The following is a 72,089-nucleotide window of genomic DNA, read 5'->3' as shown; positions in this document are numbered from 1 at the left end:
TCCAGAAACACATACCAGGACAAACACCAACTGCTATTGGGAGATAATCAATGAGATGAAAAATGTTCCTTGATCTGCTCAAAACTTGCTGGTCTTCCAGTAAAAGAACTATCTACAACCCAACATTGCAGACCGGCACATTCCAAGTTTCTAGTCTACACAATGAAGGGCTCACTGCAGCTTGGTACAGCTGCAGCAAAGACTTTTGAGAAAAGAGCATAGTTTGAGCACCCTCCCCCACCCCCCCCTCCCCCCCACTTCCAGACATCACATACTGACAGGCTGTAACCCATGTTGAACAAAACACCCTCAGACTGTCTGCTCAAGGACTATATGTAAAGGAAAATTGATGTCATGCTGATGTAGTAGAACAGAATGATAAGGTTTATACAGAAAATGGCAACACATGTATGTGTTGTATTATAAATATGCAAAATTTATGGATAAAGTAATACTTATGAAAATATCAAAATGATTTTCCAAACCTTTATTTATACTACCCCACTAAAGCTTATGTGTTAAGTCACTTTTGTCAATCAATATGTGGAGTCAAGATGACATATATAGGTTTGAAACTCACTGTTGTTACTGCTAGAGCTTTCTAAGGCTTACAACTTTTCCATGAACACAAACTAGAACCTTTGACTAGGAATAATGGAACTTTCACTTCTGAATATTAGGCCGGATCTACTCCATGGAACTGCCACATCCACCTCCTGATTCACTCCCTGTGCAATTGCCAACGTTGCAACAAACTTTTGTGGCCCCTTAGGATCTATTGTCTTGGAGACTTCCATTCCACAGCCCTTCTGTGAGGCAATACGGGCTGAAAGTGATAACTAGGCCTCACACAGAAGCACATGAAGACCTAACCCTTGCATCACTCTGATAACTTTTGGCAGCTCATTGAAGTCAAAACCATATGTCATCATTTTTAAATGTCTCTGATATTCAGAAAAAAATTAAAATATTTTAATGATTCTAATAATTTATTAATTAAAAAAATAAAATGACAAATAAAACATAATAACTGAAAATGAATTAATACAGAGTGAAATACAGAAAAGAGACAGAAAACTTACCTTTTCTATTGCAGGAATTATTCTTCATGTTTTCTTCACATTGCGCATGATAATGGGACAGAATTTTCCTCTACGTCAAATTAGGCTTATTTTAATGGAATGAACTTCAGTCCACTTGACTCTCCAGCAGTAATCCTGGGTGAAGGAAAGGAATAACAATAGGAGAGTTCCTATAGATGATAATGAGTTCTTGTGGGTTGGAAAGCATTAACACTCCTCCCAGATCCATAGACTCAAAGCTAAGGAATATCATGCCTATCAGTGACATGAATGGTGAAGAATCCTAAATATTGCTCATGGGAATCCATTTTCAGAGTGGGGCCAGAAATAAGTGTTGCTCCCCTCCTTAATGATGTAAGAACTCTAACAACTACATTAGATGGTCACCTGTCATGCCTGAAAAATACCTAACCAATGTCTTTCAGGTTTGGTCAGGCTTCATGTTCTACTTATTTCAAATGGTCCACTTTCTAAATTGTCATGATGCAGCATCTCAGCCTAAAACATTGACCATTCCTTTGCCTTCACAGATGCTGCTTAACCTGCTGAGTTCCTCTAGCAGTTTGTTTTTGGCTCCAGTTTCTAACATATTGTGTTTAACTTTTTGGTAAGAAATTTTAATTGCTACAGAATAAATTTGGCAGTTGAATTTTCAATAAATAAAAACATTTCTGTTAATTATAGAGAGTCTAATGAGATCCATTTTTGTTAATAGAACGGACTTGGGAACTATTGATTATTTATATTAATTCATTCAGATTGAGGTACAAACTGGACCATCTGGACCAGCAAATTTAACAAATAAATGAACCTATGGTGTAGTACAGAAAACCTAAAAGTTCCCAAAGAAGTTTAACTTACCAATTATGAAAAAGATATAGGCCATTCAGCACATTGAGTCCATGACATCCACAAATCCATTTGAATCCCAAGTTACATGGACTTAGTTAATTTTAGCCAAAAATTGAGAGGTTACATTTGGCCTTGTGCCCCCACTTTAAGCTGAGATGTATCAGCTAAGTTTCATGGGTTGGGGGCAATCTGAAGATCAGATAAGAAACCCCTACAAAAGTTGAATAGTCTGTCAACTATTTAGGCTTTAAGTGGAGTATATTAATTTGTTTGAGACACTAGATGGCCATTGAACAGTAACCCAAGTGTCAACTCCAGCAAAGAGGAGAAAAGAGAAAAATTTCGACAAAGTTATATGAAAAAATGCAGAATTTGTATGAAGTATAATATTGGGCTGGATCGAACTACAAAATGTGGAGTGGATCTAGAGGGAAACAGCGCTCTTCCATCCTCTAATATCAGTGCATCTTCACACTGTAGCGTGAGGGGTCAGGAACTCACTGGGGATCTGATGTCAGTGAACAACCTTCTCACACTGAGTTCAGTAATGAATCCAGGTCGTCCTAAGCTGGGAATGGTACCCTCTGTATCCAGTACCCAAAGCTTCATGCCAACCATGTTTGGCATATCAAGTACTTCTCTCTTCATTTTAAAGGGGTAGTCAACCTTCATTAAAATAGTAAGTTCAAGTTAAGATTTATATTTTTTTCTATATGTTTATATTTGCAATTAATTTTCCATAGTTTAATGTATTTTTAACTAAATGCATTATTTGAATTTCAATTATTTTTCAACTCATTTCTCTAATGATTTAAATCAATTTAATCTGTTTTTGAGTGCTTCTGAATAACAGAATTGAAACATGTCTCGGACAGTGATGAGCAACAAAAGGTGGTTAGGGTAGTCCTAGAAGGGACAATAGGTCCTGCTGATCAAGCCCTGGTCATCATTTGTGCCCCATGGTAGGGCTGCAGCATTGAGACCTCCAGTCCCATGGTTGTCACAGCTGCAGCAGAAGGATAAGCATGGTCATGCAATTAGCATGAGGGGCAAACGCAAGGCACAGGTCAAGCATGTTCCAGCCCATTGTTGCATAAAATTTATTTAGGCTCTTTGAAAAATGATTTCACAATTATTAGAATTTGCCACTGCAATAAATTGGATTCCTTATCATTTAACAAGATTGTGTTTCAAAATGTGATGTGATATTAGTTATCAACCCATGCTTCTATCTACTACCATAAAGTACCTGCTAAAGGGTAAATGTTCTTCTTAAGATAAAGGGATGTATTTTGCTGGTAAAACCTGGTGGTCTCAGAGAGCAACATGTCCTGCAGAACGTCCACAGGTCCTGCAGTTCTGCATATACATGGATTAAACAGGGATGCCTGACACTTACTTGATAGTAGAGGGCACTGTATCTGTCAGTTTGTTCTGGCTCTGGTCTCCGCATCAAGTCCAAAAGCAGAAGTCAACCTTAGGAGACTCTCCATCTGGATTAGTCCTGGTGCAGAATCTGCCATCTCACTGATTTCAATAGGGAACATAGGACTATAACAAGCAAAAGAGGAGATTAACATCCTTCTTTTAATATTTGGTTTACTTTAATGCTTTTAATTAGTTGTAATTGACTTAAATGCTTTTAGATAATTGTATTTTGTAAGTTTGGCAAATTATTTTAACTTGCTAAATTACTTGCTGCATTTTTAAAGCTCCTTGTTTCTGAATATCAGAGTCTTTTATAAACCTTCACAGTTTTGACAGCTGTCAAAGCTGCCAGAGGTATTTCAGGAGTAAAGCCCCAAAACAACTGAGGCACTAAAGGACAGGAACCACTGATCCCAGATGAGGAACATTTGGGCATTGGGTGACTGTGGGCAGCAATCACAGATGGTGAATGCATGCCAGAAAAATTTGCTCCAATAATTGAGATGAATATATATTGGTGCAACTTCAATCTATGGGTAATTCCAGCAGTGATGGGTGGGAAAAATGAGCAACAGTGCATCCCTCATCCATTACACATCATCACTCATCTTACACCAGGAATTCTTTTCCTTTGGAAAGGAAAATTTAGTATTGTATAAAAGGTGGTAAATCCAGTACCGAACATTTTGCCTATATATACGAAAGTCACTTAGTATAAGTACACACCTCTAGAGATTATAGCGATCATTGTACAAGACCCTATATCTAAAAATACATGTTTAGTAGTGTTCCATATTACACATCAGGTGGGTACTTGACTTTGACAGCATTCACTAAAGATTTACCTCTTTGTCAAATAAAATCAACCTCAGCAAGCCAAGGCTTGTGCAAAGGGTTGTTTTAATTGAACCTCATCCATCACACATTCTTCCAGAGACTACACTTGAAAACTGTGCCTACTGCAAAATAAAATGACTCCAGTGCAATTTACATCAGGTCAACAAATGAAAAGTGCAATGATGAATGGGAAAATACATTAATATGAATGTTGACTTTCAAATGCAGTCACAAACATATTAACTTTAAATCTCTTTTTTTTGCTTTTTCATCAAATGGTGACATAACAACATGAAATACCAAAATCAACCCTCTCTCTCAGCTAAACTAGCTTGAGGAAAATCTAAGCCATTTTCCACTGGGAGAGAAAGAAAATTGGGAGAAACTTCACAGAGATGATCTGCAGACATTTATTTTTAAACTGTTAGAAGTATAGGGGTAGTTTGCCTGTGTTGGTGGCAAAATTAAACAAGTGCAAATCTTCCTCAGATGTACAGGAGAGTCATGTGGAACTGCCAACAGTTACCTCAGTAACAGTGGAGAAGTTTTAGGATGCTTATGAAAGTGTGAGGAAGTATTGAACTTCCGTGCAGCTGATTGCTGGAGATATGCCAACTGCACTCTGCTTTGGACTCCTCATGGAGTGCCAATATCTGCATATTTCCCAACGCTTACGCTGGGAAATCTGATGGCAGTTCTAATGCCAAGTTAGACCTATGAGAGAGAAGTCTAATTTATATTTACATCTTCTTGATGAAATTAATTCATGCATGCTTAATTGTTTCTAGTGTTTCTGAGTGTTTTTGTTTATGTACTTTATTGGCGACACGGTAATGTAGCAGTTAGCATAATGCTATTACATTGCCAGCAACCCAAGTTCAATTCCGGCCACTGTCTGTAAGGAGTTTGTACATCCTGCGTGGGTTTTCTCCTGGTGCACCGGTTTCCTCCCACATTCCAAAGACATACGGGTTAGGAGCTGTGGGCACGCTATGTTGGTGCTAGAAGCATGGCGACACTTGCAGGCTGGCCCCTAGAACATTCTACGCAAAAATGCATTTCACTGTGTGTTTCGATGTATATGTGACTAATAAAGAAATCTTAACTTATCTTTATTATTTTAAATTACTATTAAAAACCACAAATTACCATTAACTTTTTAATAGTTCTTGAATGTTTTCGAATGTTTGTCTATTTCAGAGACATACACAAACACTTATTTTCTTTGACAACTTTGACAGTGTTTTCTCTGAAAATCGACTATGAAATTTGCTACACTTTATTTAATTTTCCTCCATGCTATCAATGCACTTGGTGAAGGCCTGCTCCAGTTTGAGTTGAAGGATTTGTCTCTCCAACATTGTTATGGACTCCAACTATGAAACAGTATCTTCTACCCTCACTGATGGTCCCAAAGTCTTTCATCTCCAAACTAAATCCTTCCTTTGGGTGCCAGCAGAAGGCCCAGAATTTACAATTCCAACAGAATTGATGGATCACTCATCAAAAAATAATTCCCTCACATTCTCGCTAGAAAGCAGCACAGACCCCAGTGCATCATTGTTTCAATGTGTGCTTCATAGCACAGAATTCCTTCACCAATGTCAAAAAAACTGATAGATTAAATAATCTGTTCAGAAGCCATAGGTGTCCATGTTGTGAGTTGGCATGTAAAACATATTCTCTCTGATCCTGCAAGCTGAAGATGTCCTATCAGTGAAGGATATAAAGAAAAGAGTAAAAAGAATTGGAATTGGAATTGGTTTATTATTGTCATTTGTACTGAGGTACAGTGAAAAGCTTGTCTTGCATACCATTCATACAGATCGATTCATTACACAGTGCATTGAGGTAGTACAAGGTAAAACAATACAGAATGCAGAGTAAAGTGTCACAGCTACAGAGAAAGTGCAGTGCAGGCAGACAATAAGGTGCAAGGTCATAACAAGGTAGATTGTGAGGTCAAGAGTCCATCTTATCATACTAGGAAAATGTTCAATAGTCTTATAACAGCGGGATAGAAGCTGTCCTTGAGTCTGGTGGTACATGCTTTCAGGCTTTTGTATCTTCTGCTTGATGGGAGAGGGGAAAAGAGAGAATCTCCCAGCTCAGTAGAGAAGTCAGTTACCTACCTTGAATCATTCACTGTTGCTCATTTTGTCTTGTCCAGAAACTGTTCCAGTCTTATGATCCACATGCTTTTCATTTTGACTGAGAAGATTATTGTGGCAACAATTTTAATGGCTGGTTCATGACTGTCAGGTGAATTATAAACTTATTTATTGCTTTTTCATCTTGGTGACACTAATATGTTTTTCTCAAATGACAAAGCATATGGGTCCTTGATAATTAACCCATAGAACCTAGTGCCTGAGTTCATAACAAAACATTTTTACTGGATTTGTGGTCAGCAGTAAAGGTTCTTCCTTAACTTTGGTATGTTGGGATACAGATTCCTACCCAGCTTTCTCCAAAAAAGTAGTTATTTACTTGTATGTGCACCATAATACACTTATTACCATGAGGTCTTGCTTAAACATGAAGTAATAACAACATTCACAAATCTTCTTTGTGTGTCCTTTATTTATCAAATTTGGTTTGTGCAAAGCTCACTATTTGGATACTACAAAGCAGAGACCTCAGTAATCTTTTTCCCTAAGTCAGTTTTTTAATGCTTGGAGCTTGTAACCTAATAAAATTTTCACTTGCCTGAAAACAGAAACAGGGTCAAAAGTAACTTTCCTGTAATTTGTTTTTCAGTGATTTATGCAGCTGATGTTACTATTTGCACACGTGCATTGGCACTGATAATGCTGACTGCACAAAGCAAAACTTCTGTTTTCTGGAACAGACATAAAACAAGTGCTTAAAAAAATACAGTGATGTTTGCCTGAAATGCCATTAAGAATAACGTAATTCATATTTCCTATCTGATCCCATGATAAGGATATAGTTATAATCTTTCAAAAATACATTTATTACATCTCATATCTCATTCAAATGACATTATAAGTAGGTTACTCAAATAACAGTAGTACAGAATAATAATTTAGAATGATCAACAAAAACCTTTCATACCATTTCCGTCTTCAGTGCTCATCTTGCAAGTAAGCCCACAGTGTTCACTTAATATTCTCATTATAAATCAACATCCACTGACATCAGTCTTCTATCAGCTTGAGTTTTAATTAGGGAAACAACAATTGCATTTACAAAAACAGTATGCAAGTAAAGATTATCTGTTAATCAGGCTGATCCCATATTGTTATGATGCAAGAGCACTGGGCTCAGAGGATTTGGAAGGTTGCTAATTTGGAAAAACTAATTTGGTGAGTCACAGATAGTTGGATAAGGCTCACAGTGGGAGCTGGACTCTGAACACCAAGGAGCTGTGAAATGGATTGTGGAAACACAGGGGACTGAGGCACTGGAGGAAGATTGGGTCATGGAATTACCAACACAGAGTATGAAGCTTTGAGAGGTGCATTGATGCCGGAGTTCACTTGGGTCTAGAAACCATTAAAAGATACACCTGAAAGTGGGAGCATCAGATATAGTGGTCAAAAACAGAAATATTTATAAGCTGGCACAGGTCATAAAAATAATCTTAAACCTAAATTGCCAGAGGAATTAAGTTATGCTCACCAAATTATCTTTATTCTTTTATGGGGTGCCAGCACAACTGGCAAGACCAACATTTATTTGCCATCTCCAATTATTCTTAAGAAGGTAGCAGTGAGCTGCCTTCCTGTACTGCTGCAGTGCATGTGCTGAAGGCATTCTCACAGTACTATTGGGTAGCAAGTTCTAAGATTCTGATCCAGCAGTGATGAAGGTTTATCAATAAATGTCCAAGTCAAGGAGGCCATGCATTAGAAAGCGGCTTGAATATGCTGGTGTTCCAAAGTGCCTGTTGCCTTTGCCTAGGCGGTGGAAGTCATGGGTTTCAGAGGTACCGCTGATAAAGGTTTGGTGAGTTGCAATGGTACATATTGTGATTGAGTCACACTGGTGCCACAGTGTGCTGGTAGTAGAGGGAATGAGTATGTAAGGTGGTGGATGGAGAACCAACAAGAAGATACCTTTGAGCTGGAAGATATTGAGTTTCTTGACTGTTGTTGGAACTGCATTCATCCAGCCAGATAAATGTAATGTATTCCTTCACACTCCTAACCTGAGCTATATAGATGCATCATCTATACAGATAAATAAAGATAATTCCCTTCATGGGGGCAGGAAAGATTACACTTAATTTCTTAAAGCAAAATCCTGAAGCTCTCCATAAGCTTGTTTTTTTAAAAAACTGATTTTCATTTATAGCTCACTCCTGACAACTAATATTACATAAATGTCATCATAAACTAATTGGTTATAGAGGAGGCTTACAGGGAAGGCCCTTCAACTGAACTGAGAAAGTGAAAAACAAGTTAGTTTAGGTAGTAGAGAAGGTAGGGGAGGGGTATAGGTGGAATAAAGGGAAATTCTCTGATAGGTTGAGACAGGATGACCTAATGTGGTAGTTATAAAATCAGATTAAACTTCTTTATGTATGCAATGCAGTCTCTGGGGATCGAGGATGACTTCCTTCCACTCCAATTTTGTGGTTATTCTGAGGTGGGAACCACAGATTCTTCCACAGAAGGGGTAGAAGGTGGCTGATGGGTGGGTGGTTTTTGAGGGGATGCAATCCTTCCATTTATGCAGAGCTTCTGTGTATTCCTGATGCACGGCCCTAACATTATCCGAAATGCTCCTTCTCCAAAATGAACAGTCACGACCAGAGATTCCCAGTAGGGGCATTGCACCTTTTCAGGGATACTTTACATACACCTTTGAATCTTTTTCTTCTTCCGCACAGTGTTTCGAATAGGGTGCCTGTTTCTGGAGTCTGGTGTCAGACATGGCCAAATGATAGTAACTAGGGCCTCAGTGCTGGGGATGTTGGCCTTGGAGGGAATGTGGACTTTGGTTTGCTTATCCTTCCAATAAATTTAGAGGATCTTGAGGAGGCAGCATTGGTGGTATTTCTCCAGTTTCTTGAGATGGCTGCCATAGGTAGTCAAGGTCTCAGAAGGACAAGGGTCTGTAGACTCTGAGTTTTGTGCCAGATCTGAGGTCTTGATCTTCAAATACCCTTTTCTTAAATTGACCAAAGGCAATGCTGGTGTGTTGAAAGTGTTGTCTACTTTTGCCAACAGTTGGCTCTCGATATATGGGAAGCGGTTTGTGTTTTCCAGGATCTCATGATGAATTTTATTGTCAGAGGATAGTGTGTTGCAGCAGGGGCAGGCCACTATTCATGGCCTTCTTTAACTTCACTAAAGCCTTCAACTTCATCAGTCAGGATGGACTGTGGAGCATTTTCCTCAAATTCAGCTACCTGCAGAAATTCATCTCCATCCTGTTGGTTCCACAAATATTTAAGATGTACCCTGGCTGAGTACTTGAAATGCTGAACCCACATGAGCTGCAAAGTGGAATTAGCACAACCACTCGGCTGGCATAGGCCTCATGGGCAGAATAACCTCCTTTTGTACCATAAATTTTCTAAAATTCTATATTTTTTTGGTATTCCTACAATTGTTTTACAATTTAAAATTCATGGAATTGCCAAAGCACACACTGCCCTCTAGTGTTAACTCCAAGATTATTTGGTTAATCGCACCAGTCCACCCAAGTTCTCTCTCCTTTTGTTCACCTTTTCCATCCCTTCCCTGGGGGCTCATTACCAGGACTCGATAGTCTCCCCCACCTAGTGGCAGCTAAATATTTTTAACATATTGTAAGAATATCATTAGCATTAGGACAATTCAATCCATTTGAAGATACTGAAATGCATCACATTTGTACTATAAAATATATTTAACCAGAAGCATACCTGAAAACCACCAAAGCATGCAAGTCAGGAAAACTTACACCAGTTAAAATAGTTACTATTTTATTTTATTATATTGTATTATGCAAACAATGATCACTGTACATCACTGACCTCTGCACCGACCATTGCAGAAAACAAATTATAATTATAATAATTATAGTGAAGTTAAAGAAACAAATCATGCGGTGACAAAGGATAGATATGAAACTATTAAGGATGAAAGAAATTTTGACTTGAAAGCACAATGGTTTAGACACAGATTGAGCCACCTACATAACCTGAATTCAAATTCTAAAGAGCCCCTATGCTGAAGAATTAAATAACTCTTCCACTTTGACTGTGAATGCCTAAAGTAAAATGGTTTTGGACAGTCCCAGTTCACTTTCATATAGTCACAGGTTCAATTGCACAAAACTCTCCATAATTTTTAATCTGTTCTGGATGAAAGGGGAACAAAAGCAGTTTAATTTGAACCAAAATTTGACAGCTTATCTGTAATAGCTTTTATTTCTGCAAAGCATGTGGCATCCTTGGCTTTGTAAATAGTCTGGCCAACATGTAGCTCCAGGCTCCACAATGTCATTGACTCTTAATTGTACTCTTAGTTCTAGGGCAGTTAAAATTGGACATTAAAAGATGGTGTAGCCAATGATGTCCATGATGTGTGAACAAATAAATAAATCGTAAGCAAGAGTAAACCTTTGTATGTCTAAGATGTTGCCACTTTTCCATACTTCTGGGCTCCACACATTAGAAAGACTGCTAAAGCTCTTGCAAAGACTACAGTAGAGTTTACCAAAATTATACCAATGATGATTTAATCTGAAAAGTTGTCTGCTCCTCTGATAGAATGTAAATTAATACTATACAAATTGTCAAACTTTAATTTTTCACCCCCAATGTGCCAGAGGGAAAAAAATCAAAACTATTTTCTAAGATCTTAAAGTTTGGCTTTAGTTGGAGAACTTCTGCTGATGGGAATTTAGCAAATAATGCATGTATAAGTATCTGCAAATATAGTTATATTAGAAAGAATGCATAATTAATATGACTCTTTAATGTTAGATCTAAGTTGTATTACTGAAATTATAGTTCAAATTCTTGACTACCAAGAGATACGCTCTTCTGATACAGTATTTAGCTACAGTGGTTCTACTTTAGACTTGACAAATATTGCCAGATCAGCCTGCTAATCTAATTATTGAACTTATATCTTTAATGATTTCAGCTCTGGCAGTATGCCTGACTGACAGTTTGCCACACACATAGAGTACAGTGATGCTGATTCCTCACTATCATAGATTGTGAATTTCAGGACATCCCAACAAGTACATGCAATGTGTAGAAGTGCTAGAAGCACTGGATGAATAATTCATTTCAGCATATCCTGCGATTCCACCCTGTAATTTGATTTAGATTTATTTACTGGATGTGGCATCACTAGCAAGGGTAGTATTTATTGCCCATCCCTAATTGTTGTTGAGAATAGTGTAGTGACCTGCCTTCTTTGAACCACTGCAGTCCAGTAGGTGAAGAGAGTTTCACAATGCTGTTGAGGGCTTCAGGATTTAGACCCAGTGACAGTGAAGAATCAAGGAGTGTTGATCTGAGGGCAAACCTATGGTGGTGGTGTTCCATTATCTACTTATTCAAGAACAATGTCCTGGGGCTGAGAAAGTTGTCTTCCAACAGATGTAACTATAAACTCTGACTATTTTAACCCTCATATCTGAGATTAATTATATAGATTCACTGTTGAGCACAATGAAAAAAAGTTGTTTTCTTTATTTCCACATTCTAGATACTGGACGGATCCTTAAAATAGAAATACATTCAGTATTCTTAACAGGGATATGCAATAGCTATCATTGTACTAACAAGTCAATACTGCAACAACCACCTTCATCTTCCTCATGCAAGCTATGACTCCAGCCATTGCACTTTTCCTCTTGATTCCCACTGAATCCAATCTTAGGATAATTAAATTCACTCCATGTGATATCAAGAAATGGTTGAGGAAACTGGATAAATAAAGGCTAAAGGTCCTGGCAATATCCTGGTTGTGATGTAGCAGTGCCCCAGAATTATCTGCAACTCCAGCTGAGCTGTTCAAGTACAGTCAATCAGCACCTATACTCCAATAACCTACACAACAGTATTCAGTTTGGGTTCCATCAGGACTACTCGGCTCCAAACCTTATTAAGGCCTTGATCCAAATGGACAAAAGACCTGAATTCCAGAATTGATGTGAGAGTCATTTTCCTTGCTGTCAAGACAGTGCATGACTGAGTGTCTGGCATCAAAGAGTCTTAGTAAAATCATTACTGGGTCAAATCCTGGAACTGGTTACTCAATAGAACTGTGGTCTGCCTTCACTGCAGTAGTTCAAGAAGGTCACTCACTACCATCTTCTCCAAGACAATTAGGGGTGTGTAATTCATATTGGCCAATGCCACTGATACATTCATCCCTCAAAAGAACAAAAACAACATCACCTCATTGTTAAACCCACAACATAACATATCATGATTGCTAAATATAGATTCAAATCCATATGATCAGATAAATTATATATAGGATGTTTAAAATGGATCAGTCTTAGGAAACTGATTTATATATTCACAAACACATTTAAAATTAAGTTTGAAAGTGATAGCAATATTTTCCATGTGGATTTCTATGATAAAAGAAATATAGATGGTGGAAGGATATCAATGGACTACTTGGATGAACAGAAAATTAGCAAATGGGATTCAATCAGAAGTGTGAGATAATGCATTTGGTGAAGGACTAATAAGAGAATATGTTATAAGTGATGAGAAACTGAGGTCTCAAGGAACAGAGGGACCAAGATTGGTGAGAGTGGTGTTTGGTACATAGTACATGAATTTCAACCTGTATGCTGATAATGTCCCATATAGCAGACTGGTCCAATATGAAGAAATCCATGGAAACATTGGGAATATGGCAAGTTGGATGCAAAACTGGTTCAGCAACAGAAATCAAAAGTAATGTTTAATGTATGTTTTATGAGTGAAAATTTATTTCCAGTAGAGTTCTGCAGAACTCAGTATTTGGTTCGTTATTGTTTATGATATATATCAGTGGTACTAGCTGAAATAAAGAAGGCATGATTTACAATGGCAGACAATTGGCTATGTGGTTAACACCATGAAAAAAAGCAGCACCACTGCAAGAAGGTTTCAATGGACTGAGTAGCCACGTGGACAGAAACGTGGCAAATAAGATTCAATCTGAAAAGTATGATGTAACATCGATGGGGAGGCAGAACAAGGCAGGTGACTATACAGTAAGGAGGTGCTGAGAAATGCAAAACAAAAGGATTTGTAGTGCAGCTCCATAGATCATGATGTAGCAGCACAGATGGGTATAGTGTTTAAGAAGGCATAGGAGGCATTTTTCTTTATTGGTGGAAGTATGGAAAATAGAAGTTGGAAGTTCATGCTTGAACTGTAAAAAGATTAGCTACTCCAGAGCTAGAGTACCATGCATAGCTCTGGTGACCATATTATAGGAAGAATATGAAGAACTAAATGGGATAAATCTTGATAGGTAATAGATGATCAGCATAAATATAGTGGGCCGAAGGGCCTGTTTCTGTCCTAATATGACTCTATAATTCTCTGTGACCCTATGACTAGAAAGGGAGAAAAGGAAATGTTAATTATGAGGAGAAATTCTGTAGTCTTGAGGGTTCCTTTCGTAGTCTTTGGAATAGAAAAAGCTAAGAGGTGATTTCATTGAGGTGTATAAAATAATGAAAAGCCTACACAAGATGAATTGGAAGAACCAATATCCCTTGACAGAGGGGAAAGGCACTGATTTAAAATGTTTAAGGATTAGACAAAAGATGAAACTGTATTTTTCATTCATTGGGTGCTGGTGGTCTGAAACTAAAGTGCTCCTGGGAACTAAAAAGCAAATGAATAAAATAATTCCACAAGCATGTAGGGTAAACAGGAAAGTGAAATTAGGCTACATAACTCTTCTTCAACTATCACTGACACAACGGCCAAATGGCTTCTTTTTGAGTCATATATTTATATCATTCTAGAATTTCATCTTTCATCATTAGTACTAAACAAGGATGAGGATACTAGGCACTGCTGATACTCACATCAGTTCTTTTCTATTAACTTCAATGGACCTACATACCAGGAGGTAGGTGTAACAGTAGTCAAAGCCCTCACACGTGTTTAGTGCTAGCAATTAAAGTGAATATTTTTCCAGTTATGAGTTAGATCAGCATTGTTTCCAATGAGTCTAATCTTTTCTAACAGGAACAAAGTAAATCTTCACAGAATTTAATAAAGGTTTGAAAATGCTGGAGTGTTAAAAAGAATGAGCCTTACTATTTTCTGATTAGAGATTTTCAAAGAAGCAAAGCTGCATACGTGATACAAATTTTTGTTGAGCCATTTGATAATAAACAATACCATGTAGCGGTTGCTACCGCGGAATAAAACAAGACTCTACTCAGAGGATTGCCAAACAGAACTGGTTTATTTTCCCGCCTTCCGCGGGCCCTTTAAGGGAGAATGTTCCCGCCCAAAACAACCGGCAATGACGTAAGTCCTACGTCATCAGGACTTTCCCGCGCGTGGGTTCTCCCCGTCGCTCGGAAAGACGAGGCCCGCCGCCATCTTGGGCCTCGTCGCTCCGACGCCGCGCGACCCGACTGCCGAGCCGGTTCACCCAACTAGACGGTGAGTCGCCACAACCATTTATATTTCTAGTCTTCCTGAGTTTTCTCAGATTTCTCTTAAAAGGATTTCCTTTGATTCCTTCCCAGTTTCATTAATACTTTTGATTCTTGGCCATAGGACTATGTAACTCCGATACAACTTAGTGTAGCGGTTAGCGTAATGCTTTACAGCGCCAGTGACCTAGGTTCAATTCCGGCCACTGACTGTAAGGAGTTTGTATGTTCTCCCCGTGTCTGCATGGGTTTCCTCCGGGTGCTCCGGTTTCCTCCCATATTCCAAAGACGTACGGGTTAGGAAATTATGGGCATGCTATGTTGGCGCCGGAAGCATGGCAACACTTGTGGGCTGCCCCCAGAACACTCTACGCAAAAGATGAATTTCACTGTGTGTTTCGATGTACATGTGACTAATAAAGGAATCTTAATCTAAGTTTATCAATCTTATCTATTTCTTTAACAGACTTACAAAATAACCATATTCATACTTTTAATGGACATTAGGATTGTAGAAACTGGCCATACCTCATCTTTTAGTTGCAGTTACAGCTACTTTTGCAGAACTATTTTGGAAAGCTATTCTGCAGAGCTAGCCAGCTTTCTCCTGCATTAATTTTGGGACTATAAACAAAGCTGTATTCCTTGACAAACTGCAACAATGAATATAACTCATCTTTTGTTAGTCTGTACAAAGAGCAGAGCAATATCCACTTTTATTAAATGGTGTGGTGAATTTTAGTGTAATAACCTAGAAAATAAAAACTGCAATAGTCTGATAATGAATTACATACAACTTGGTTTCTCTAATACTCCAATTACTTAACCACTGTGGAGCACTCTTTCACACCATTATTTTCCATTACTTGAAATTATTAATTACATGGATTATAGTGACTTTGACTGAAGTGGTAATTATATTTGAACAGTAGCTATTAGATCATGGGTACTTCAGCAGTTTCACTGCTCTAGCAGCAGTGTGCACAGCTCACAAATGCTGTTATTTTTAATGCATTTAATGCACTTGAGGCCAACAACATCTCTTTGAAGTCAAACTTTCAAGGCAATTAAAATAAGAAATGATTTTAATATTCAAAGTTAATGAAGAAAATAGTTACCTCAGATTTTGCTTCATATTACAAAATACTATATTGAAAAATAAGAGTTCACCATCACTTGTTCCCCTGCATCCAATAAATATAGAACCAACAGCATCTGCGGTAGGATTTTAGACAAAAACTGTGGTTGCAATGCCCACTAATAATTTGCAATTTGTTGTGCCACCTTTGCAATTGCTGAGGGGTAATAGATCCATAAACAATGTCTTTTTTTTTAGAAAAAAAAACAAATGGAAACAAAAAAAAAGACAATCAGCAGCCAGATGTGCTGCTGAATATAGCTGTGATTTAGTCACAACTTCACAGCTGGTTGCTATATGCTTCTGGCATAAGCATGAACATTTTAGTGCGTCACTAAAGGCGGGTTATACATGTTCTTCTAAGGAACTGGGTACATTTAGTTTCTTGCAAGTTAGCTTTCCTCTTGCAGCTGCCTATTTGCTCATTTTGTAACTCAAACAAATTTAGAAGCTAATTTATCTGTGAATGTCCATCCTTTCACAAGTACAATGTAAAATACTAGTTTCTATTCGTAATATGGCTGCAGTTAATGTTATGCAAAAGACTAAATAACTTTGTACACCAAATCTCAGCAAACACCATGTGGTTGGCAAGCACCATTGATATACATTTACATTGTGCCTGATATTGAAGTGTGGCTCATGGATGATCAGCAGATTCAAAATGTTATCAATGTAAAATATTATTGGATGATACTAGTTTATTCCCCCAACAAAGTATTTTCCCCACCGTTGAGGACATCTTCAAGAGGTGGTGCCTTAAGAAGGTGGCATCCATCATTAACGACCCTCACCATTCGGGACATGCCCTCTTCTCATTACCACCATCGGGGAGGAGGTACAGGAGCCTGAAGACCTACGCTCAACGTTTTAGGACAGCTTCTTCCCCTCCACCATCAGATTTCTGAACAGTCTATGAACCCATGAACAATACCTTGTTATCCCTCTTTTGCACTTTTTTTTGTAACTTATAGTAATTTTTATGTCTTTCACTGTACCGCTGCTGCAAAACAACAAATTTCACATATGTCAGTGATAATAAACCTGATTCTGATTCTGAAATAAGTGAAAGATAGTATTGTGATTGTATAAGTAAGTTAAGAGGATTTTTATGCCATAATGTCACCTTGCTATGCACAAGGCTGGAAACGTTATGTTTGCAATCATTGGAGAACGTCCACCACCAGAAGTTTCATTGTAAGAAGTGAATAGATGTTCTTCCGTTACCAGCAGGACTGTTTAAAACATTAGCAAAATATTAAATGGTTCCCTCATATGATGACATGGACTCTTGACCTCACAATCTATCTTGTTATGACCTTGCACCTTATTGTCTACCTGCACTGCACTTCTTCTGTAGCTGTGACAATTTACTCCATATTCTGTTATTGCTTTTACCCTGTACTTCCTCAATACACTGTGTAATGAATTGATCTGTATGAACGGTATGCAAGACAAGCTTTTCACTGTACCTCGGTGCAGGTGACGATAATAAACTAATACCAATTTAATACCAATACCAAATTAAATGGGGGAGATTTACCAAGAAACAGGTCAAAATAGACTCTCCAGTTATCTAATCATTGCTCAATTTTTTGTTTATTTACCTCCTTATTGCAGCTTCCTCTTGTTATGACTGCAGGAATTTTACTTCTATCAACCAAAAGTCACTCAACTAAAAGTCTTTCCAAACATTAATTGCTGATGAAAGAGGAATAGTCATCATGAAGGTCACCAATCTTCCTGCTTTCTGCTCTTTCTTTAAATAGCAACTCATCTCTTAAAATCTTACCCCTCCATGACATTTTGTCTTATCTGTCCTAAAACTTGTCTGGGGATTGTTGTCAAATTTTGCCTGAAGAAGCTCCTGAAGCATTTTAGGATGCATGGTTATATGGAAGACCTCATATGAATAAAAGTGGCTGTTATTCCACCAAAAATACCCTTGACCTGGAGTTGACTTACACTGAAATAATGGTTCTACTTTGCATTCCATTCAATGTCATATATCTATACAAAGCAATCCTTCATTAGCTTGCTATTAAGATTAAAGAATTCAAAATATTAGTAAGAATTCCTTCCTTATTATACAACATTCCAGCATTTGTGTAGTCTTCGATTCTGGATCCAAGGCATGTTTACTTTACTATTCATGACCACAACTGAATATAATACTGACTGTACATTGCTTGATGATCTCCAGAGTTATGTCCTGAAAGATATGGCCATACAGATCAGTGTGCTGGCTGCTTTAAGGATTGCTGCTCAATAGTGACACAGCATATTAAACCTTAAGACAGTGAAGTGTGTTTTCCTTTGCCCAAGGCCCTAAATAAACATAGAAGATAGACCATTGAGCCCTTTAGGCCTGCTTCACCATTCAGCATGATCACCTCGAATCATCCTCTTGACTACCCTGTTCTTGTCTTATATTACCCTTTATCTCTTTAGCATTAAGAAATATATCTACCACTTTTAAGTCATAGAGTCATGCACTACAGAAGCAAACCCTAATGTCCACCATGTCTTTTTTGAATATATTTAATGAATTGGCTTCCACTGCCTTCTGTGGTAGAAAATCTCAAATGTTTACCGCACTCTGGATGAAGAAGTTTCTCCTAATCTTGGTTCTAAATGGCATAGCCAATACCCCAAATCTAAGACCATGGTTCTGGACTCCCAAGCCATTAGGAATATCCTCCCTGTATCTAGTCTGTCCAGTCCTGTTAGAATAGAACATAGAACATTACAGCACAGTACAGGCCCTTCAGCCCACGATGTTGTGCCAAACTTTTAGCCTACTCTAAGATCAATCCAACCACTCCCTCCCACATACCCCTCCATTTTTCTATCATCCATGTGCCTATCTAAGAGCCTCTTAAATGTCCCTAATGTAAGATATCTTTATTAGTCACATGTATATTGAAACACACAGTAAAATGCATCTTTGCATAGAGTGTTCTGGGGGGCAGCCAGTATCTGCCTCTACCAGCGCCCCTGGCAGCATGTTCCATGCACCCACCACTGTCGGTGTAAAAAATTTACCTCTGATATCCTCCCTGTACTTTCCTCCAATCACCTTAAAATTATACACCCCCGTGTTAGCCATTTCCGCCCTGGGAAAAAGTCTCTGGCTGTTCACTCGATCTTTACCTCTTAGCATCTTGTATGTCTCTACCAGGAACTCCTTCGCTCCAAAGAGAAAAGCCCTAGCTCGCTCATCCTATCCTCAATAAGACATGGTCTCCAATCCAGGTAGCATCCTGGTAAATCTCCTCTGCACCCTCTCTAAAGATTCCACATCCTTCCTATCATGAGGTGATCAAAACTGAACACAATATTCTAAGTGTGGTCTAACCAGGGTTTTAATAGAGCTGCAACATCACCTTGCAGCTCTTGAACTCAGTGCCCCGACTAATGAAGGCCAACATGCCATACGCCTTCTTAACAACCCTATCAACTTGTGCGGCAACTTTGAGGGATCTATGGACTTGTAATCTTATAAATCTTCATGGAATCTTATAAATTTCCATGAAATGCTCTTTCATTTTTCCATTCCCTTGTGAAAATGGGCCTAACTGACCCAAATTCTTCTCATATGTCAGTCTTCCCATCCCAAGAATCAGTCCAGTAAACCTTTGTTGGATTCACACCATAGCAAGAACATCTTTAGGTAAGGAAGCCAAAACTGCACACAGAACTCCAGATGGGATCTCACCAAGGTGCTGTACAGTTGTGGCAAGGTATCCTTGCTTCATTACTCAAATCCTCTTGCAATGAAGGCCACAATATGAACTACCTTCCTATTTGCTGCACCTGCAAACTTAACTTTCAGCAATTGATGTACAGTTCTCTGTGACTGTAACACTTTATTCTGCATTCTGTTATTGTTTTTCTCTTGTACTGGCTCAATGCACTGTGATGAAATGATCTGCATGGATGGCATGCAAAACAAAGGTTTTTCACTGCACCTCAGTATATATAACAATAAAAAAAATTACAGGTTCGCCCAGGTTTGATTGCACCTTTTCTTGATCTAACACCATTCAGATCATAAAAACCATTCTGTTTTCGAATTAAAGTGGATAACCTCACATTTATCCACGTTAAACTACATCTGCCATGCATTTGCCGACTCACCCAACTCTTCTAAATCACATTTTGAGCCTCTTTGGAGCCTGAATCATTATTCAGGAAACAAGAGCTGAGACCTCTTAACATGTCTCCACTTCAGTTTGAGCATTTGGGCATGTTTAAATAACACAGGTTAACAGAAAGCATGATTTCTACCCTAATTTACTAGGTATTCTGCTGGAATTAAAACAATCAGCATCATTAACAACAGCACATCCCTTCCTGATGAGCTTAACACATTTTATGCACATTTTGAACATAAGGGTAGTGGATTGTCACCACCCACCCTGACAGCCTCCAGTGCAACTGAACCCATGGTCACCGTCCAGGACGTAAGATCAGTCTTCCGGAGAGTGAAACCGAGGAAAGCATCTGGCCCGAATGGTGTCTCTGACCATGTGCTCAGATATTGTGCTTATCTGTTGGCAGGGGTATTTGCAGACATATTTAACCTCTATGGGTAAGCCTAGTAATTTCTAGGGTAGGGACATGTTCGGCACAGCTTTGTGGGCCGAAGGGCCTGAATTGTGCTGGAATTGTTCTATGTTCTAATATGAGACTCCCACCTGTTTTAAGAAGACCACTATTGTCCCAGTACCAAAGAAAAACAAGGTAACATGCCCTAATGACTACCGACCAGTGCCTCTGACATCCACCATCATGAAGTGCTTTGAGAGCCTGGCTATGGCACGCATTAACTCCAGCCTCCCAGACAACCTTGACCCACAGCAATTCGCCTATCGCCGAAACAGGTCTACGGAGGACGCCATCTCCCTAGCCCTACACTCAGCTCTGAAGCATCTGGACAGTAAAGGCACCTACATTAGACTATTGTTTATTGACTACAGTGCCGCCTTCAATACTATAATTCCAAGCAAACCCATCACCAAACTTCAAGACCTGGGACTCAACACCTCCCTCTGCAACTGGACTTTCTGACCAACAGACCCCAATCAATGAGGATAGGCAGCAAAGCCTCCAGCACGGTTATTCTCAACACTATTGCCCCGCAAGGCTGTGTCCTCAGCCCTCCACTCCCTATACACTCATGACTGTGTGGCCAGATTCTGCTCTAACTCCATCTACAAGTTTGCAGATGATACCACCGTAGTAGACCTTATCTCAAATAACAATGAGTCGGAGTACAGGAAGGAGATAGAGAGCTTAGTGACATGGTGTCATGACAACAACCTTTCCCTCAATGTCAGCAAAAGAGCTGGTCATCGACTTCAGGAAAGGGAGTGGTGTACATGCACCTGTCTACATCAACGGTGCTGAGGTCGAGAGTGTTGAGAGCTTCAAGTTCCTGGGAGTGAACATCACCAATAGCCTGTCCTGGTCCAACCACATAGACGCCATGGCCAAGAAAGCTCATCAGTGACTCTACTTCCTCAGGAGGCTAAAGAAATTTGGCACGTTCTCTTTGACACTGAACCAATTTTTAATCAATGCACCATAGAAAACAACCTATCTGGATGCATTGCGGCTTGGTATGGCAACTGCTCTGCCCAGGACTGCAAGGAACTGCAGTGGACACAGCCCAGCGTCTCACAGACACCAGCCTCCCCTAGAAGTACTCTGTCTATACCTCTCACTGCCTTGGTAAAGCAGTCAGCATAATCAAAGACTCCACCCACCCGGGTCATTCTCTCTTCTCTCCTCTCCCATCAGGCAGAAGATACAGGAGCCTGAGGGCAAATACCACCGGGCTTAACGACAGCTTTTATCCCACTATGATAAGACTATTGAACGGTTCCCTTGTACAATGAGATAGACTCTTGACCTCACAATCTACCTCATTTGACCTTGCACCTTATTGTCTACCTGCAATGCATTTCCCTGTATTCGTGACACTTTATTCTGTATTCTATTATTCTTTTTACCCTGTACTACCTCAACGCACTGTGTAATGAATTGATTTGTACGAATGGTATGCAAGACAAGTTTTTCATTCTACCTTGGTACAAGTAAAATTAATAAACCAATACCAATACCATATCCATTAAAATTTAGAGTTACGGGCTTGCTGTTCAGATTGGAGGATTGATGCAACTAACAAACAGCAGATTTCACTTAAATGCATATTCTCATGCTTCATTGTGACCACAGCAAGCAATCCCTAATCACATTCATTTATCTTCAACTGCCTTATCACCCTTTCAACCTCAGTTGTTTGTCACTAGAAAAGCCTCACTTGGTGCTGTTTCTTGGATATCAAGAACTCTTCCCAAATTTACGTCATGGGTCAGAACCTTCCTCACCCCAAGGTCGGTGGCTCTGCTTCCAGCTGCCTAGATCAAGGAATTGCATCTATAAAATCTGTACTATGGTCAAGTTTTTAGTCACTGCATTCAATACCCACTTCTTTGACTCAGCATCCTTTTCTGTCATTCAGACATGGTGAATTATAAAACAAAGAACAGTACAGCATAGGACAGGTCATTCGGCCCACAATGTCTGTTAGAACACAATGCCAAATTATACTAAATTTCTTCTTCCTGCACAGGATCCAGAGCACCACATCCTGCATATTTATGTGCCTATCTGAAAGCCTCTTAAATGCTACCGCCATATCTGCTTCCACCCCAGCAGCTCGTTCCAGGCACCTACCACATTCTGTGAGAAAAAAACTTGCCCTGCACATTTCCCTTGAGCTTTCCTCTGCTCACCTTAAGTGCATGTCCACTATTATTTGACATTTCTACCCTGGGGATAAAGATTCTGTCTACCCTCTCTATGCTTCTTATAATTTTATAAACTTCTGTCAGGTCTCCCCTTAGCATCTGATGCTCCAGAGAAAACAACTCAAGTTCATCCAACCTTTCCTTATACCCTCTAATCCGGGCAGCACTCTGGTAAACCTCTTCTGTACCCTTTCCAAAGCTTCCACATACTTCTTGTAATGCTCTAAGTTTTATATAGCTGCAACATGACTTCCTTACTCTGATACACAATGCCCCAACCAATGAAGGCAAACATGCCATTTGCCTTCTCTACCATCCTAACTACTTCTGTGGCCATATCAGGTATTTTGTTTTGGAGACAATGTATTATGTGAAATATCTTGCATGATTTTATTTTTAAAACAGTGATTTCACCTGCTGTGATATCAGTGATTTCTAAATAAAGCTCAAAAATGCTTATTTTTTTAGATGCAAATTAGCAATATATCCCCCATTCTAATCAATGACCTAACATTTAAGTGAGGAAACAGACAGAGACTTTGGGATGATAGGATTATAACAGTTCAGCAATCTGGAGAATGCAGTCAATACATAGGTCTGGAGAAGTTTAACTGCAGGACATCTGAATTGTTTCATGTTCCCTAACCAAAAACTAAGGCATTATGACAAAAAGGGAGGGTAGATGAGATAGGAATAGATTGCAGGCTGGCAACAGATGATAGGTGAATGTCAACTGATCTCAGGTTAAAGTTAGATTGTGATATGGAAGGGGTTAAGGCTCTTCCCCAGATGTCCCTAACTTACATAGCAACAATGCTTACCTTTGCATCTAAATCATCCTTCAACACTCAAACTCGTTTGATAATCCCTATGAATCAGTTCCCAATTCCAGAATATTTTCAACCCCAGCTAACGTAAGAATGCTTTTAAAATTCATGGTTAATGAGTTAACACTTTCCTTTTCTAACTTTTCTAATTTGATCTTTCTTCTAAACAAGTCATGATTTATTTTCAGCTTTTGGGCTACCCCTCTCCCACTACAAAGGCACCATTTGCATTAGGATAAGCCAATCTATCCAGAAGGTCAAAGAATCTGAAACTCCACTCCACACTGTATTATGAAATTCATAAGCAATGATATTTGAAATATTTTTAGATCTAAACATTAGAAATATTCATAGTATCCAGAAATACATTCTTCACAACTATTACAAGCAAAATTTTTTACTTGATTTGACCACAAAATAAATAAAACCATCAGCCTGATATTGGAATTGTTTTGAAACATTTATTTCAGACAGTTTACAAACACACGTACAGTTTTTGAAATCGTGATTGTGATGCTGTTCATTCAAATCTATAATACACATTTTAAATTAATTTCAAAGTTACAAGAGGTTTTACATTCAGCTAATCTTAGTTTCTACCGCTTCTGGTCTATTAAGCAAAAACCGAACAAGCAGGTCCAGAACCTCATCATTGAACCCCTTCACATCTCCTCCCTCAATAGTCTCATACAGACACATACTCTCTGTCCCCCAGCAAATGTTCTTTCGGAGATTATGCTGATCTGCCCGAACAGTCAGAGCTAAAGTGTTCAACTGATAGCAAAAGAAGGAGAAATAAATTCCATCTGTAATTACAGCTTGAGAGACAAATGGTCGGGTCACATCTGCCTCACTCCAGAATCCTGGAAAAACAGGAAAAAAAAATCAAGTGGTTGCAAATATACTGCTGTTTGCTTAGAAACTTTCATAGGATCAACAAGAAAAAGAAAATAGATATTGGGTAGAGCCACACACAAAAACGCTTTTGACTCATGAGGTACAACTTAAGTCACTGATGATAGATCAATTTTGACCAAATGAAACATCAGTCCCAAGCATCCTTAGAGATTCAAAGGTTCAGGTAACAAAAAAAAAGAGAAATTGTTAGAAAATACAATTCTATATATCACTGAATTGTGGCACAGGAGGTCCATCATCCTGTTATCATTCCAAACATACAATTGTGAAATATACAAAACCAATAAGTACTGTAAGAAAAGTCTGGATTTAAAATTCTGAAAAGCAATTACCTAACTTTGGTTGAAACTAAGTTGTGGGTGCATAAAATTCTTCCAATTCCTACCAATAAGATAAAGGTCAGCTGATCTCAGTTAAAAATATTCTTTTCTCTGATTCAGCAAGTTGTGTGTTCAGGACAACACCAGAGACATGAGAACAAAAATCTACAATGACACATCAGAGCTGTATTGACATGCCAGTTGGAGGTGCCATCTTTTAGGTTGACAATATGCCAGTTGGAGGCACAACCTTTTCGATTCAACTTTAAACAGGTGCCAATTTGAGATGACACAACAGTAAAGAAGAACAAGAGGAATTATTCCCAGAAATATTTAAACACAAGTCAAGGTCACTAAAAATGTGATTTTAATCGCATTGCTGTTTATAGAAGTTTGCAATGCACCAACAGGTTACTGCATTCCCTACATCATAAGAATCATTACTTTTCAAAAGTGCCTCAGTTGCCATAAGCACTCAAACATACAGAAGTCATAAAAAGTCAAAATTCAATAAAAGACTCCCCTCACTTTCCAAAGATACTTTGACTTTTCCCCCCACAAAATAAACTTTATTTGTCCTGCATAAGCCCCTTAAATTGTGAACAGTATTGAGAATAGTAATTTCCCTCAGTGTACAAGTAGATTTGTCTTCCAAGGGTGATGGAGGCAAGTCATTAGTTATATTTAATGTGGAGATAAATATTTGAAAGATTGAAGAATTGAGTATTACAGGGAACTGGCACAGAAGAGGAATTGAGGCCATCATGGATCAACCATGATCGGACTGAATGGCAGGGCAGACTTGAGAGGCCGAGTGGCCTACTCCTGTTCCTATTTTGTGTATTTGTTCACATTAGATAACTTCATTTCCACTAAAAAATGTAGCCTGACAAAATGTCACTCCTTTAGAATTTAGTTGATTTTGAACATAAGATATCAGTTGTGCTGTTGTTCATATAAATATTAAGGTATGTATTATAGATTTGTTACAGATAGACTCTTTGGAAATGCTTTTGCTGTTAATAAATTGTTAATAAAATCTAGGAAAAAAGCCCAAAGATCAAACTGCCTTGTACTTCGGGTCTGAAATTCACAAATCCTTAATCACCATCACCTCAGGCCCCGCTATACGTGAGAGATGGAGGCATGAACTTCCCAGATACAAATACACAAACATAAATATGACTTATAATGTCTAGAAGCATTAACCTGCATTAATATATTAAAATGTTTAAATACTCTAAAGGAAATATTAGTTAACAAAATAAAAATCATAAAAATGCACACATCTTTATGGAGAAATCTTGAGCACTGCATCATCTCAAGGGGGAACCCTTCTCAGACAGTAGTGATGAGGGGGGGGAAAGCATCTGGTTCTTCTTCTGGGCCAGCAGGGAAGAGGCACGGCTTTATGATTCTCCTGCTGGCTTTGCTTTTATGAATCTAGAGGAATTCATCTGTATACATCTCCACCCTCTTGCAAATGTTTCAAGACTTTTTGGTGCAACTCAATCTCAGGAAAAAAGCTCAAGATAGAGCATGGGGCCAACCTCACAAGTACATGGATCCATGGGTTGAGTATTTGTAATTAGAAATTAGCAGTTGCTTTATGATTGGTTCAACATTTTTAAATGATAAATCTAAGATTAGTTCTAAAACTTGAACAGTTACTATTTCCATAATCACTTATTTCAAACCAAAAGCACCCCAGCTATAGAATGTTAATACTTTTAGAACTACAATTTGTTATATCACCACGTGATGCTATAAATGTCATGTTAATTCAAGAGAGGGATTTGAAGGTCATGTTGCAAAAAAAATCCACTTTTAAAGATTCAAAAAACTTGCATATATTGTTCAACATTACATTTATCACTGGATATTTAAACTTAAGCTGTTAATATATCAATTATTTAAATTGTAATAGGTCATCAGGCCCCAACTCTCCAACACCTTTCTGAAACCATACTCCACAAGCTGCAATTAAGACTTGCTGTTGCATGTTGTTCAATGGAGTACAAGTAGGAAAAGCCATCATTTCTTGGTAATGTTCAAGAACTAACAAAAGCTTGAAGTAACAGAATAGAAAGTGCAACTTGCAACCATTATGAAAGCAAAATAAATGAAGCAGATTCCAGTCAAATTATAGAACATGTTATAAAAGGATGGTCTTTATCTTTTTGAAGATTTGACTTTCCCTTTGGATTCTTTTCATAAAATAAAGATTGTTCCGGGATGAACAATGGTGATCTTTGATGAATTAACATCTAACCTTGATAGGCTGCCTGTGCTCCAGTCCAAGCAAACAGACTTCCAATGCCATTGGCTCGCAAACGCACTTCAATCTGATCAGCCAGGTTGTCCTTTACAAGTTTTTCTCTTCTCAGTTTTTCAGAAGCAAAGTGAAACTGGGTATGCCCATAGCAGGCATGATCATCAATCTTTGAACCTATAAATAGAAGGAACAACAAAAAGACCCAATAGAATTATATTAACTCATGACAAGATTGCAATACAGTAATTTAGTGGAATTCCACTTCTCAAACCATTCACAAAGAAGACTACTACCAACTTATAATACCATGCATAAATGAATAAAATATTCAACTTTGTAAAACAAAATGTGGTATAAGTAAAATGCATGCAACTCATCAGCAAATCCATTCTGTCCTTACCTATGAAAATGTTGTTCTCATACTGCCTTTGAAACAACGGAAATCGGCTTGGTTCCAGATGAATAACAGGAACATTTTCAGGGATTGAATTTTCTAAGGGCACAAACTAGGAGGGAAAATAAGCTGAATTTAAAAAGCATTTTTCAAATTAACATTCAACTTTTAAGGATAACTTGCAGTTCAGGCTCAACTTGTTATCAAATAGAGCATAAGTTCTCCAGGAAATAAATATATGAACCCAGTGATAGAAGACAAAAAAGCCATTCTACTTTATGTTAACAATTTAGCAATGAATACATGTAGATCTAAGGTTTAATTAAATATTATCAATCAGAAAAGCATACTCAATTTCTGGACAATAAACTAATAGTTGAAGAACATAGTACTGAATACTGTCAAATTACAATGATCAATCATGTTCGGGATGTTGGAGGTGCTGGACTGGAAATTTTCTGTACCTCTGGATTTTTTTTTGAGTACTGCAACACTTAATTTTATTTTTTTTTTAAAGACACTACACAGTATAATAGTAATTTTTCCAGTGAATCATGCAGGTTTCAAGGGAGTGAGGGAACTGGGAGCTGGGCAAGCTATATGGCACATCTTCAGGATTTCTGAAGGGTCAACTAGCAGATATTCGCAGAGTTACTGCATCTATTACAGATCCAGGGAAACTTAGCTGTGTGGATTCAGAATTGGCTCGCTCATCGAAGACAGAGGGTGGTGGTAGATGGAGCGTATTCTGCCTGGAGGTCGGTGACCAGTGATGTTCCACAGGAATCTGTTAGGGGACCCCTGCTCTTTGTGATTTTTATAAATGACTTAGATGAGGATATGGAAGGGTGGGTTAGTAAGTTTGCTGATGATACAAAGGTTGGTGTTGTGGGTAGTGTAGAAGGTTGCTGTAGATTATAACAGGATATTGATAGAATGCACACCTGGCCTGAGAAGTGGCAGATGGAGTTCAACCTGGAAAAGTGTGAAGTGATACACTTCAGGAGAGCAAATTTGAAGGCAGAATACAAGGTTAATGGCAGGACTCTTAACAGTGTGGAGGAATAGAGGGATCTTGGTGTCCACATCCATAGATCCCTCAAGGTTGCCACATAGGTCAATAGGGTTGTTAAGAAAGCATATGGTGTGTTTGCCTTCATTAGTCAGTGTCTTGAGTTCAAGAGCCGGGAAGTAATGTTGCAGCTCTATCGAACTCTGGTCAGACCACACTTGGAGTATTGTGTTCAGTTCTGGTCACCTCATTATAGGAAGGATGTGGAAGCTTTAGAGAGGGTGCAGAGGAGATTTACCAGGATGCTGCCTAGATTGGAGAGCATATCTCATGAGGATAGGTTGAGCAAGCTCAAGCTTTTCTCTTTGGAGAGGAGGATGAGAGGTGACTTGATAGAGGTGTACAACATGATAAGAGGCATAGATCGAGTGGACAGTCCAAGACTTTTTCCCAAGGTGACAGTGGCTAACACGAGAGGGTATAATTTTAAGGTGATTGGAGGAAGATATAAGGGGGATGTCAGGGTTAAGTGTGTTTTTTTTTTAAACACAGAAAGTGGTGGGTGCATGGAACACTGCCGGCAGAGGTTCTGGGGGCAAATACATTAGGGAAAATTTAAGAGACTCTTAGATAGACACATGAGTGATAGAGAAATGGAGGGCTATGTGGAAGGGAAGGGTTAGATAGGTCTTAGAGCAGGATAAAATGTCGACAAAACGTTATGAGCCAAGGGCCTGTACTGTGCTGTAATGTTCTATGTTCTATTACAAATCTCACAGTTATTCACATCATCGTTCAAAAAGTTAAGTTCTCAATACACCATAGCTAAATATTCCACAACAACCTATACTTCAGTTTTAAGCATTAATGAATTACAACTTAAAACTTGCGCATCGACTCCAGTTACATGCAACTTGATCTTTTTTTAGCTAATTAAAAACAAAATAAAATCCATGACAGAAGTATAAATGTAAGCCTTTGAAAGGGGAAAACATTTTCCAAACAGAAAGAATGAACTCCTATAGAAAATGAAGTGGTATATACTAAAACCGATATGATTTAAACCAAAGAAGATCAACTTGCTTATTGAATACAGTAAATGCACATATATTGAATAAATTAAGCACAAAAAAATTTGTATTACTGTATGAAGAAAATGTCACCATACACAGGCAACTAGTAAGAAAAGGTATCTTTTGCAGAAGGAAACCCCAAAAAAAACTGAGGTAATGGCCTAGCCCTCTCACTTAAATCATAAGGTTGCAAGACGCACATCAGAAACTTCAACAAGTGTCTTGCAACACACAAAATGCTAGAGGAACTCAGTGGGTCTATGGAGGGAAATGGACAGTTGCATATATTGACTAGTTTCAGATGTCATTTGAGCAAGATGTTCATCCATTCAACTGATTTCCCTTCAATTATACTGGGTAAGGTTACATTATCGCACAGCTGCTGAAGGAACCCCAAATCTTTGACAGGAACTTCACAAGTGCAATTTAATGCAGAAATTGTGAAAATCAAAACAACGCTAGTTTCACAATGTAATGACAAAGACTGACAGTTTCATCATAATTAAAGTTAGTAAGCCAGCTAACAAATGCAATGATGGGAAGAGGTCCTGCCAATGCAGTGAGAAGGTCTTTCAGGTAATAGAGTGGCAAGAGCAGAGCAAACAGGTCACCACTTACTGAGTGTATTGCATGAAAATATTGCCTGGCTAAGAGTCACTGCTGTCTACTATTTCTCTAACATCTGGTTCTTCTGTTCTGGAAGGTGACCTCAACAGTTGCTACCAAACTACAGGAAAATCTGCAGATATGTGCATGAAGCCCTAATACTATTACCTCAGGGAGCTGTTGAGGAACCCGAATTTGGCAGCAAGGTTTGTCTTCAATCTGGAAACGAATAGGGTCGACCCGTCCTTTCCGGTGCCCTCGGGGAACAGTTTGTTCACCTCGAGACCAGTAGAAACCAACTTGTGGTTCACGATCTGTAAGAGTAAAAATTCTTTAGCTATGCCAACACACAATGCAGTAAGTGCAATAATACTTATTGTTTAACATTTATTGTCCAGCCTTTATTGCTACTCAGAAATTTCAGAGCACTGCATCTTTCATTGTGGAAAATAGAACATTCACATGGTTTAATCTTTCCACTGCAGTTTGAAGTTCTATTCAAACAGAAGTCTTACGTAATTTTAAAAAATAAACAAATGTTTTCCTTTGTCCATTCCTAAAAGGAATGCTGCGAAAGATTCACAATACCACCAGACTTATGTTTATTAAAACATGTAAACAACCAAATGTAACATACTCAAGATCACCAAAATGTTTAAAGCATCTCAAACTGACCTTGCTTCTAAAAGTAAAACTAAGAGAGCATACAGTTTTTCTCGGGGGAAAAGGCAGGTAAAGAATCATCAAGAGAAGAATGCAAAAGGTTTAAAGCAGAGATGGAGAACTGAGAAAGTTATGGACAGTAACTACTTAAATCTGTGCAAGATAACTCTCTCAAAACAGTTCATGTAATCTTAATTCTCGAAGAAGTTTTACACAGCTTTAAATAGTCACTACCGATCATTTTGCATTTCAACAGGGTTTTCCCAGTTTAGGTCAAGACTCTGCATCAGTTGACCATCCCTCTGCCTCCACAGATGCTGCTTAACCCACTGAGTTCCTCCAGCAGTTTGCTTTTTGCTCCAGATTCCAGCATCTGTAGTCTCTTGTATCTTAGTGCTTTCCTGTTGGTTTCTCAACTTTTTTCCCCTGGCACAAGATATTTCCTTCAGCAAATCTTCCACCAAATCTAAAATAGATGCTTATCTCTCAATCCAGATGTTGCCTTACTTGTTAACTGCTTTCAGCAGCTGCTGCAGTTTGTTTTAAAGAAATTGGGATAAGGCTGTATAGGCTGGAACTTTTTCCCCTGAAGTATAAGCTGAAGAGTGACCTTTTAGATATTTATCAAACCGTGAGCAATGTAGATAGTTGGATGGTCACAGTCTTTTTCCCCAGAATAGGGGAGTCTAACACTAGAAGGCTTGGCTTTAAGATGAGAGGGGAAATTTTTTTTTTTAAAAGGGGCTGGGGGGGGGGGGGGGGGGGGAAAACGTTTTTCCACATTTTTAGTGGATATATAGAACAAGCTGCCAGAAGTTGTACAGGTATGTACAATTACAACATTTAAAAGACATTTGGACAGGTACATGGATAGGAAAGGTTTACGGGAATATGGACCAAACACAGGCAAATGGGACTAGCTCAGACAGACATCCCGGTTGGCATGAACGAGTTGGGACGAAGGGCCTGCTTTGGTGCTAACTCTTATGCATGAGGGATGTGAACTATTGGCAGTGTGCAGTGTTTCCAGGCAAGAGTCTGACCAAAATTAAATAAGTGAACAAGCAAAGGGCAGTTTAGTCAACCAGTCTGCACCTTTCCCAATGACAGTGTCTATCAAAGCTGGATGACTGAGTTTATGGCTGTGAATGTTATTTATGGTTAGAAACAATGTAATTGGGTACAATCATAATGTAAATAAATAAAATGCTCCTAGTGGGTGAAGCATTAATAATAACTAGCATTTCAATGACCACGACTGGACAAATACATGGGAGGGAAAATATGCAGGGAATTGGAGAGAAGTGTGGGACTAATTAAACTGTCAGATAAAAGAACTAGCCTTAACTCAATGGTCCAACTAGCCTTTTACCATGCTGTGCTGTCTTATGAAGTCCGTTTCGTACAATTACTCCGCCATAGGACACAAATAATTGTTTGAACATGTGGTAGTTGTTTCCCATAGTGGGTGGTCCAGGACAAGAGGGCAGTCTGAGAATTAGAGGGTACCCATTTAGAACAGAGATGCGGAGATATTTCTTTAGCCAGAGGGTCATGGATTTATGGAATTTGTTGCCACGTACAGCTGTAGAGGCCCGATCATTGGGGGTGTTTAAGGTGGAGATTGATAGGTATCTAATTAGTCAGGGTATCAAGGGATATGGCAAAAAGGCCAGGAATTGGGGCTAGATGGGAGGATAGTTTAGCTCATGGTGAAGTGGCGGAGCAGACTCGATGGGCCGAATGGCCTGCTTCTACTCCTTTGCCTTGTGATCTAGCTTACTATCCTCTCCCGTTCCGCCCCGGGAACACCCACTGTCTGGAGCTGGGACAGACGATGATGGGCACCTTCTCGACTGGGGTAGAGAGGTGTCGTTAAAAACATTTGCCTCCAGGGGCCGGGTTTGGTAGCTCGGCTGGGCCTATGTTACGTGTGCGACCTCGGTGGGTGCTGCTGCCCGTCACCCTCGGGTGTTGGCCGGGCCTGCGAGCCGAGTGGAGTTGATGCGGCCTCCTTACCTAGGGTGGAGCGGCCGAGCAGCGGGTTGCGGCCGGCCAGGGAGCTGACGAGCCGCGGCACCAGGTTGCCGATGAGAGGCAGCACCGTCTGCTCCCGTTCGCGGTACAGGAAGGGCCGCCGCTTCTTCAGGTAGAACTGCTCCTGCAGCAGCGCCTCGCATACCACCGATTTCAGCTCGGTTAGGCCGGGGCCGGGGTCCGGGCCCGGCGGCAGGCTGGCTGGCAGCCCCGGCACGAAGGCGGTCTTAGTGAAGTGCTGGAACCAGCGGTCGGCCGCCACACCCACCGTCTGCGGGTGGATCACGTACTTGAGCCGCTGCAGCTTGGTCAGCAGCCGGATCTTGTCGGCCGCGGAGGGGCTGGCGAGGACCCGCTGGTAGAACTCCTCCTCCCGCCGCCGCTTAGCCGCCTTGCTCTTGGCGGTGCTGGATGGCAGCAGCGGCGGGTAGCAGGCGGTGGCGGTGACCAACTCTCCAGCCGCCGCCGCCGAGCTCAGGGCCGCGCGCCCGCCGCCGCGCGCAGCCACCAACGGTCCCCCGACGCCGCGCGCCGCCACCAACGGTCGCCCGACGCCGCGCGCCGCCGCCGCCGCCACCAACGGTCGCCCGACGCCGCGCGCCGCCGCCGCCATCCTCGGCCCGACTCGCCGGGGAGCCCCTGACGTCATCCCGACTGGGCCAAATCAGACCAATGATAATGCCCCCCGCTCCTGCAAGGTGACCAATCATTGGCAGAGTAACAGGACGCGGGACGAGCCCCGACAACCTGAGGGCGAATGCGAGGCAAAGCTGGTGCTGGGTTCCCCGCTGCACATTCAAAAGAAGGTCGTTCGTGTTTGAAGGGCTTCAGTGAAGTGAGCATTGTACCGGATAGGAAATCTTTTCCACAAAAATTATCCTCAGACGCGGATGCCGCTGAGTAAGCGGCATTTTACTTGGAGTGAATTGTGAGGGGCGGGGCTTCCCTCCAGCGGGCGGGGCTTCCAGTGGGCGGGGCCCTCGTGATCTGCCCGCGGGAGCTCCCCCCAGCGGCCGCCCGCCGGAGGTCCGCGCACCGGCCGCCCGTGAGCTAGCTGCTCGAGGGCTGTTCAATGCAGCAGGTTGGACTGGAGTCTGACTCCGAACAGAGGGCAGATTTCCAACCCAAAGCTGCGTTTGCATTTTTACACAATGCAACAACATTATCAGTAACCACTATTACAGACGCCGGTATTTTTGTTCTTTAATTTTCAATCGTAAAAATCTGTTGGTAATTTGCGTTATAACCTGATTAGTCTCCTTTGGGGTATTGGTATTTGGTATTGGTTTATTATTGTCACTTGTACCGAGGTACAGTGAAAAACTATACACACTGTAGATACATTGAGTTAGTACAGAGTGCATTGAGGTAGTACAGGGTAAAAACAACAACAGAATACAGAGTAAAGTGTCACAGCTACAGGGAAGTGCATTGCAGGTAGACAACAAGGTGCAAGGTCAAACAAGGTATATTGTGAAGTCAAGAGTCCATGTCATCGTAGAAGGGAACCGTTCAATCATTTTATCACAGCGGGATAGAAGCTGTCCTTGAGCCTGGATGTATTTGCCCTCAGGCTCCTGTATCTTCTGCCTGATGGGAGAGGAGAGAAGAGAGAAAGACCCGGGTGGGTGGGGTCTTTGATTATGTTGGCTGCTTCACCAAGGCAGTGAGAGGTATGGACAGAGTCCAAGGAGGGGAGGCTGGTTTCCATGACACATTGGGCTGTGTCCACAACTTTCTGCAGTTTCTTGTGGCCCTGGGCAGAGCAGTTGCCATACCAAGCCGTGATGCATCCAAATAGGATGCTTTCTATAGTGCATCGATAAAAATTAGTGAGTGTCAAAGGAGATGCCAAATTCCTTTAGCCTCCTGAGGAAGTAGAGGCACTGGTGAGCTTTCTTGGCCATGGCGTCCACGTGGTTGGACCAGGACAGGCTATTGGTGACGTTCACTCCTAGGAGCTTGAAGCTCTCAACACTCTCGACCTCAGCACCGTTGATGTAGACAGGTGCATGTACACCACTCCCTTTCCTGAAGTCGATGACCAGCTCTTTTGTTTTGCTGACATTGAGGGGAAGGTTGTTGTCATGACACCATGTCACTAAGCTCTCTATCTCCTTCCTGTACTCCGACTCATCGTTATTTGAGATAAGGTCTACTATGGTGGTATCATCTGCAAACTTGTAGATGGAGTTAGAGCCAAATCTGGCCACACAGTCATGAGTATATAGGGAGTAGAGTAGAGGGCTGAGGACGCAGCCTTGTGGGGCACCAGTGTTGAGAATAATCGTGCTGGAGGCTTTGCTGCCTATCCTCACTGATTGAGGTCTGTTGGTCAGAAAGTCAAGGATCCAGTTGCAGAGGGAGGTGTTGAGTCCCAGGTCTCAGAGTCTGGTGATGAGTTTGCTTAGAATTATAGTATTGAAGGCGGAGCTGTAGTCAATAAACAATAGTCTAACGTAGGTGTCTTTACTGACCAGGTGCTCCAGAGCTCAGTGTAGGGCTAGGGAGATGGCGTCCACTGTAGACCTGTTTTGGCGGTGGGCAAATTGCAGTGGGTCGAGGTTTTCCGGGAGGCTGGAGTTAATGCGTGCCATGACCAGCCTCTCGAAGCACTTTATGATGGTGGATGTCAGAGCCACTGGTCGGTAGTCATTAAGGCACGTTACCTTGTTTTTCTTCGGTACCGGGATGATAGTGGTCTTCTTGAAACAGGTGGGAACCTCAGATTGAAGCAGGGAGAGTTTAAATATGTCTGCAAGTAACCCCGCTACCTGATCAGCACAATATCTGAGCACTCGGCCAGGGACACCATCCAGGCCAGGTGCTTTCCTCGGGTTCTCTCTCTGGAAGACTGATCTTGCGTCTTCAACGGTGACCACGGTTTCAGTTGCAATAGAGGCTGTCAGGATCAGTGGTGACAATCCAATCCCCTTCAGTTCAAAAATATTTTCATTGTTAGGTGTGGTGCAAGTTGCACAGTGACATGCAGCAAGTTGCAGAGCAGTGTCTAGCTGATTTTCTGATGTTGAATCCAAATCATACAACGAACTTGGGCTTGGAGATTCTTCCTACACATTTGAAGACACAATCCATAGTGCTGAACAGATAACAGTACTTTTCAATCTGCCAGTGATACAACCAAGATTTAAAGGCAGGCCATATTTATGCAATGGCTTTTCAACCAAGCAACGTATTTGGAATAACAACATGCATTGGACTCCAGGCAGTCTGCACTAGGAAGAAAATCTTCCTACCCAGAAGTTTAAACAATGAGTTAACTATCACAGGCTGAAGTCTAAGTTCCTGGACCAGTCTATGGGATGCCTATTTCTGTCCAAGACACAGCATGCAGTAACACCGAGTCAATGGGTTATGTTACAGTTACTTGCTACTCTATTTAAATTGTTGCTCTTTTTGTTATAATGTAATTAAATCTCTGTTGCCAATTGGAATTCTGAACATTCCTAAATTAGGTAGTGCAGAAAAGGGAAAACTACAAAAATAAGGATATTAGATTGGAAATTAGATCCATCAGCACCCGTGTATTTTCAAATTACACGTCAAGTTTATTGTCATACGCACAAGTACAGTGAGATACATGTACAATGAAAAACTTACTTGCAGCAGCATTACAGGCACATAAGTTCAGACAACAAACAGAACAGGCCCAGATGATTTTGATTTGATATCCTTATAGAACATAGAAAAACTACAGCACAATTCAGGCCCTTCGGCCCACAAAGCTGTGCCGAACATGTCCCTACCCTAGAAATTACTAGGCTTACCCATAGCCCTCTATTTTTCTCAGCTCCATGTACCTATCCAACAGTCTCTTAAAAGACCCTATCGTATCCGCCACCACCACCGTTGCCGGCAGCCCATTCCATGCACCCACCACTCTCTGAGTAAAAAAACTTACCCCTGACATCTCCTTTTATTAGTCACATGTGCATCAAAACACACAGTGAAAGACATCCTTCACGTAGAGTGTTCTGGGGGCAGCCTGCAAGTGTCACCACACTTCCAGCACCAACATAGCATGCCCACAACTTCCTAACCTGTACGTCTTTGGAACATGGGAGGAAACCGGAGCACCCGGAGAGAACACTTGCAGACACACGGGGAGAACGTACAGACTCCTTACAGACAGTGGCTGAAATTGAACATGGGTTGTTGGTGCTGTAATAGTGTTACACTAACTGCTACACTACCATCGCCCTTGAAGATAGATGCTGCATTATTGAGGCAGCGCCTCAATGTGGAGCCCATGATGTGCCCATGATGGACCGGGCTCTGTCTACTACTCTCTCCATCTCTTGTGTTCCAGTGCACTGGAATTGCTGAACTAGGCCATGATATAATCAGTCAGAATACTTTCTACAGAGCATCTGGAGAAGTTTGTTAGAGTATTTGATGGTATGTTAAATCTCCTTAAGCTTCTAAGAAAGTAGAGTCGCTGGTGTCCCTTCCTTGTGATTGCATTTATGTGCTGGGCCCAGGACAGGTCACCTGAAATGTTAAAACCCGAGAATTTGAAGCTGCTAACTCTCTCCATCACTGACCCACCCACAAAGGGAAGGTTAGATCTGTGACACCTAGGAGTGGCGATCCAGATTCATACAAGAAGTCTCAGTTATGACCTCTGAAGGCCATTGTGAGCACAAAGAGACAATTCCGGACAAACCTGGAGTTTCAGATGGACACTTGACAGCTATAGCAGGGCTTGCACATATCAATTCCTACAAGGCGAAATTGGAATTGGAACTGGTTTATTATCAAGTACAGTGAAAAACTTGTATGGCATACCGTTCATACAGATCAATTCATTACACAGTGCATTGAGGTAGTAAAAAACAATACAGAATGCAAAATAAAGTGTCACAGCGACAGAGAAATTGCAGTGCAGGTAGACAATAAGGTGCAAGGTCACAACAAGGTAGATCGTGAGGTCAGAGTCCGTCTCATCGTATAAGGGAACCATTCAATTGTCTTATCACAGTGGGATAGAAGATATCCTTAAGCCTGGTCATATGTGCTTTCAGGCTTTTGTATCTTCTGCCTGATGGGAGAGGGGAGAAGAGAAAATGTCCCAGGGTGGGGTCTTTGATTATGCTGGCTGCTTTACTGAGGCAGTGAGAAGGGGAGGGGAGGCTGGTTATCATGATGTGCTGAGCTGTGTCCACAACCCTCTGCGCTTTCTTGCGGTCCTGGGCAGAGCAGTTGCCATACTAAGCCGTGATGCATCCAGATAGGATGGTGCATCAATAAAAGTTGGTGAGTGTCAAGAAATTGGGTAGCACAAACAGCAACAACACAGCACTTCTGGATGAGCTCAATGCCTTTTATGCACGCTTTGAAAGGGAAAACAATGACACACCACACAAGCCTCCACAGTTCCTGATGACCCTGTAATTTCAGTCTCTGAGGCCGATGTTGGAGTGTCCTCCAAAAGGGTGAATCCATGCAAAGCATCCAGCCTAGACGGTGTATCTGGTCAAATGCTGAAGACCTGTGCAAACCACCTGCCTGGAGTATTCAAGAACATCAGTGATTTAACCTGGGTTAGATGGCACTAGAGATCATTTCAGGGTGAAATCGTGCCCATTGGGAAATTGACTTAGGTTTTTTAATGTCTAATTCATATTAGTGCATCTGATGTACATGCATGTCAGCCATGCCCCTAATGACTAGTGGTGCACAATACAATCCCTTCCTTGCTGGCTTGAAGTAGAACTTTTGGATGCATCACCTTCAATGTACACTCACAGTCCAGCTAGGAGTACATCTTACTACTTTGTTGTATTTTTGTCTATTTAAAGGGAGACCTCATTACTCAGTGGAAAATCCAACTGGGCATCTTCAAAGCAAATGGCTTAAACACATTACAAGGCTCACAGAGCATGTGCTTAAAAATAGGGGACTGAATTTATTTTTCAGTGTTTAGCTGCTGGGATGCCTCAGTGATAACACTGCTGGTGGAAGTCCATTATGGGAGTGCTTGGTATGGCAGTGTCTGGCTGTCAGGGTGGGTCGCGGACTTGGGGACAGGAGGCAAAGGTGATGAGATTACCCCAAAACGTCTTCAGAGACACCACATCCTATGTAGTGAAACAAAGGACTGCAGATACTGGAACCTAGATGAAAAACACGATGATGCTGGAGGAACTCAGCAGGCCAAGCAGCATCCGTGGAGAAAAGAAGGCAGTCAACGTTTCCGGTCAGGACCCTTCTTCAGGACTGAAGACAGGAAAAGGGGACGCCCAATATATAGGAGGGATCCTATGTAGTGTTCTCTGAGGAACAATGCATTCACAGGCTTATTGTGATAAGCAACTGACACCACTGAGATCTGCAAAATGCTGCAGGAAGACCTTTGGCTGTACTCTTGTCCAGGGACTGTTCTCTCTGTGGTCAATCTCATGTCACCACTGGTTCTTTCCAAGTGGCTGCAACAGATCTCTACAGTATCTCATAGTTTGCGGCTCACCACAGAGATCCACCAGACGCTGTCTTAGTGCAGAGATGAGTTCACCTACATGACAGACAAGTGGCTCCTTGGGGGCTCTGGATTTGCCAGTGTTGCTGGCTTCCCCAAGCGCAGGCAGCCATTGACTACACACACCGAGGGTACACATGGGCCCCATCAATAACCCAGGCCCTCTCTGTACCTGTAAAGGTTTCCAATCCCTAAATATCCAAGTGGTTATGGATCATCAGAAGATTTTGCTAATGGTCAGTGCTACATTTCTGGGAAGCACATAGAAGCTGAACTACCGTTTGTTTTCTATAGCCTGCACTGGCTGGAGGGATTGGATACCTCTTACTTCTCTTGCTCCTTACACCAATTCCTAGTCCTACCATGGCTGCTACAAGAGCCACACAAGTGCCAGAATAGTTGTAGAACATGCCATCGATCTTCTGAAATTGAATTCCAGGGCCTGCATCACTCTGGAAGCATCCAGCACCCAGCAAAAGCAGGGACTTCATCATCGTGGGCTGCATTCTGCACAGCATTAGCAGCAAGAGGCAAAAGCCAGTATCAGAGAAGAGCAGCATGCAGACAGAGCATGGTGTGCAGGCTGTAGAGCAACAAGTGGAAATGGAGCATGAGGGTAAAGAAGGCTAACAGGAGAAAGTCCCAGCAGAACACCACCTGCTTCATTGGTATTGGTTTATTTTTGTCACTTGTACCGAGGTGCAGTGAAAAACTTGTCTTGCATACCGTTCATACAGATCAATTCATTACACAGTGCATTGAATTAGTACAGAGTGCATTGAGGTAGTACAGGGTAAAAAGAATAACAGAATACAGAGTAAAGTGTCACAGCTACAGGGAAATGCATTGCAGGTAGACAATAAGCTGCAAGGTCATAACAAGGTAGATTGTGAGGTCAAGAGTCCATCTCATCGTATAAGGTTCATCATCGTTCAATAGTCTTATCACAGTGGGATAGAAGCTGTCCTTGAGCCTGGAGGTATGTGCCCCCAGGCTCGTATATCTTCTGCCTGATGGGAGTGGGGAGAGGAGAGAATGACCTGGGTGGGTGGGGTGGGGCGGGGACATCTCCCAATAGAGTAGAAAAGTGAGGCATTGACTTCCTGGATAATAGAACATAGTACACAGACCACTACAGCACAGGAACAGGCCCTTCAGTCCACAATGTTGTGCCAAACTAATTAAACTAGTAATTGAATGCCTAACTAAACTAATCCCTTCTCCATACGCAAGGTCCATATCCCTCCATTTTCTGCATTTCATGTCCCTATGTAAGAGCCTCTTAAATGCCTCTATCGTATTTGCCTCCACCACCACCCCAGGCAGCACATTCCAGGCATCCACCACTCTCTGTGTCAAAAACTTACCCTGCACATCTCCTTTGAACTTACCTCCTCTCACCTTAAATGCATGCCCTCTGGTATTAGATATTTCAATCTTGGGAGAAAGATACTGGCTACTCTACTTATGCCTCTCATAATCTTATAAAATAATAATGCTCCATGATGAGTAGACACTTTTAGTAAGAGACTGCCAAGTCATTTTGCACAATCCAAACAAAGTGACCAATTCTTAACACCAACTTAGATCACCAGTAATCAGCCAAGAGCCCAGATGACATAAACCCTCACATTCTCCTTTGGAAGACTACCCATACTGATCGTCACATATGAATGAATGAATTCCTGATTAATTGATTGCAAAGGCTTGCTCCCACTGTTTGTGCAGCTCACCCTGACTTCTGTTGTGAAGACATAACATTTATATAAGCATCCCTCAATTCATTGGGGATTTTCACACCTGAAGGATATTGCTGGGGACACCTCCCATCAGGATCTTTGTAAAGTGGCCCTAGTAGGTCCCTCGGCACCCACAGTGCGTCCATCATACTTTCTTCCTGACTGTTATCGCATTGATGAGAATGCCAGGTGTCCTTCACTAAAGCCAGGAGTTTCTTCTCCCTCTTATCCCTATCCTGCAGTCCCACAGTGGCAGTGACAATACATGTTGCTAGTGTCTGCCTGCCATACAAGAGTGCCTTTAAGTGATGCCCTTCTCCAAAAAATGTACAGCAACTTGTCGGAAGCTGTATTCAATTCACTTTTGTCCCTTTATGAACTCCCCAGATGTCTTTGGAGGTTCAAAACATAGAGATGCTTCCAACATATTTCTTGGGCCAATTTCAAACTTTCTTTTGTGGGGCATCAGTCAGACTTTAGTGCTATATTCGGTGTATGGTTCTCACACCAAAAAAGGGTAAATTCCGATTCCTAGGCAACTGAACCCAAAATATCCACAATACCTCAAGAATGATCAACCAAGTATAAATTATCCTTCATGCCTTTACATTCAATTCCTCTGAAAATGAACCCTGTGACATTATTTGTAGCCTCTGAAGGCCTTGTCAAATTATGTTGCTTCTTCTAGTGAATTATCTACAGCCTCAAAATGCTTTGCTCCTTTTTATGGAACCTTATAGCACAATTCACCCAACGTCACAGTGCTATGTCTTTGATTAGCCCTACAAATACTTCTTTTTGAGGTTATCGTCAGTTTCCTTCTGAAAGTTACCATTGAATACATTATTTCAGGTAGTGCATTCCGCATCATAACAACTCACTGTAGAAAATAAAACTTCACTGCAAAATGAAAACAAATCGTAAAATTTCACTAACAGATCTGTATAAAATACTGCAGCAGTTATATTACTAGGCTGGTAGCCTGAGTTCTAAACTCTTGATCTAGAGATGGAAAGTTTGAATGCCACCATGTCAGTAGGAGAATTGAAATTCAAGTAATTAATTAAATCTAAAATTAAAACTATTCTCTGTGATGTAGCCATGAAACAACAAAGTTGTTGTAAAATTTGGTTCACTAATGGCCTATTGGCCTATAAATTACTCCAGACCATAACCCCACGCCCCTTACGTGGTTGAGTCTTACCTGCCTGCTCAGTTGAGGGGCAGTTAGGGATGATGGATAATATCCACATCCCAAGAATGTTTATATTTCAAGTTATAAGCTTCTGATGGAGGGCTAAACTGAATCAATAATTTGTCCTTGTTCTTTCATGTGCATTACTGTTGCATTGTCTACCCTGCCATTCTTAATTCTACCACTCGAGGTCACCATCTACCTAATAAATAATAAAATACATTGAATCAGAAGTACACATTAAATTACAACATGTGAACAACCTATTTTGGCCCAACCAGTTTAATTCAGTGTCTACTAGTGATGTGAACAAATGATTCTGATAATGTATGTATACATACCCTGTTTTCATATCAAGCACAAGTGACCAAATGGGATCTTTTGTGGTATAATTCTAAATCCGGGAAATCCTGACCCAACGACATTGTGGGAATACCTTCATCAGAATGACTGTAGCAGTTCAAGAAGGTGGTTGACCCTCATCTGCTCAAAGGCAATGATGAATGGGCAATAATAATCAGCTTTGTCTATAAATGAATAATTAAATAATAACATTCTATGATGCTTCATTCGTTTGTCCACCTATCTAATTTAGTATTGGCATTAACATTGCTGGGCTACTTTAAGTCCCCAAATTCTTAGAACTAACTCATTTACCTGGACAAATGATCTGGAGACATGAGCTCAAATCCCAGCATGGCAGCTGGAGATTAAAATGCAATTAAATAAACCAAGAACAAAGTTTTGTTTCAGTAATGGTAACTATGAAACTGTTGGGTTGCTGTAAAATTCCATGGGGTTCACCAGTGTCCTTCAAAGAAGGAAATCCTCTGTCCTTATCTGGTTTGGCCTTCCTGTGTCTCCAGACCCATCAATGAGGCTGACTCTTCACTGCCCTCTGAGATGTCTCACTAAATTAGTTCAGGGCACACTCAGGAATTCCATTGAACCAGGGTTGTTGTAACAGTTAATTTTATAACTACTTCAAAATAGTTACAGAATCATGCATTGTCATGTTCCTTGTATTCATGGCACAAAATTACTTTACTTTCCTGTTCTTGCAATATAGAATTGGCAGCAGTTTCCAGCCTACTTAATAAAATAAAATCATTATGAGTTATTAATAAGTATTTATGTGCATGATTCTGTCTGAATGTTTTGTGTCTGCAGCTAATACAACGTCATGCCCCATGTATTAAATGAATTAAAAATATGATGTTCTGTATAAATAGATTTAAAAACTTGCAATAACAAGTTTGTAATAATTTGGATTTCCAATTAAGTTAAATGAGTTAAGTAAACTAACAACCACAAATTTACAGAAATGGGCATTCACGGCATGCCCTCTGAATCAGAATTTTTTGTCACCCATCATCTGGAAGCATTTTTGCAAACTAAGTTGCTGGAAGTGCAGGTTGATAATAAGTTCAATAGAGCATTTGGGATGATGGCAAACAACAGAACCAACAGCTTGTCTTCTTTATCAATTATACTTAATAACAAGAGGAAAAAGGAATGGTGGAGAAGGAAATTGGGTAAAATAGAGTAAAATTAAAAATGTTAAGGAGAAGGAAAGTAACATTGGATAAAGAGAGAGAACAAATATAAAGGAAAGGTGGGGTAGAAACCTCTAAGAACAATTTACAGAGTGAAGGAATGAGACTCCAGCTACACTTGTTTCCTTTCTGGACCTCCAAGGTTGAATGTCATTGCACGATCATAAATCTTGTTATAAAAAGTAGCTTTTATGCTGCTAAATGCCAGTACAAACATTCCATGGCTAATTTGATTAATTATACCAGTGCATTTCCTGCAATTTTGTGAAACTCATTGGGAGGTTGATGGCAGGCTTAGTTTTCTGCAAGGCTAATAGTGGAGTGGTGGCAGTCACAAAGCAAGGGGTTGAAAGGTTACCACGGGCAGACAGAAATGCAAAGCTGAGGTTACAAACAGGTCAACCATGATCTTATTGATTGGCAGAGCAGGTTTAAGGGGCTGAGTGGCCTACTCCTGCTAGTTTGTTTGTTCATGCAAATATTCCAGTACTTTCTGCTGTCCGGGCAATCCACTACTCATGGTGTATTGCAGTTCTTTTAGCAAATTAATTAAAAAATGCAGATTTAACTTGGTATCTTTTCCCAGCTTGCTACAAGACTAATTACCCATTCAATATATCAGGTTATGTAAGATTCCAACAATATTCTCATATTTTCATCAAAAGGCAACACATGTAAGACTTTCACACATTACATTCAAGCTAAAGTGAAAGACAGGTTACTTAACAGCTAGATAATTATATTTTAAAAAATTACACTCAGTTAGTGCTGAAAACAAATTTGTTTGGAATATAATAGAACCAGAGATATGACATATTCTTCAGGAGTTTTTCTTCCAAAAAACTTATCCTGCCACATTTGTGTGAACTGCCTACTACAATAGCAAACAGGTTTGATCTGATTCCTGTTAACCCTTGTGCCTAGAAATTTTATTTCACCTACATTTGGTGCACTAAAACTCCGCGTTTTCAGTGTTAGTGTCAAATCAGATCCTTCTCAAAAAAAACTATGAAATTGGTCAGAGACAGATTTGAAACAGTATTAGGCTGTTTTAGATCCAGAGAGAATCTTTAAGGTGCAGCCTATATCTTTCCTGACAAGGTCACATTCAATTCAGTACAGCTGCAGATACTTTGCAGTACAGCAATAAGAAAAAGACAACACCTGAAGGCACATTCCCCGTGGCAGCCAGACAACAGCAATGTGTATTATGACTGCCATAGAGGAGAGAGAAGATGCAGGAGAGAGGGAGATAGCTCCACGATTTCCTGAAAGAGGCATTGTAAGTGAGAGACGTGACAAGAGGGAGGAGCCATGTGTCAGGGATGGGGAGGAGCAGTTGCAGGAGATCATCTAGGGCTGTCATTGTAGCCTGGCAGGACATCTTACCAAGGTCTATACAACAGTAGTAAGACTTCCCTACTCTTATACTGAAATCCTCTTGCACTAAGGCCCAATGTACAATTTACCTTGCCAATTACCTGGTACACCTTCATGTTAGCTTTCAGGAACATAAGTGCAAGGACATTCAGGTCACTTTGAACATCAACTATTCCTAATCTCTCACCATATACAATGTACCTGAGTAGCGGTTAACATAATGCTATTACAGTGCCAGCGACCCAGGTTCAACTCCAGTCGCTGTCTGTAAGGAGTTTGCTTGGGTTTCCTCTGGGTGCTCTGGTTTTCTCCCACATTCCAAAGGCGTACGGGTTAGGAAGTTGTGGACATGCTATGTTGGCGCCCGAAGCGTGGCGACACTTGCGGGCTACCCCCAGAACAGTCTACGCAAAGGATGCATTTCGCTGTGTGTTTCGTTTACATGTGACTAATAAAGAAATCTTATCATCTGACCGGTGGTCTGTTTGGATCACCTTGCAGTCTGAGTGAATTCTGGATTTCTATTCTATCCAAGACCATGATCCTTTTAAAGCCACAATCCCTCAATTAATGTGACTCGCTCCAGTAAACAATTAAGTGATAACATAATTAAATGTATGTAGATACATGATGGTTTGCATGATTTTTTTTTGAAAGGGGGAGTTGTGTAATGTATAACTGAGTGTAACATGTAGTATGAATTTTGATACTTTGTTATACCAGCTACTGCTTTTGTTGTAAATTGACTCCCTTCAGTAAAGGACATGTTATAGGTAGCTGCACTTCTGTTACTTGCCGAGGCAAATAACAGCACCAAAGACCCCACAGTCACAATAAATAATACAAGCCTAGAAAATGAATTAGAAAATTAAAACATTGCATTTATTTTATATGCATAAAGTCAAAGTTGAGTTTTTTGTCATATGCACAAGTACATGTATGCACAGTTGCAATGAAAAACTTAGTTGCAGCAGCATCACAGGCACATAGTATCAGATATACAACATTCACAAGAAAAACATTAATTAACAATATAAATACAAAATTATACAAGAAAGAACACAATTAGAACAAAAAAAACAAAGTCCATTGTAATGCAAATTGGTCCAAGTGTTGCTATACTGAGGTAGTGATTAGGGTTATGCAGGTTGGTTCAGGAACTGATGGTTGAAGGGAAGTAGCTGTTCTTAAATCTGGTGGTGTGGGACTTTAGGCTTCTGTACTTCCTGCCCAATCATAGCTGTGAGAAGATGGCATGGCCTGGATGGTGGGGATCTTAGATGATGGATGTTGCCTCTTGAGACAGCAGCTCCAGTAGATACTACCGATGGTGGGGAGGGATGTATTGGGCTAAGTCCACCACTCTCTGCACTCTCTGCAGCTTCTTATATTCCTGTGCATCAGGCAAAAAAAAAGTTTTATGCATGTTTTGAAATGCTTGCTCTCATTTCTGACAGAAGACCTGTCTACTGGGAAATTGGACCAGGTGCATCCTGTTGTGGTTCACCTGAGCATGGATGTCACTTCTCCATTATGTTTCAAGTACATGATGACATCATCAAAGTACGTGATGTGCATTCCTGATTTAGCAATAGAAATTGAATCAGGAGGTCCTGAGCTGGTAAGAAATATGTACTATTGATTGTTATTATTTTAGGAACTGCAGCATTCAACCAACTGCTTTATATAGTGTTCTATGTGGTAGAAGGGAGGATGTTTGCTGATCATTATGCATTCTAATATTCAGCAAACATCCTCCCTTCAGACCTAATGATGGAAAGAATGTTATTGATAAAGGAGATGAAGATCATTGGGCCAAGGATCTTATGATGTCCTGCAATTATGTCCTGGAGTGGCATGATTGACCTCCAATAAGCACATCCACCTTCCTTTGTACAAGGTTTGACTCTAATCAATTGAGTCAGTTTTAACAGGATCTCTTGATGCCACACTCAGTCAAATGCTACCTTAATGTCTAAGGCAATCACTCTCATCTCACCTCTAGATTGCAGCTCTTTGGTCCATGTTTGAACCAAGGCTGTGAGAAGCTCTGGAGTCTAGTCATGTTAAGTAAGCACTGCTTGAATGGACTGTCAATGACACCTTCTGTCAGAGAATTATTGAATTTTCAGAATAAAGTTACAGAGATTGAGCTAAAAAGTGTTGAGGTATAGGATTAGTCATAATATTTAATAGCACAGCAGGTTCCAGCCACCAGATGCTTAGTTCCTGCTTCCACTTATTACGTTCACATAATCTTTGGTCATATTTTAGGATTCTGCCCTTCATTGCCAAGGTCAAAGTAGCTAGACGTAAAATGCTTTTTCAGTCTAAGCTCAACTCTGGCTAATCCTTTGATGTAAATAATGCCAGACGATGTCAATGAATGGGAGCTTTTAATTTTATTCAAGTTTTGGAGGTGGTTGCTGCAGGCAAGGCCAGCATTAATTACCCATCCCTAACTGCTCATAAGAAGGTGGTGATGAATCCACCTTCTCCACATGCAACAGAAGCAACAAATGGTTTATAAACACAGTGAACTGAATGTTTTAAAAGATTTGTTAGCATCGTGATATAAATGAATGAAACCAAAGAATATTGTTAAGCAAATTCAAATTTTTATGTGTAAATTTCTCGTTTTATCAACACAGAATTTTATGGCATAATGCTGCTTGGTAATATCCCAATGAAATTAGACATGCAGCTTCACTATTACCATTAGATCAGTGACCCCGTTTATAATATAAAGCTGAAGCATAATCTCCCTACTTTTGTATTCAATTCCCTTATCAATAATCAAAATATTCTGTTAATTTTCTAATTACTAGTACCTGCATCCAGCCTTTCGTGAATCATGTACTATGTTACCCAGCTCACTCCAAACCTCAGAACTCTGCAAACTCTCACCATATAGATAAGATACATTTTTTATTTTCCCGCCAATATAGACAATTTCACATTTTCCCACATTATCTTCCATTTACCGGATCTTTGCCAACTCACTTAACCTATCTGTATCCCTTTGAGACCTCCTTGTGTCAGATGAACAGCCACCCATCTGAAACAGCTCTTCCTGAATTGCTGAATACAGGTCCTCCCCAGGTTATGACAGGGTTCCATTCCTGTGAACTGTTCATAACCCGAGTTCCCACGCTGCAAGAGATGCCTGCAGCTCTGCATCCACCAGCAAATCCATCCCACCGGCTTCCCAAACACTCGTTCGTATGTATGGGCTCTATATTAGTCGGGAGTTCATAAGCTAGTGAGGAACCTGTATTTCCAGCTCTTTCTATTTTAACACCTTTGTTATATAGTTTAATATATAAAAAGTATGCAGATAAATGCATATTATGAAATTTCTTGTCATTACTTAGTTTTCATTCCTTGAAATAGATCTCCAGTAAATATGTTATTGAGCCTTCTTTGCTTTGCTTTGACCACCTAAGAAAATGCCATACACACAACCCCGTCACCACATCTGTAAATCTCCAAGTAAAGCTACATCGTTCAGACCTCTGTTTGCCCAATACAGCATGCAAAGTAAGTCTACATCTCACCTACCTGGATCACAGGACAGCAGGACTAAAACATAAAGCTGTGAAACATTAATAGGAAGCTGCAGGGACTCTACCATCAAAATCAAAACCGCTTCCTATTACTTGCTCAACTAGGACCATGCTGCAGTGTAGTGGCATGTGCGATCAAGCAAAACACCAAACTGATTGCTTACTTAGTGACCTGTTGGGATAATCAGAGAGCTCTCATTTACATGTATGAGAAAAAAAAGAACAAGATCAGTGGCACCAGACCAGGAGCCAATAATGAAGGAAGAACTGTTAAAATGAGTGGAATTGTACTAAGAAATGTTGGTGTCAGCAGAAATTCTTCAATATCAATAAGCTCAATTGGAAAAAGGTTGGGCACAATAAAACATGTCAGTCACTTTCAGATTTTCTTGAATTTTATGTTTTTGATTTTTAGTGTCAAACCCTCCTCAAGATCTGGCAGCTTGTTAGTCCTATCCTTGATGATGATCAATGTTATGAAATAGATACAAAGACATATAAAACTTGTTTTCAAACACACCCCATTCACTCCGATGTCTAATTAATGTAGAAAGAAAAATCTGGATGAGACTGAAACGGCATGCAAAATACTGAAACATGTCTGGAGCTGGTCAGAATCAAAGTCTAAATATTTCAGACTGGAGCCAAATGGGAAGAATCTCAAACATTAGCATATGCCTTCAGGTTTCATTTGTGACCCCGGCTGGCTAGTCAATAACTAACAGTGCCCTGAAATAATGTGGTTTCCCTGGTACAGAGTATTGGATTATCAATTATCTCTCAGAAGGTTGACTTAATTCTGAGCTTTCATCACCAGGTATGTCATATTGAAACTCTCTCCACCTACTTACCTCTTCCAATCTCATCTACCTAGGATTGTTATGGGTTGATCTTTTTCCTTTCATGTTTATAGAAAACACTTGTTTGGCAGATGTGTAGAAATGTTACCATTTAGTTATAAAATGAAAAAAATATTGAAAATCATGGAAAAATGAAGAACAGAAAATGATGGATATGAAAAGGTCAGGCCACATCTGAAGAAATAAAGGACAATGCAAACTTATTGCAAGGTTTTTCTACCTAGCCCTGAACTCGCATCTTCATCTAATTTCTCTCCTATCTTCCTTCATCCCTCCTAATGTGACCTACTCTATTGAGCCTACTCCCACCTGTTGGCCACCCAACTTCCCTTTCTGACCCACATGTTAGCTCATGTTATAAATGATTGCCGCCCTTATGGGCTTACAGGGGCCCACACCCTCAAAACTGCTGCCAACACTCCTCTCCTCTTAATATCTCACACTTGGCCAACTGAGATTGTTACTAAACACATGAAAATAAAAAAAAAGTCCCAATAAACATTGCTAATTTTTTTTTCAACTGGGCATAAGTGAAAATAAGCAAAACACTTAAAATAAGTAGAACTCAATTCATTAAAGAAAAAAATCAAGTACCTAATATCCATCTTGACAGCTATCGATATGCCAGGTCTAATCTAACCTGGTTTTGGTTATAGAGTCATAGAGATACAGATTCACAAAGTCATACAGCATGGAAACTGGCACTTCTGCCCATTGAGACCTCACTGATCATCAAGGATCCAATTACACTAATTCCATTTTAGTTTCTAATGTCAGTTCAGTCCATGTGACCAATTCTTCTTGAGAATCACTGCAGCTATTTCCTGTTTTTCCAAACACCATGATGATTTTGATGTCAGAGTGCAATCTGAAGAGAGGCTGTCAAAGAGTATCCAGCCATTTCGGGACCTCCACATTCAAATCGTATGCCTGAATCTTGCATCAGATATAAAACAGAAAATGCTGGAAACACTCAGGCAGCACCTATGGAAAGAGAAACAGAGTTAATGTTTTAGGCCTGAGAACTGTTTCTGACCTCCAGGGTTCTTCCAGTATTTCTGTTTTTATTTCAGATTTCTGGTATCTGCGGTTATTTTGACTTTAAGATATTTACGTAGGCTTGTGCCAGCAGTTCCTCGCAAAATCCAAGCTATCGATTCTGTTTCTCCCCCAGCAATGCTTCCAGGTGGCTATTTCTAGCAGTTTCTGTTTTTATTTTGCCCACCTTTTCCCCCATATCCCCTTGCCCTATCCTTTCAAACTACTCCACCATTCCCAACCATTCTTTCCTCCCTAGAGTTCTCGAATATTATCACTTCCAAAATATATTATTCCATGTCATAATTCCATGTTTGAACCCCTTCACCCAAGTTCCTGTCCTTGCCCTCATATTTAAGTGGTCCTTATCAAAGTCACAAATAAAATCATGTGGGACTTGTCACAATAAACACAACATCTTCCTCCAATCTTTCTCTTTGTCATAAAAATGAGTGAACCTGACCTCAGCTGCATTTCTCAAAGCTGGCAATTAACCTGCAATGCCTACTCTTCCTGGTCTCAGACCAGTAATTCTTTTTGTGCTCCCAAATGTATGCTAACCTCTTCACCTTCCCTTACCATGGTGCTAGCAGATTTCTAGTACAATATGATCTATTTTTATCGATGCACATCGAAAGCATCCTATCTGGATGCATCACAGCTTGGAATGGCAACTGCTCTGCCCAGGGCCGCAAGAAACTGCAGAGAGTTGTGGACACAGCCCAGCGCATCACAGAAACTAGCCTCCCCTCCATGGACTCTGTCTATACCTCTAACTGCCTTGGTGAAACACCCACCCCCCCAGGTCATTCTCTCTTCTCTCCTCTCCCATCAGGCAGAAGATACAGGAGCCTGAGGGCACATACCACCAGGCTCAAGGACAGCTTCTTTCCCACTGTGATAAGACTATTGAACGATTCCCTTATACGATGAGATGGACTCTTGACCTCACAATCTATCTTGTTATGACCTTGCACCTTATTGTCTACCTGCACTGTACTTCCCTGTACTGTGACACTCTACTCTGAATTCTGTTATTGTTTTTACCTGTACTACCTCAATGCACTCTGTACTAATTCAATGTATCTGCACTGTGTAATGAATTGATCTGTACGAATGGTGTGCAAGGCAAGTTTTTCACTGTACCTCGGTACAAGTGACAATAATAAACCAATACCAATACATCTATTTAAATATTGGGAAGACTAAGCATCCCACTGGTGGGCCAAAGGCTGATGAGACAATTCAAAATGTCATCCTATTTCACCCCAAGATGAGTTTTCGACGATAAATCCTCTCTATCATCAAGATTTAATTGCATGGAAACAGAGATGAATAAGTTCAATTAGAAGTAGTGGGCCTAAAGAAATTGGGATTCCTTTCTGACAGCAGAGAAAATTATAGTTAAATTTAATAGAGATGTTCAAAATGTGACAGGTTTTGTTAAAGTAGGTAGGAAGAAATGTTTTCCACAGAAAGGAAGGTCAGTAATCCAATGACACAGAAACAAAATAATTAATAAAATAACTAGAAGAGAAATGAAAAGACATTCTTAATCAACAAGTTGTTAACATCTGAAAAAGTAATGGAAACAGATTGAATAACAATCTAAAAATGAATTGAAAAAGAGAAATATGCAGAGCAATTAGAAAAGACCAATAAGGTGGGACTAATTGGATAACTTTTACAAACAGCCACCAGAGGCTCTGTAGGACAGATTTCCTCCTCCAATGCAAAGTCCAGGCTGATGAAAAAACTTAAAATCAGAGTAGTGAACATTAAGGAGAATGTCCTTGAAATAGTAATTATTTCCACCTTGCTAAATTGACAAGCAAGGAGGAGGTTGGAATATTTTATTCACAATGATTAATAAAGCTATGTATTGTTCGCTAATGAAGCCATGTCAACTACAGCACTTAAGGGGAATTAGATAACTACTTGAAAGAAATATTAACCGATACAAGCAAACAACAAGGAAATTGAACCCAAATTGCTAGCTCTTGTTGTGGACCTAGCACCAAAACATGTACTCCTGTGCTGCTTCTCAACTGTTTGGCATCTATCTCCTTCTCAGCATTGGCTTTCCTGCTGCTATTGACTGCAGTGCTTTGTTCCCATGATTTTCTGTGGTGGTTACTGTTCTTCATGCAATTCACAGGCAATGTCTCAATTTATGAGAGAATTATCCATCTACAATTTTGCCAATTTTTCTTGGCTACGTTGTCAACATCATAAAGAAAACAAAAGCGACATATAAAGGATAATTTGCTTTTGTATTTTACTGAAAGAAATACAACCTTAAACAGGATGGTGGGAACTGTTCCAGCAAATAATGGAATAAATTACAGTATTTATAATGCTCAGCATTTTGAACATATCTCTCTATTATGAACATCTGCTGAATTCAGCTAACAGCAAGATGCAGTCATGCAACATCAAAGAAGTTGATTTTTTAGACTAAAAGCTAATTAAATTTGTTAGGGATAAGTCTTTAGCTTTCAATTCTTATTACCATCACTAAAAGGAACCTACCGTTAAGTATTAAAGGATCACCTTTGCATGACAAAGAAGGATCAAAAAGCTGGTGGAAAATTTCTCTTTAGCAAGTTTCTTGAGCCTCATCTAACACTATATGATTTTTATCAAACACATTGCAGGTGAGGGTGAATGTGGCTGATGCTTTCACAATGGTGATGATACATTCATCTGCTGACATTTGCTCAGGTCTATAAACCATTATAATTTGTCTCTGTTTGAGTATGTTTATGCCCTTATTTGCACTGTTTCACCTACTTTTATGGTACTTGGAACAGTGAATAAATGGCTCAAAAATATATTCGTTAAGAAACAGCAAATAAATATGCTGTATGAACAACACTGAATTCCTTTATAGAATGGGATCAGATTGCTTAGTGATTCATTCTGCAATACCCTCAAAAGCCAATGTCTGGTTTCTTGCTTGCGTGAAAGTAATTCTTTGAACATTGAAAATACCTTAGATTCAACATCATCATCAAAGCAAAGGATTAACACAGGTGGTGAATTGATTAGTTTGTAGATAGTTGTATCACCTGATTTGAATGGTGTAATACTGTTGAGTACTGGCTGAAATGTGATAGGAGGTATTATTCTCATGCCATGACTTGTACCACTGGAGTAAAAATAGTATCAGGCTTTTGAACTTGATATTCAAGAAGCAACAAATATGTTTGCATTTGAATGGAAAAAAAAATCAGCTGAACCATTACTGGTTCCACCATATTTTTGAAGTAAAGAAATAAAAGCATGAAATGTTGAAAGGAAGCACTTGTAGCTGTGGTCATAGGGGAATCTCTAACTTGTCAATCTGTATTTCCTCTACTCCATAAGGGAATAGCATCAAAGGATGACTAGCATATTTTTAAACTGCTAGACACAAAATATAATATTCTTGTGAATTATATGTTGTTTGGAAAAGATTACTTGTGAAACTCAGGTGTAACAACATTCTAAACACTTAAGTTTACAGCTCATTTAGACTGTGGGAACAGTTGGACTAATTTGATGGTTGCATCAAAGAACTGAATTATCCCAGTAGCACAATGGCACAGCTGGTACAGCTGCTGCTTCACAGTTCAATCTAGGTTCAATCCTAACCTTTTATGTTTTCTGTGTGGAGTTTGCATGTTCTCCCTGTGACCAAGTAAGCTTCTCCCTGGGACTCTGATTTCCTCCCCTATCCCCAAAAATATGTCGATTGATAGGTCAATTGGTTTAATCTGGGCAAAGTTTTGGGAATGTGAAGAGAATAGGTTACGGTGAAAATTAGTGGGGAATAGGATTGCTTTGTGAACTGGCATAGTCTTGATGGGTGGAAATGGTTCCCTTCTATATTGAAATTAAATGCAAATGACAACAGAATCTTCCCAGAAATCTCTTGTTCACAGCCATCAGGTTTTTATTGTCTGGACCACCAAAGTCATCAGTAGAATGTACGTGCAAGTTGTCCCACTGGTTGCTTCATAGCCCTTCCAATTACCTTTGCTTTTGGTTCAGCGCACCAATATTCTTGGTGCATATTGCTGTGCAGATCTGTCCTTTGCATCTATTTGTATACCACTACTATCTGAGATGGTGTCTGCAAATGAATTATTGAATCATGCTTCATCTTCTATTATTCTGCTCTTCCCTTTCTCTGCTCACCCTAAAGTGGAAGACTGGCAGTGATTATCATGGTTAAGCAGAAAGCTGCTATAAACACCTACACTTGATCATTCACAGTATTATTGGGATGAGAAGGGGGAAATATGTACAGGCGGCCCTGCATCACGCGAGGGGCTGTGTTCCTAGAAAAATGGGCCGTATCGTGATTTTCCACAATGCTAAGCCGCATCATCTGTGCGTGCGTTATTTACTTTTTTTTCCATATAAATGCCATGAGATCAAATTTCATTCCATATCTCCAATTTTTGGGTAATGATTTTATGAATACTGTAAGGGCAAATTTCTGTTACCTGAAAGGTTGTAACGTGGGGGTTACCTGAAAACTGATACAAGTACTGAAGAATGTGTACTCTAACCTGACTAGTTGTGAGGTCTAACTAATTGATTCTCTTGATGCTTCAGTGGAGATATAAACAACAGGTCCATCTGTTGGACCTGTCTTTATATTTCCACTGAAGCAACAAGAGAAGGTGAAGGAAGCTCTCCTTAAAAATCTATCAATTACTGTGGCAAGGACTTACCTATTTCCAATGCTTATTGGTGTTAAGCATGGGATTTCTGGCATCTAGTAGCTATGAAGTCTTATCAAGCCAGATGAACACACAATTTTAAAAAATCACAAACAAAACAGCAGGAAATAAAAGGCAGAATTTTTAATTATTTTTAAACCATTTTACATAGCACTAATTAAAGATAACCACATACACATATAATTTTAAGATAGAAAGTAAAATATCACAAATAAATATTTTAATATATTTAATGTCCTTCACATTATGAAATGTGCATATAATTGATTATTTGGGTCATGAAGTTTACTAACCAGTAATAATGGTTTGGTGAGCCATTTAGATGCTACCTAAACCTCATGCAACAAAGGTTGTTATTATGTTGTAAACCAAGACCTGTTCTTAAATACCTTAAACTCAACTTAACTCAAGAGATTCCCCTTGAATGTGATGACTACAAGCGGTGCTGTGTACAAAGGATAGCAGCTTTAGGATTTCCGTGTACAACATACAAGCAAACAAACACGAATCAGGAGTAAGAAGCGGCCACTTGGCCCCTCAAACCTGCTCTGACATTCAATAACATCATGGCGATCTGACTGTAACCTCAATTCTGTACTTCCACCTACCCTAGTAACCTTTCACCCTTGTTTTTATCAAGAATCTATCTACCTCCGTCTTAAGAATATTCAACGTCTCTGCTTCCAATGGCCTTTAGGGAAAAAAGTTCCAAAGATTCAAAACACTCAATGTACTTATGGAAGTCCCAAGGTTGCCAGTTTTGTATTGTAATGACAGAGAAAGCCAATTAGTTAATCATTATTCCTGCCCTAAAATCTAAGTCATTATAATTAATCCAATTATTTTTCATTTGCCTCACTTTTGGGATGTCTACACATTTAAATCCACAGATATACATAAGGTTGGTTTCAAGCCGCCTTCTATTTTCAATCAACTTGCCACAACTGCAAGAACTCTGATTTCTTCAGCTAGTATGTCAAGTAGCCCTTTTGACTCTTTTCCATATCACATTAGACCATGGTTATCTGCTGGCATTTCCCTGCCACTCATGTTTTCCAGCAATATGAAAGAAATTCAACGCCTTTTGTCACATTATCCTCACTTTCCTTTCAAACTTCGGTCATTTTTAACTCCTTCAAATGAAAGATTTATGAGAATGTTGACATGAAAAATAATGACAAGAAGACAATCATAAATGGATACATGAAAGGGTAAGAGATTTAAAAAGTCAGAGAATGGCTGCAGCTGCTAATGTCCTGTTCACTGTAAGACCCCAACAGTGAACTACTGAAATATTTAATGCACGCAGTGCACTATTGTTAGTGTATTCTCATCAGGTTTTCCATACCTGCCAAAGTATTTACATTTGCTGTCTTTGACAGATTATTAAGAACATAGAACATCGAACAGTACAGCACAGAACAGGCCCTTCGGCCCACAATGTTGTGCCGACATCCCTCCTACCTACAGAATGCCCATATCCCTCTATTTTCCTCTCATTCATGTGCCCATCCAAGCCTCTCTTAAAAGCCCCCAATGAAAGTGCCTCCACCACCCTATCAGGCAATGGATTCCAGGCATCCACCACCCTCTGAGTAAAAAACGTACCCCTCATGTCTCCTCTGAACCTATCTCCTCCCACCTTAAATGCATGGCCTCTGGTATTGGATCACTCAATAATGGGAAAAAGATATTGCTTGTCCACCCTATCTATGCCCCTCATAATTTTATACACTTCCAACAGATCACCCCTCAGCCTCCGCCGCTCCAGAGAAAAGAGCCCAAGTTTCTCCAGCCTCTTCTGATAGCACATGCCCTCTAATCCAGGCAGCATCCTAGTAAACTTCCTCTGCACCCTCTCTGAAGCCTCAGCATCCTTCCTATAGTGAGGTGACCAGAATTGTAAGAAGTGCAAGTTAATTGGTAAATTGGTAGATTGATTTATTATCACATGTACCAAGGTACAGTGAAAACTTGTCTTGCAGATCAATTCATTACAACAGTGCATTGAGGCAGTACAAGGTAAAACAATAATAGAGTGCAAAATAAAGTGTTACAGTTACAGAGAAAGTGCAGTGCAGGTAGACAATAAGATACAAGGTCATAACGAGGTAGATTGTGAGGTCAAGAGCCCTGATAATGATGTCCAATTAATTGTTCAATTAACTCTCTGGTAGCATAGTTTTTGTGTATGATGCCAAAAAGAAAATCTATGCTCAGCTTTACTTAACTGTGCCCTAGACTGGCTCCTTTTCCCCCAGCTGTATTGATCTCCTGGTCATTCACAACTGCCTTCAATTATAGGTTTCTTTCAAGTAATGGAACCACAACAGCAATAACTTGTATTTATACACCTTTAACACGAAACATCCCAAGGCACTTCATATGAATGTTATCAAACAACATTTGATAGTCAGCCATGTAAGGAGATATTAGGACTTTGGAAAGAAGAGCTTGGTGTGCAGGTTTTTTAGGACAGAGAAGCGAGTTCTTTCTGGTGGGGTATGTTGACGACAGCAAACTTGAAGCAGTGTGGGAAAATACCTGAGGAGAGAGAAAAGTTAACAATATCGGATACCCTGGGAACTAGGAAGGGAAGTTGAAAGGTCAGAAGTTTAGTAGGAATAGATCAAGAGAGAGGAGGTGGATCTCATGGACACGTCAAGCCCAGAGGGTATGCATGGAGATCAGAGAGAAAATGATGCCAGTTGTCTGCCATATACATTCATCAATGTTCCAAGAATATCAATGAACTCCATATTAGGGAAAGGGTTAGGATAGGGGAGAGGAATGATTTTACTGGTGAATTCATCAGAGGTGGAGATAATGACATGGTTGAAAATATCAGTGGTGCATGAATGTTGTGCTAAATACAGAGCAAAGGGCCAGTGGAAAGTTACAGTATAGTTCTGGGTTGTATTCAGCCTATGATCAAGAATAAGTGGATGATTTAAACTAAGTTTAAGTAATAATAACAATGTAAGATGACCATGAAAAGCACAATGAATGATTACAAGTTCCATTTCAATTTAACATTTCATTTATTTTAAATATGGGCTTTTGATATTCTGATGGAAGCAACTTTTTTTTTTAGAGAATTTAATTACTTTCAAGCACAAATCATTCAATTAAATTAAGAATGACAGGGAGGAGTAGATCTGCAAAAGTATGGTGCCTAAACAAGTTGAATTACATTAAATCTGGAAAACCCCCAATTTTCTTTTGGTTTCTTCATAAAAGACTGCTTTCAAAGTTTGCCTGGCCCAGAATTTAGGAGCAGATTCCACAACACATTAAAATGAGAACTTGACTGCCTGTTCATCTAGCACCTGAAGGGATGAATAGATGTATTGCAGGGTTTTTTTTGTTCTAATCTACTACCACATGAAAGCACATGAAGATCAGATCATGTAAACCAAATAGCACCTGCAGATTTCTAGCCGTCTGAAGAAAGCTTGTGAAAATAATATATCAAGAAGTAACTTGGCCACATCTATGAAGTACTAAAGGTATATTTCAAAAGGATGAACTATTTTAGTTATAGCAGCATTATATTCCCTTTACCATCCTTTGCTCTGGGAGATTTTCAATGTAGAAGATTTATACGAAAAAGTAAAATCTAGTTTTTGATATTTTTGCATAAATGTTAAAGAAGTAAAGATTTTACAAAGCCTTGGGATTGTGATTACACATTGAAAAATGTTCACTTTCGGGCATTTTAAGACAGTAAAAGGAATACAATTTTATGGTGCATGCATAAAAGGTAGCTATCAAAATTTTACTCCAGTAGATTTGCCAGTTGCATATTTAGATAGAAGAATTAAAGATGTCTTTATTGAGACATAGAAAATCTTAAAATGGATTGACAAGGTATTTTGAGAGGCTTTTTCCTCAGATTGGAAAGTTTGAGTGAGGGGGTTATGGTCATGTGAAGAGGGATCTGAGGACTAAGATGAGGATTTTTTTTTTGCACACGAGGGGTGTAAACTTTTGGAATTCCCTGTTCTTAAGGAATGTAGATGTTGAGTCATTTAGTATATTCAAAACAGTATTAGATAGATTTTTGGACATGAAGAAAATCAAAGGATCCAGGGAAAAGGCCTGAAGGCAAAGAATTAACCATGATCTTATTGAATGGCAGAACAATCTTGAAGGGCCCTACAGTCTATTGCTTTTTCTACCTTTTTTTAAGGCACGTGGTACTGAGGACAAAAATGTTTCTACATTGCTGCAACTTTTATAAATTGTCTGAGGTAACAAATTATGTTCCTTTCTGTTTTGAAAATTCACAAAACAATTTGCCTGGTGAAGTGGAAAATCCTCAATTTTGAAAATAGATAACTGCCTCTTCATAAGTAATGAAGAAGGAGAAATGTAAGCACAGACACTGTTTGAAAAATTACACAAGAAGTTTGTTTCCAATCATCGCTATCCACTTCACATGGTTTATTGTACTGGAGGGTTGTGCATCCAAGATCCTGGTCCTGACATGCTCTATAGATGATCTGATTGGCTATAGAGGATTTTGGAAAATTCTGAGATCTTAGAAGGTGCAATATAAATAAAATTTGTACACTTATTCTGTTCATCCATGTTTTAGCAGGTTCTTCTTCACTCTGCAGACTATTAACAAATTACCCCAACTTCAAAGAGGAGCACAATAATGCAAGTATCCCTCACTAAATAATTTTTCCTCAGTCCAGGTGACATTTGCCACATTGGCCAAGCAAAAGCACACATTTGTATAATGTTCAAAGTTGCAAATCAAAGAAAGAGTGAGTAATCCAATTCTGCAGCCATGCAGGTGCAGGGAGCAATTGGCTAAAAATGAAAGCTTGAAAATTTCACACAACAACCTCAACAATTTCATTATTAGGAAGGGATTAAATTTTTCCATGACCAGCAAGTATGTGATGCCTGCATGTTGAAACCTGTTACCCAGAATACTGCCATTACACTTCTATTCTACAGCAACCTACTATACCACCTCTGATAACTTAAAGTCATATATCAGGATAATTAATTAATGATGAGACTAAGCTTATGTCTGACAGAAACAAGCACCCCTATATGATTAACGAAAGTGTGGTAGATCAGAATTTTGACAGAAAGCAAGAGACTCCAGAAACATCGTGGCTTGCTACATAATACATAACAATGAAAAAAATGTTTGTTGCTTCCAAAAACTGGAGGATGGAAGGGCAAGCCACCAATCAGAAACCCAGGAAAGAAAAAAATATCTTTTCGCCCAAAGTCTTCAATAAATAAAATTTATATATCAGAGTGTCTCCCCTGCACCCCCCCCAAACTCTTTCAAAGTAAAAGTTTTACTTGTTTCCTTTTTAAGACAGGACTCCACCACCTCGCTCCAAAACGCTACAAGCAACCCCAGGGTCAACTTTGAATTATTTATATATAAGTCTTGAAATTGGTTATTTTGTCTTCCCTAATTATGCATACCAATGAGGATTCAAATATGACAACACTGTAAACCGTTCATTTGGTTTCTAAGGTCTAGTATGAAACTAGGCAAAATGCATTCCACAGACATTGAAGATTAGATTAATGCTATAAAAATAGACAATTCCATCTATATATGTTACTATTGTTACATACTATTTTGTGGTTATGAGTCATTTAGGTAAGTGATTTCACTGACAGCAGGATGAAAACTGCTGGAACTCAGAATGTTCACTGCTGCCAAAAGTGAATCTGTGAGCTAAGAATTTCTGGTTTCTAGCTCAACTCCTAATGATTGAAACATTACTCATAACACTGAAATGAAAAACATATTTACAACTGGGGATGGAATAACGAGCCATAAAAATGTGTTCGCTGTCATCTGACAGGTATGTGTGTTTCAGAAACAGTTTGATCTCAGAGTACCCTGTTTCACCAGGGCTCATAATGTTAAGTTTAAACAGGAATTTGGGAAGATAAGTAACTTCATGTGAAACAAAAAAAATGGATTGGGGAGTTAGGATATGTGTAGTTTAATTGCTACTCAACACTTAGCTACCCTATGTGGATCAATTTGGTCTTTAATAATAAAAAAAGTAATGATTGGCACCTTTTTATACTGAACTGGGTACCCTAATGTTTATGTTCATTAGCAGGATTAAGACTTCAAATGGAAAATGTATAAGATGAAAATACTTGTAATGGAGTGAATGTGAGTACAACAGTGAATGGAAATTAAAGTAAATTGTCTGTGCAGAACTCCACTGAGAAAAGAAATTATGTGACCACATCATTATGGCTTCAAGATACTTTTAGATCAAAAAATCCCTATCAAACATACGTGTGATGTCTGTGCCATCTTAACGGAAAACTCACTGAATAATGCAGCACCATCTCCCATTGAAACAAGCAGGGAAGGTCTTTTGCTGGTGGCAATACTGGGAAGAAGAGGCAAGAATAGACCTGGGATGAGTGTTTGTGATCCTCCAGACTGCAAGAATTAATTAGAGAAAGTTAATGAAAATACTTAACTTGTTCTCTTCTGATGTCTGATGAGCTCTAAGTTTTCAGACTGCTGTCAGGCGGTTCATTCACCTGCGTCATAATCACCTGGTTGTACTTAACTAATTACAGCTTATTGGGTGGAGTTGTCTACAGTTGTGTTGCAAATTTATTCCTTTGTGGTGCCAGTGAAATGTATTTATTTGTTTCTATCATGTGAGTCGGGATAAACAATAAACCATTCTCTTGATTCTCTTGATTTTACTTCTTCGGGCCTCTAGATTTTATGTTGAATAGAGTAGCTATAGGCAAAATGGCAAAGGGGTTTTCTTTCTTCATTCAGTGTTTAAAATTTGAAATCAATATTGTAATTTCAACTGATCAAGGATAGAAATGTTATATGTAAAATTTGATGAAAGTAATGAGAGTTCAGGGCCAATTTTGGATCTGATTCATAAAGGTGTAGGTAATCTTGGATGTCAAGGGATATCAGGGTTAGATAAAGAAAAAAAGGGAAAGCATTTGGTAGGTATAGAGCACTGAAAATGGGGTGGGCCCTTTGGAGAATGTAAGAGAATGCTTAGAAAAGGAAATCAGAAGTGCAAAGAGGGCCATGAAATATCACTGGCAGATCAGAATCAGAATCAGATTTATTATCACTGACATATGACGTGAAATTTGTTGTTTTGTGGCAGCAGTACAGTGCAAAGACGTAAAAATATATAAATCACAAAAATAAATAAATAAATAGTGCGAGGAGAAAAAAAAGGAATAATGAGTTAGTGTTCATGGGTTCATGGATTGTTCAGAAATCTGATGGCAGAGGGGAAGAAGCTGTTCCTAAATCATTGAGTTTGGGTCCTCAGGCTCCTGTACCTCCTCTCTGATGGTAGTAATGAGAAGAGGGTGGGTCCGGATGGTGAGGGTCCTTAATGATGGATGCCACCTACTTGAGGCACCACCTCTTGAAGATTTCCTCAATGGTGGGGAGGGTTGTGCCCATTATGGAGCTGGTTGATTCTATAACCCTCTGCAGCCTCTTGTGATCCTGTGCATTGGAGGCTCCATATAAGGCTATGATGCAACCAGTCAGAATGCTCTCCACCATACATCTATAGAAATTTGTAGGAGTCCTTGGTGACATACCAAATCTCCTCATACTCCTAATGAAGTAGAGCTGCTGGCATGCCTTCTTCGTGATTGCATCAGTGTGTTGGCAAGGGAAATCCTAAAGCATTCTACAAGTACACTAAGAGCAAGAGGGTAACCGGGAAAGAATAGGACCCGTTAGGGACCAAAGGGGCAATTTGTATGTGGATTCAGAGAAGGTCTTAAATGAATACTTTTCATTTGTATTCACCGAACACAAATACATTGTAGTTGGAGATTTCAGTTGGGACAGAGAATTTCTAGAGCACCTTAAGATTTAAAAGGAAGATGTACGTATATTATGTCTTAGTGGTCTTAAAAGTGGATAAATCCCCAGGGCATGACGAGAAGTTAGTCAAATGTCAGTGGTAGGAAAACTATTGGAAACAAATCTAAAGGACATAATTAATCTACACTTTGAAAGGCAGGGATTGACCAGGGATAGTCAGCATGAATTTGTTGGTGGGAGATCCTGTTTGATTAATTTCAATGAGTTCTTTTGAACTCAATATATTGATGAGGTCAGTGTGGTTTTTGTGGTTTACATGTAAGACCTTTGACGAGATCCCACATGGAAGGCTGGTCCAAAAGATTAGAGCCCATGGAATACAAGGCAAGTTGACAAATCAGATCCAAAATTGTCTTGGTAATAGGAAACACAGGGTGAAAGTGGCAGGTTGGTTTTGTGATTGGAAGCCTGTGATCAGCAGTGTACCACAGGGATCAGTGATGGGACCAATGCTGTTTGTTATATGTATTAAAAACTTACATATAAATGCAGAGGTATAATGAGTACATTTACAGATTACAAGAAAAGTAGTGTTGTTATTGACAGTGAACAGTCTTGGGCCATTTACTGTGTATGCCCTGCCCTAATTTCCCAAAATGCAACACTTTGCACTTGCCTCCATTAAATTCCATCAGCCATTCCTTGGTCCACTTTCCCAACTGATCTAAATCTTGTTGTAATCTTGTTGTAATCTTACTTAACCTTCTTCACCTCCACCATACCACAAATTTACTATCAATGCCACTTACATTCTCATTGAAAAGATTAATATAGATGACAAACACCAGTGGACCCAGCACTGGTCACAGGCCTCCAATCTGAAAAACAACCTTTCACTACTACCCTCTGACTCCTACCACCAAGCCAATTTTGTGCCCAATTGGCTAGCTAACCCTGGCTCCCATGCAATCCTCTGGACCAAGCTACCATGCGGGACCTTGTTAAAGGCCTTACTATGTCCATGTGGACAATATCTACCAACCTGACCTCATCAATCTTCTGGGTCACCTCTTCAAAAAACTCAATTCATGAGACTCAATTTCCCATGTGCAATGCCATTGCTGACTATCCCTAATCAGTCCAGGTGAAGGGTCTCAACCTGAAATGTCGACTGTCCATTTCCCCCCCACAAATGCTGCCTGACCAGCTGAGTTTCTCCAATGTCTTAGTTGTTGCTCCAGATTCCAGCATCTACAGTCTCTTGTGTATCCATAATCAGTCCTTGCTTTTCGAAATGCAGATAGATCCTGTCTCTCAGAATCCCCTTCTGTAGCTTTCCCTCCACTGATGTTAGGCTTACTGGCCTGTAGTTCCCTGGCTTGTCTTTGCAGCACTTCTTAAATAAATGGTTCCACTGTTGTCTTTCCCTCTCTCCTCTGTCCTCATTCATCTCCTTCTATTTACACCTTCAGACAGATCAGGTGCAATTCACAAGCCTTCACTTGTATCATTCAGTCTCTCAGTCTCCAAACTATCATAATAATTTCCTTTGTTCTTTCCTTCTCTGCAACGTTTTCTAGTTTCTGCTGAAAGGTAATCAATCCAAAATGTTAACTTTCTTTCTGTCTCCATAGATACTTCCTGACCTGGTGAGTGTTTCACGCTTTTTCCCTTTGTCTCAAATTCCCAAGTGGAGGTTGTTTAGCTCAATTGATGAAAATCAAAAAAAAAACTGCAGGTGCTGGAAATCTAATATAAAAACTGAAAATACTGTGAATATTCGGCATGTCGGACTGTATCAGCAAAGAAATGAAGGGTCTTTCACATGAGGCATTGTCTCTGTTTCTCTTCCCACAGATGTGGCCTGACCTGCTGAATATTTCCAGCATTTTCTGTTTATATTTCAATTCAGTAGAGCTCCGGTCACAGAGCTTCTGTATGATAGATGTTGTTATCAGTATAAACTTCCCCATATTTCTCAGCAATCAGACAAGGAAATCCTTCTGTTGAACTGGTGCAAGGTTAACCTGGGCTCCCAGTAAAGACTACACTCCAGCCTGGCTGCAGGTAACAGCATGGTCCACTGCACAGAATATCAGCAAACCTCGGACAAGAGAAGACTCTGCTCCAATATAAACAAATACACTGATCCCAGAACTGTACATCCAAATTCTGCTGATGTGGTTGGTATTAATACGCATTAATGAAGACATTATAAATATTGGCTTAAGTATAATCTAAACATTACATGTTATTTGCTAGTGCTGGTAACCAACAAAAGGTATTATAAGTAGAGCAATGCATTAAATTGAGACTCTGGATCTTGACCTTTTTTCTTTTAATTTGCCAAAGAAGAAGACAATAAATAATGCTCCTTTCTCAGATTTTTTGCAATTTATTGTTCTGCTGGTCTTTTCCAATTTATTAATCCCATAAGGATACTTCTTCCAGATAGTCCACTTATCTCCAAATATCTTGAAACAATATTTTTCCAATCCTTACAAACTATTATATAATTCTGGCAAACATCCAGTGAGACATTAGGTTTCTTTAATCCTGTTGTCAGATCCCCATGTCATGCACATCTTCAATGGACAGAGTAAAGCATGTAGCTTATCCCAAGACAAATTAGAATACTTGATTGGACAGCAGGAATGCATAAGGACAATCCGATAGGTTTATTTTATATGCACCCACAGAAAGAAATAAGAATTCCTCCATCAGCTTGTTTTTTGCTATTTAATAAAAGCAGCTTGATGCTAAAGCAACTGAGTGACAAGTGGAATCCTCAACCACTAAGTTAAATCCTCTAATATGTTCACCTCTCAAACTACTTGAAGCAAATTCCCTGTTGCTAATTGGACAATCTGAGTATTATAATTTAAATGTTGAAACACAGACAGGGTGGTGAAGAAGGCATTTGGCATGCTTGCCTTCATAGGTCAGAGCATTGAGTACAGGAGCTGGGAAGTCATACTGCAATTTTACAAATCATTGGTGAGACCACACTTGGAATATTATGTGCAATTCTGATCACCCAGCTATAGGGAGTCACAAAAAATCTGACAAAGGATCATTATTCCTTGTTTTCTTCTTTGGCAAATTAAAAACAAAATTAAAAGAAAAAAGGTCAAGACCCAGGGTCTCAATTTAATGCATTGCTCTACTTATAATACTTTTTGTTGGTCACAAATAAACTAGAAAGAGTGCAGAAAAGAGAATGTTACCAGGACTGGAAGACTTGAGTTATAAGGAGAGACTGGATAGGCTGGGGCTTTTTTAATATCTTAAATCCTTGAATGTCCATCTTCACTTGAGGTGAAGGCGGCAATGTATATGCATCCCTGATGCACACCTACCAAGGTAATTACAGTACACCCAACTCATCAATGAAGAAAGGAACTGAGAAAGAAAAAAATACTTTGAAGATACCCTTAAGACAAGAATTAAGAGATGTGGCATCGGTGTCACACACTGGGTGATTGAAGTTCCAGAAAAAGATTTTCTGACAAAGATTTGTCAGAGGATGAATGACCACCTTTGAGGAAAATATTTTGCCATGGTCACTTTTAAGCACCAGAGGAAAAAGACCAACAACTGTCTCTTGGCCTAATCCTGTCTTCCAGCATTATCTGTAACATCTGCCAATGAGTCTGCATAACTAAGATCAAATCCCTCAATCACTTAGGGATGCATCAAAAAAAAACCTTTATAAATGGTCATTCTTGACTACAGGGAGTTACTGTGGTTGCTGTTTATGGCACGCTACTGGGTGCAAGTTAGCTGCCATGGTTTAAAATGATAAACAACAAATATACTTCAACAGAATCCTGCAGAGGCTAGATATCTGAAATAAAATAATTCTCGTGCTGTGAAACCCGCATTGGAGAGACTAAGGTGCCTTTGTGGTTGTTTTGTGGAATACCTTCGATGAGTCCACAAGCATGATGCCAAGCCTCCAGTTCCTTTTATTTTAACTTTACACCTACTCCCACCCTGATTGGTATTTGTGGATCTCCACTGTTCCAAATAAGCTCAATAAAAGTTCATGGAAGAATGGCTTATGTTTTCATAAAGCACTCTACAGTTCTCCAGTTTCAAAAGTGAGTCTAACAATTCCAGATAATAACAACTACCCCCCTTTGTTTTGCAAACATCAGCTGTTGATAATAATTCCGCTGCCAATTATACCACATCTACGACCATCTTTTGTTTCTTTATTTGCCCATTGATATCCCCTTCTGTCTTGTACCATAATTTTTTTGTCATTTATATCTTATTTAATTTAACCTTAATAAAGACTCTTCCTTTTGTTCTTTCCTTCCCTCTTTCCCTTCCCAATCTCTTCATTTTTTATAACTAACTACATTGGTAATTTGCTCTAGTTCTGCCAATCATCATTGATCTGAGATATGCTCTTTGATCTGCCGACTATATCCCACATTTTCTGTTATTTTGTTTCATTATTGAAACGTAGAGATAGGCACATTGAATTTGCGAAAAGCACCATCTAAATGCAAGATCTTTTTATTTCAGTTGTTGATACTTGATAGTTTATCCTTGACCTATACAATGAACTCAACATGCTACATTCTAAATAAGTGACAACGGAACATTCAGATAAGCTGTCCTTGCATGATGCCTGGCGTCAAATGTTTGGGCAAAGTCCCTAAGATAACCTACACTTTCAATACCATGCCAGGACCATGTTATCAACTCCACAATTTGAGAATTCAACCTAAAAGAAAATCCAGAAGAAATCTCGTCACAAAAGCATTATGTAGATTTGGAATGCACCACCCAAAAAGATTTAGTGTCAAATGTACAACTTTGTCAGAAAATCTAAATGGCCGGTTTCAGATTGGTCACCAGCTTTACATTTTGCTTGATTTTCCTTTCAATTGACATTAATTGAATCAATTGAAATTACTGCTTATTTTTGGATCAAAGGTAAATGTTCTGAATCAATTGTGTGTTTAGGTGCTCTAAATGCACTTAGAAAATATGTTTAAAGGTTACAGAGAAAAGGTAGGAAATTGTGATTAAAAAGATACAACCGTAGTGACCAATAGAAAGGGAGGAGTTTAGCACAGGGCACATGGTATACTTCCACTCCTATTACTGATTTAACCAATGGAAAGGTATTGAAAGGCTTTGTTTCTAATTATGCACAGAAGAAACCAGTGCCTTTGAAATATTTATGCCTGTTTAAGGAAAATATACAGCATTGGTTTTTTGCCCTTCATACTCCAACTGTAACCTAGTTCTTAGTGTTTCTAAGAGTATGGAAACCAAGTAGCAAAAATGATTTAAATGAGTCACTGCGGTGTATTGAATCTACTTTGTAAGTGAGCTAAGATTCTGAGTAACATCACATGGGTTGGAACATTGGATATCTTATACTATCCTTTTAACATTACACCACTAAAGAGTTGGAAATATAAATCCACAGTATCAGAACACAGCAAGACTTTGAACTCACCTGATATATTATCCAGGTATTTCAAATAGGGAGGGGTATGTAAAGAAGAGATCGAGAAAAACATGTATGTATTTATTAAAGCTAGAGATGATCTCTATATTATTTGCAATTATATTTGCAGCTGCCAAGTAGAAGATTAAAAAAAACTGATTTGTATCCAAAGTGTCACCAGCCATTTCTTATACAACTGCATCAACAAAAGAGAGAACTGACAGGTGTATTCAGCAATGTTAACATGATACCCGATTCACTGGCCCATTTCACTGATATCTATAGTTTAATCAGCAATGAGGATTTTTTGTGCATAGGTTCATGGGTACCACATCAAGCAGAGACAAGTCTCTTGAATTTTGTCTGGGACAAAACAGTAAACTGATACCACGTATGTGTGTGAAACTTTACACAAAATTTATGATACAGTGATAAGAGAGAAAAAACATCAGTATCAAATACCAAACGATAATCAAATGTTACAGGAGGTACAAAGCCAGCCACAGTCAACAAATTGTTTCTCAGTGTTAATATATTTACATGGAAAAATATTTCCTGGAGCCAAAGATATCAGAAATTTTCTCTTGCCTTTTATGCTTATCAAGGTAAGTGTGAGGGAAAGTCACATTTTCCACCTGGGTACCTATTGTCATCATCTGAGGGTCCAAGGTAGGTAGGCATGTACTAAATAAGACTATTTCTCTATTGTGCCTCTACAATATGCCTTCATTGAACTATTGTATTGAAGATTTTTTTATTTCACATGCTTGCCATCTTGTGAGTGCTGAATGAGTTTACTATAAAACTATTGTATTCATTATGTATTTACAATAAAAACCCAGCATACTCAAGGTAAAATTTTAATATTGAAAGTCTTATATAAGAGATGTAGTTGTTTTAATTCTTTCCTTTAATATATGATTGATCACAATGTTACAGTTGTTTTGTTGTGCATTATTTTTACTATTCTATACAAATGTCTTAGGTGGAGGAATATTTTTCTGGGCCAGGCAGCGAAACCTGAGACTATCCTTTTCTAAGCTTGACCAAGACTGATCTCACTTTTACAGGGACATCATCAGAGATCTCCAGTCACCCATGTTCCCAATCCCTCAGCCACTTGCTGAACATGCAGTGATTCCAGTTGGGTACAGTATAACTCTGTGGGCTTGTGGCTTATTGTGTCACTCCTCCACCACCACCACCATATTATTAATCTCATCCAGTGTTAAAACCAAAGTCATAGGCTCCCCAAGGCCAACTGAAACACAATCACACACTGAAGTGACTCGCCACCATATTCTTATGTTCAATTAGGGATGGGCAAAAAATGCTGTCCTAGCCATTGATGCCTACATCCCATGTGAATAATTAAAAAAAGTTAAACCAAGTCTTTGTCTGCCTGTTCAGATGAATGTAGAAGATTCCATGGTTCAATTAGAAGCTGTTGTTCTTGGCAAATACTTTTTCTACAACAGTCATGTTGACCTTAATTGATACTTGCAGTTGTGTTTCATTTGATACTGAAGTATTTTTCAAAAAGTAATTACTTAGGTGTGAAATTCTCAGGATGTACATATGTAGGTGTTCAAAAAATCTATGTCTTTTTTCTTTCCTATAGTTGTATGTATTTAGAAGCGAAATAAATCCTCAAACTACAACAACTGTCCAATGAGTAAATAATAAAATTGTAGGTATGAACAGAAATCAGGTTAAATAATTATAAATAATAATATATAAAGAATAAATAAATGATCATAAATAGCTTATTTTCTTGCTCCAGGTCAGAAAATCATATGAAAGGAAGGTCATTTACCAAGGATTAATATCATATTGTAAGGAATATGTTTCAAAGGATTGAAGTTCTTTGGAAATACATCTCAAAGGCTTGTGTAGTGATCCTGTATGTTATTATTGGAATTCAAAACTTTTATTTTTTTGATTTTTACAGAAATTTCCCAATTGGCTTGTCTCTCTGGAAGTGAAGCCATGTGAACTCATCACAGCGACCTTTTTAATTTTTGACATACTGACTACTGGAAACCAATGCCAATGATGTTATCAGCATAGCTAGTAGATGCATGACACAGTCAATAAATGACCTTGCTTACAATTCACCTTTAATTCTTCTAGACATATTTTTTTAGAATTTACATCCATAATTTAAGTAAATTAGATGATTTTTGATATTAAAGTCTGAAAAATAATCTTAACTATGAGATATGTGGTAATTCTTGACCACAGATCCATATTTCAGCAGTCCGCCATGATAGACACAGTTGCTTCAAGGTGTTGTGCCATCATTTTAATTGATGTAATTAGCCTTTCATTTCTTGGAGCAGTATAATGGGTTAAGGATTGAGTATTGACTAACATGGTATTTTGTGATGTGTATATAAGGAGAAAATATTCAAGTCACTTTAGATGCCCATATAAGAACTGGGAAAATTCTTTAAAAAATAAAAAATAGTGTATGTTAAGAGTTTGCAAATGTAACCTGTGGTTTGGATGGTAGAGCATCATTTGATATCTTTATATTGCTTTTCCCAATTTACGCCTTTTGAGGTTGAGCACAAATTAAGATGGCTGCACCCTGTCATTGTCAGTGGTCTGTCCTCAAGGCAACTGTTACTAATGGATAAAGGATTATTTTCCACAGGTATCATGCTTCCACTACTCCTAGTTTTGTGTTGTCATCTACAAGGGGGAGGGAAATATGTTAGTAAACACATTACAACATGTCCAGGTGATATCCCTGCCATGATAATGTGTTCAAGTGCAAGATGACCATATGAGGCTTGGAGTAGTGGAGAGTTTGTGAAGCTGTTCTTTGGATACTTGTTTGTTGGGAGGGAATTTTGGTGAAGTTATATTGCATGGAGCAGTGTGTAAAGCTTATCTTGATCACATGTGTAATGTTATTAAATTTCTGGTGGTACTACATTTATGTTCTCGGGGCTTCACTCCTAATGTTCACACCAAATGTGACCATTTTTCTTACTACCTCACTGTGGACCTGGAGGGCTTTTGAGACCTTCTAGGATAGAGAACCTATATCTATTTATGCACCACACCCACCCAGGCATCTAGAATTGTGTCTGAAAACCAGGGTGTGCATTCTCTCTTGTGCTCTGCCCAGTCCTCCTTCAGGTTTCCATAACTTTGCAATGACCTCCATCAGCAGCTGCAAGCAATGATCACCTCTCCATTAGGAAATGCAGGCATTTCTTCATATGGTGCAAGCTGCTCAGAAATTTGGCCTTATGGATGTGGAATAAAGCAATAAATAAACAGCATAGTTAGCACTATCTGGAAGCTGAAATTATGAACA

At 39.5% G+C, this 72,089-nt stretch overlaps 1 protein-coding gene and 1 long non-coding RNA gene across 2 annotated transcripts; one reads left to right on the top strand and one right to left on the bottom strand.

Annotated features, from left to right (window-relative positions):
- Positions 1–24,028: 24,028 nt before the first annotated feature.
- Positions 24,029–33,543, bottom strand: mrps30 (mitochondrial ribosomal protein S30). Its single transcript, XM_052041199.1, has 5 exons — positions 32,862–33,543; positions 30,348–30,493; positions 27,495–27,600; positions 27,092–27,268; positions 24,029–24,444 (listed from the first exon to the last, which is right to left on the bottom strand). The coding sequence occupies exons 1-5, from the start codon at positions 33,526–33,528 to the stop codon at positions 24,161–24,163; spliced, it is 1,380 nt and encodes a 459-aa protein (XP_051897159.1). The 5' UTR covers positions 33,529–33,543; the 3' UTR covers positions 24,029–24,160.
- LOC127584416 (uncharacterized) lies at positions 33,544–70,862 on the top strand. The gene is made up of 3 exons (XR_007958382.1): positions 33,544–33,714; positions 46,706–46,869; positions 70,710–70,862. It is a non-coding gene; the product is annotated as an uncharacterized LOC127584416 (long non-coding RNA).
- The last annotated feature ends 1,227 nt before the right edge of the window (positions 70,863–72,089 follow it).

Source organism: Pristis pectinata, chromosome 2 (genome assembly GCF_009764475.1).
Source record: "Pristis pectinata isolate sPriPec2 chromosome 2, sPriPec2.1.pri, whole genome shotgun sequence".
Taxonomy (NCBI): Eukaryota; Metazoa; Chordata; class Chondrichthyes; order Rhinopristiformes; family Pristidae; genus Pristis; species Pristis pectinata.
The sequence above is the reverse complement of the archived record's forward strand: the minus strand, read 5'-3'. Positions and strand labels throughout refer to the sequence as shown.

Bases quoted from the DNA above. Each gene is read 5' to 3' on its own strand.
- mrps30 (XM_052041199.1), bottom strand. From the start codon at position 33,528: ATGACGTCAGGGGCTCCCCGGCGAGTCGGGCCGAGGATGGCGGCGGCG. The intron at 30,494-32,861 runs GTAAGGAGGCCG...TTACTCTTACAG, and splicing joins GCTCGGCCGCTCCACCCTAG to ATCGTGAACCACAAGTTGGT. The intron at 27,269-27,494 runs GTAAGGACAGAA...TTCTATTTATAG, and splicing joins TGAGAACAACATTTTCATAG to GTTCAAAGATTGATGATCAT.